At 38.5% G+C, this 72089-nt stretch overlaps 4 protein-coding genes and 2 long non-coding RNA genes across 9 annotated transcripts in view; 3 read left to right on the top strand and 3 right to left on the bottom strand.

The window, feature by feature from the left end:
• The first annotated feature begins 3693 nt into the window (after positions 1 to 3693).
• Positions 3694 to 5388, top strand: LOC124284226 (MFS-type transporter clz9-like). Its single transcript, XM_046720288.1, has one exon. It carries the CDS (start codon positions 3694 to 3696, stop codon positions 5386 to 5388), a length of 1695 nt encoding a protein of 564 aa, XP_046576244.1.
• An 8422-nt stretch (positions 5389 to 13810) lies between these two features.
• Positions 13811 to 39818, top strand: LOC124284234 (deoxycytidylate deaminase-like). Of its 2 annotated transcripts, none has more exons than XM_046720301.1 (5): positions 13811 to 13883; positions 34249 to 34381; positions 34641 to 34773; positions 37727 to 37940; positions 38107 to 39818. In XM_046720301.1, exons 1-5 carry the CDS (start codon positions 13840 to 13842, stop codon positions 38186 to 38188), a joined length of 606 nt encoding a protein of 201 aa, XP_046576257.1. In that variant the 5' UTR covers positions 13811 to 13839; the 3' UTR covers positions 38189 to 39818. The 2 variants fall into 2 exon arrangements, with proteins under 2 accessions (XP_046576257.1, XP_046576258.1); XM_046720302.1 differs by lacking the exon at positions 13811 to 13883 and adding an exon at positions 23828 to 23862.
• Positions 19358 to 39842, bottom strand: LOC124284238. The gene is made up of 3 exons (XR_006900506.1): positions 39760 to 39842; positions 22736 to 22740; positions 19358 to 19369 (listed from the first exon to the last, which is right to left on the bottom strand). It is a non-coding gene; the product is annotated as an uncharacterized LOC124284238 (long non-coding RNA).
• A 1706-nt stretch (positions 39843 to 41548) lies between these two features.
• LOC124284225 (deoxycytidylate deaminase-like) lies at positions 41549 to 45838 on the bottom strand. Its single transcript, XM_046720287.1, has 4 exons — positions 45773 to 45838; positions 42759 to 42900; positions 42203 to 42416; positions 41549 to 41725 (listed from the first exon to the last, which is right to left on the bottom strand). Exons 1-4 carry the CDS (start codon positions 45836 to 45838, stop codon positions 41632 to 41634), a joined length of 516 nt encoding a protein of 171 aa, XP_046576243.1. The 3' UTR covers positions 41549 to 41631.
• A 23866-nt stretch (positions 45839 to 69704) lies between these two features.
• The window catches only part of LOC124284237, a 14851-nt gene continuing 12466 nt past the window's right edge, over positions 69705 to 72089 (top strand). The window contains exon 1 of the long non-coding RNA XR_006900505.1: positions 69705 to 70054. This is a non-coding gene — a long non-coding RNA (uncharacterized LOC124284237). The remainder of the gene's footprint in view (positions 70055 to 72089) is intronic.
• The window catches only part of LOC124284233 (deoxycytidylate deaminase-like), an 11597-nt gene continuing 10968 nt past the window's right edge, over positions 71461 to 72089 (bottom strand). For all 3 annotated transcript variants that reach the window (XM_046720298.1, XM_046720300.1, XM_046720299.1), the window contains exons 4-5: positions 71924 to 72089; positions 71461 to 71763 (exon numbers count right to left, since the gene is read on the bottom strand). The exon at positions 71924 to 72089 is cut by the window's right edge and continues 48 nt beyond it. In XM_046720298.1, coding sequence (XP_046576254.1) covers positions 71667 to 71763; positions 71924 to 72089 — 263 coding nt within the window. In that variant the 3' untranslated portion in view covers positions 71461 to 71666. The remainder of the gene's footprint in view (positions 71764 to 71923) is intronic.

Here is a 72089-nt window from a genome sequence, read left to right as displayed (position 1 = left end):
ACCAATAAGAATAAATATGGAGATATGGGATCACCCTGTCTACATCCCCTTTCATTATCGAAAAACGTGGACAAGTGACCATTCTGTATCATACACGAGGATGCATTAGAAATCAATATGTTAACCCATCTTTGAATGTTACTTCCAAAACCAAACTTGTCTAGGACCATCTTAATGAATAATTTTGACACGGTGTCGAAAGCTTTTTCAAAGTCAATTAAGATTAGTAAACCTTTTATGTTTTGCCTTTTAGTTTCAAACATAATGTCATAAAGAAGTCTAATGTTTTCCGTAAAGCATCTTCCTGGAATGAATCCTGTTTGATTTTCGTTTATAAGAAAATTCAAAGTTTTTTTAATCCTGTTTGTTATACAAGTACTTTTACCTTTATACAATGCGTTTAGGAGAGAGATAGGTCGCCAATTCTTTAGGTATCTTCTATCCTTACCTGGCTTAGGGATACATGTAATTACTCCTCTATTCATTGTCGTAGTCATAGAATTCTGGTTGAAAGTTTCTTTTATATATAATCCAAATTTTCAGATTTTTCCAGAAAAAATTGAAGAATTCGATAGGGAAGCCATCTAAACCTGGACTTCTGTTATTTTTTTCATTGATTTAACAGCATGCGAAAGTTCTTCAACACTAATATCGCGCTCTAGTTCATTTGACTGTTCTTTATTTAAAGAAGGAGTAGCAATATGTTCGAATACAGCTTTAATGTCTTCATCTATGTCACAATTTCATTTATACAGGTTTTCATAGAATCGCTTTTGTTCCACTATTATTTCTCGTCCATCTGCTATTTCTTCACCATAAGGGAGTTAATGAGTTTGTTTGTATAGTTTCTATTTTCTAAATGACAAAAATAATTTGTAGGTTTATCCCCTTCTTCATACCACTGGATTCTATTTCTAACTTGGATTCCTTTTATTTCTACTTCTTTTATTTTTTCCAATTCATTTTTACTTTTAGATAAATCAGCATGAAGTGTTTCATTAACGTTTTGGAAGTTACTTCTTATTTCATCTTCTATATGACATATATTCTCCTCTAGTTCTTTATATTTTGCAGTTCTGCTTTTCTTATGATATGAAGAGTATGAGATGGATTTTCCTCTAAGTTTCATTAAAACTGTCACTGATAGTCAAACGTAAGTGTTCATCATTAATCTCGTTTAATTCTTCATCTGAATATGTAGGGTCTGCGTATTTTCGTTTTGTTACTTACTAGTCAATTACTAGTGTGATATATTCCTCTTGTCTCAATAATGATGCGTTAAACTTTCAAAAGCCGCGTCCCTTTTCCTTATTTTTTTGTGTTGATAAAGATAACGTTACAGCAGAATGGTCACTTTTATAACCAGGTATGATGGATATATTACTATTTATGTTAAAGAGGTCTTCAGTTACCAAGAAGAAATCTAATCTGGCTTGTTGGCGAGGATTCTTTTTCCACCATGTATACTTTTTTGTTTTAGGGTTTAACTCTCTCCATGCGTCTATTAAGTTTAAATTGTCTATTTGGTCCAAGACAGTCTTACGAGCCTGTGGGTTATTAATGTGTTTATAGTTTTCAAGGTCTATGGAGGGGTCTAAGACAAGATTCCAATCTCCACATACTGCAATTGAATCGTTACCCATATTTACAATCTTATCAAATAAAGATATATAAAAGGAAGGACTATCAGAGTTCGGTCCATATACATTTGTAAGGATTAATCTTATGTCATCAACAGTTATAACTAAAATTATGTAATTTCCATTTTCGTCTTTAGAAACATTGTGTATTTCATATTCAAAATTATTATTTAGAAGAATGGCAACGCCTCTTGAGTTTGACTTATATGGAGCAATGACACATTCTAAACCCCATTCATTTCTCATTGTGTTCTCATACTCTGCAGAAATATGTATGTCTTGTAAACATATGATTGAGAATTTCTTTTTTCTATATAAATTCATGACTTCTTTACGTTTACCTTTTTCGGCTAGGCCTCTACAATTACCTGAAACTATGCTAATTATACTTCTTAGTCGATACTGCTGTTGTTTGCGCTTCTTGACTTCTACAGTTGTGATATTGTTGAGGTATTTAAACGTTTTAACACTTGTCTATCCATAAATGTTCAGCAAACCTACCTGGTGATCTAGTAAACACCTCTATCCAAGACAACTCAAAACTATCCAAGACTATCCAAGGTTTAAATATTCTTTGTGGAAAATAATATAAAAAAATAATAATAAAATTAAAATGACAATCACAAATGAGGCCTTCTCTTCCCAGTACTTGGATGACTTTCAAATGTATCAATATATACCTCATATCATCTTTCTCTTTTATTGATTTACATGTATATATGTTTATTAATATAGTATTGATATAATATTGGTACATCATTTATCTGTTTTTGTATATGTATAACATTGTCATCTTGGGAACCAATAAAAACATTTTGTGAAAAAAAAATCCCAAAACTGATTGAAAAGACACAGTTCCGAACATTGTTTCCAGTACAAATTTTTTTGAAGCAGATCTATCCTTTATACAACTTGCCATGTTACAGTTATCCGTTTACAAGTTTAATTTTACTTACACTTTTACTCACAGTTTACAAAAACCTTCGAAACGTAAACCAATTCATTCATTTTCACAGCTATTATTGTCCTTTACACCAAATGGAATTTGATTCTGATGATAGTCAACACTGGTTATTCCTATGCAAGTGATAAAATATAGGTTATTGGTAAATTCTAATGGATTTGTTTACTCTGTGAAGATATAAGTAATATGAACTAAGGTTCATATACAATTTTAACCACTTTAAACATACACTATTATTATCATAAAACAAACACGTGAAGGTTGTGAATGTTCAGATCATTCTAAAACACACTGTTGGTGTAAGACTGTGGTCATCACGAGATTGCAGAATGAATTATGAATCTGGATTATTAATCGGTTTTCATGGCAAATGTTGTTTAGAATGAAGATCGGAAGTAGTTCCCACTGAATATTTTATTTCAAATCGATGTATTGATCAACAAGGTATTCAAGAAATTGTAAGAGAGAGGACATTCATTATATGGGACACTATTTACTGACTGAAGTGTTGAAAGTACAGTTTGTATAAAGATAGTATTCCACCGTCATTTGTTTTCGTTCGGAATCGGTTTTCGGTCAGCCATTTTGTATAAGTTTTCTCACGATACGCTACGAGATTTCGCGACCTCAGGCAGATACATTCAGCCGAGAGGCGGAATTCTATCGCTCGGACTACGAAAATGCTTCGTGTCAAGTTCAGCAAGGTACATATCAATAAATAGATGTGAAACTCCTATTTTACGACTGAGATTACTGATGTAAAAAAGTGACTTGCAAATAAATGCTACATCTTCATAAATCATAGCTTGTAAATTACACAGTAACTCGTCGTCTGCTTGTTTACATCTTGTCATCATTTTGTCACATGATATATCACGTGTCATTGCCAGCGTAAAAAAAATCTATGGAAGATGGGAAGGGTCATCTCTTATCGTTTTTCGAAAAACAGCAAATCGTTGTTTCTGAACAGAGATTAATAGGATATATTTTGTTTAGGTTTTGACGAATGGCCAGTATACTGGAAGGGGACAATACCGCCAATATTCATCTGAGGCTTTGGAAAATGCTTATGAAGCCGTTATTGACGGAATGTCTGTTAGGAAAGCTGCTAAAAACTTTTCTGTTCCCTTTGCTACTCTCCGTGACCGTACTAGTGGGAATATTGGAATGGAGTGTTTAAAGTCTGGTCCTGAGCCTTTGTTGTCAATCGAAGAGGAGAGAAATCTTGTTGTTCATATTCAAGCAATGGCCGACTTTGGCTTTGGATATACACGTTCTGAAGTTGCCGACCTTGCTACTGATTTAGCAATTCATCTGGGGAAGAAATCCAAAACCAACAAACCACTGTCTATGCAATGGTTTTATAATTTCTTGTCGCGTTGGCCTGATCTCAAAGTCCAAAAACCAAGATCACTTGAGTTACAGCGTGCGAAGGCTACGTCCAAGGAAACGGTCGGACACTACTTCAAAGAACTTGGACAGATGCTTGACAAGTACAACTTGAAGGATAACCCAAATCGGATATACAACATTGATGAGAAGGGAATTGTAGAAAACCACACTCCTCCGTCTGTGGTATCGTCAAGTCAGGCCACCCCATATGCTGTCACCTGTCCGAGATCTAGCACTACTACGATTATAGGGTGCGGTAGTGCTTCAGGCGCCGTAATACCCCCGTATTTTGTTTTCAAGGGGAAAAGAATGCGTGAAGAAAACATGACAGGATCGACACCAGGAGCAGCCGGAACCGTTTCTGATTCTGGATGGTCGAATTCCCAAATATTTCGTCAATATCTTGAACACCATTTACTGAAGAATTCCGTCATAGCGTCTGTTGATCGTCCCTTGCTTATTCTCTATGATGGACATAGATCGCATGTGTCATTATCACTGATAACCTGGGCTCGTGAACACAACATTATATTGTTTGTTTTACTGGCGCACACGTCACATGTCTTACAACCTTTGGACGTCTGCTGTTTTGGACCTTTTTCCAAGATTTACAACAATCTCCGACATAAATTCATGAGGAACAATCCCACCGTTGCTGTTGCAAAACATTCCGTTTGTGAACTGGCATGTAAAGCGTACTCCTTGGCATTAACTCCATCCAATCTACAGTCATCGTTCAAGACGTGTGGGATTTATCCATTTGATAACAGTACTGTAAGTCGCATAAACTTTGCCCCTTCAACTGTTTTTCACACCCCATGTGAAGACGCTGATAGATCCGAACGTGTCGACAATTCTAACGACAAAACAACAACATCGTCTGTCAAGAACTTTCTTTTTTCAAAACAAAGCGTTTTGACTGATAAATCGCAGTCTACGAAGAAGAGGAAAGTTCTTAGTGCGGTCGTCGGTGGCAAGGCCATTACAGAGGATTCAATTATGGAGAAAGTTAGAGAACATCAAGTTAGCAATCCCCCTGTGAAGAAAAGAAAATCTGCAAATAAAACACCAAAATCGAGACAAAACATCATGACAGATAAATCATCGTCTCCTCAGCCAGGTACATCAGGCATTTACTTCCGTAGAATCGATCCCGTCGTTGATTCTTCTGACGAAGAAAATGAGATCACAGATGATGAACTTTGCTGTCAGTGTTACAGATTTACTCCACGGGAACTCGAAGGATGCCAGAGCATCGTGTTTGTCTCATGGGCAGAATGCACACACCCATCGTGCAAACACTGGGTTCACCTGAAAGTATGCACACCCGTAAGAGTTGTTCGTGCCACGTCAGAATTCTGGTGTCCGTGTCATGATGAGAAGGAGGAATAACTTGTGAAGATTATTTATGATGCCAGTGATGTACATGGGACTTTTCTTGTGAAATATTTTTGAATTATTCTTTCTTCGTTTCTGTGTGCGACGAATGTGAACTGGTATAGATATGGCTGTGACTTTTTGATTGACACCAGCATCCTATAAAATTATGTCCCTGCCACACCGCTATACCGCCTCCTGTAAACCTTAAAACAGCCGACCAATCATTTGAACGAAAACTGATGACGTCACTTCCATGCAGCGATGTTTGGACAGCAAAGTTAGCGGCCGACAGAAGTGTTGAAACACGAGGTAATCTTATCGTATTTATTTATGTTGTCAATAAATAACCACTTTCAAGGGTAAGATAGACAATATCAAGATTTATTATGCATCGTCTGAAATACGCGGCGGGATTTCTTATGTGACCGAAAACCGATTATACGAGGATATGTATCGCCAGTGGTCAATGTTGCTTAAAACATCAGTGAAATAGATAGACGCTGGAAAAATATAAACATGTGTGAGATGGTAGTCATTATGATATCAAGTATGTGTATGTGTAACCAAACGTGAAATCAATGGCAGATATAAACATCAACAAAGACAATAGGGATATATATAATAAAAGGCGGATTTGTCAATACTGAACTGAGCAAATACCTCTTCTTGCCAATGTCCCCAACATTACCACCAGTTACATATCGACAACAAATGCTGATGACAAAGTCATCTTAAGAAGATCTAACATTGTTCTATACTATATACGATACACGTGAACGTGTCGTATGACTTTATTTACGACCATAGTTAGGGCAATCAGCAGAAAGAGCTCCACCCTTTCCAAGAACTGCAAGCAAAAGAACCGAAACCAGGTCACGCAAGGGGATGAAACTGAGCCGTATTATCTTGCATACATTTGCCCCTCTCCAAGTGCAGCGTACAGTGATATAAATATTCTCTTGACTTGACCCTAACACATGACGTTATACTATTGAATACGGTTTCATGTCGACCAGTGGACAAGGAAAGGAGAGGAACACAGTGGGGACATCAACCTGTCGGTGCAGGTGAATTTCAAGTCGATATTGTGCGTTGTCTTGGTGAAAATGCATCGAGATTCAGAGTGACTATAAAATATCCTGAGGACTAAGAGGGATCCCAACATTTTTTAACATGGGGTTGTATGTCGAGAATACTCTCGGCTTATGACCATTTCATTTCTTGTGCATGAAAAATGCCTCAAGAGAACTTTTGTGCAACTCGCGTATGACCAGTCGTTGCGGTTGATGACATATTGATCTTGCTTTTCCAAGAACTGAAAGGAAAACTAAACAAAACCTAGAGCACGTTAGATCATGTTTAGTGTTGGCAGTAAGATACAGCCCCAGTCTTTCTAAGAACTGTGTGCTAAAGTAGAGTGAAACTACGCCTCTGTTTCTTACAGTTCTCAGAAATGGTGAAGCCATTCCTGCTGACACAAAATAGAAACGGCCAGGGGATTTATATTGATTTTAACAAGAAAAGGGTCATAGTAGTAAACAGCAAGTGTGCTCACAATAGAGTGAGTGAGTGACTTTAGTTTTACACCGCACTCAGCAATGTTACAGCTACATGGCGGTCTCACAATACAACCGGCCGTACCTATTTCATATTTAGATCAATGCATTAAAGATTCAGAGTGACACAGGAGCCTCTCCACGTGACTGTTAGACGAGTGGGATGATTTCAGCAGATCCTGCATAGGATGAACTTTCTAAAACACATTATGCACAATTGGTAAAATGGTTGTGTGTGAAGGGGTTTTTCAAAACAATTGTCAAGTGTATAAAAAGATCACTCTCTGATATACAAATTGTATTATTACATGTCTGAACAGGTGAATTGTTTATCTCAAGTCGATATCGAGCGTTGTCTTGACTATTTACTATCCTGAGGACTAAGAGGGATCCCAACATTTTTCCAGAAGTAGTTCCCTCCACGTCGAGTAGCATCCTACACAACTAATATTTTGCTAATATTTTTGACACCAAATGAAGTTATTGTTTTGCTGGGTCTGCCTACACTTGCTGACAAACAACGTATTAAAATGGAATTGAGATCACAGGCAAAAGTCAGGTAAAAGTGGATTGTCATTAAAATTCATTTGTAACATCATATAATACTACTGGTGTGTGAGATACAATGACTTCTCATAGCTCAACAATAACGGTGCTATTATATTTGCATTACATATCAAGGCCTATATGATATATACTTTACACTTCTGTATCAAAGTAAATGTATTGATGTTCATTTGTTGAGATAAATGAAAATGGGAATGATGGTTATGTATCTGTATTCAACACAAAATACGTAAATAGTAGTCACCGTCCATTGTCGCCATTTGCAGTGATTTTGTTTATGACGGTCGCTCACCTGTTCTTGAACACCTGGTACCATCACAATTTCATATATAGATATATATTCTAAATAAATGTACATCATGTATACCCTGGAAGTATATCATGTATACCCTAGCAGTATGTCATGTATGCGCCAGCAGTATATCATGTATGCGCCAGCAGTATATCATGTTATTGAGCTTGTGACATGGTCGTTTGAACCCTGTCCCGCTTGTGGACTCGTGACGTCATTGTGATTGACTTTTCAATTGAAATTCTCCCGACTTGTTATGGTCTCATTATCCCTCCATTAAAGTTTATATGTACCTTTGACATTGTTATCGTACTTATCAACTGGGATAATATTTTGACAATGCACAGTTTCTTTATGTGGCTAGTATATATACTCATGACAGTCACAATTGCACAATCGACTCTGCTATAAGTATAGATGTCTTCTGGATGTGGAACGGCTTTTTTGCTTCTATTCAACGGAACGTGTACCTCGCTTACGACCATATCACGCATCAGTCAACTGTCGATACAGCTGATAAGATATTGATATTTGGTTTCCAAGAATTATTAGTTAGATATAGTTCTAATCTTACTAACTGTGAGCAAAAGTAAAGTGAAAGTAAGCCACTGTTTGCTTACAGTTCTCAGAAAGGGCGGAGCTGAATTGTTACGTGTTCAGTTGAAGCTGAAAAACTGACCGGGAACCAGTCCGTAAGGAATGCATAGGAAATACTGTATGGTCATGTATTTACTGGGGTATCTGTTTTGCAATTCATGTTTGGAAATACCTGACAATCCGGCCAGGGCATACATGAACGAGGTACTTGTGCATACGAAAATGTACAGATGAGCATGTTTCAAAGGTATAGATTTGTATGAAATATATGCCCGAAGTTAGGAAATATCTGGAAACATACGTAAATCCTGTCATAGCACGTATTTCCTGCATTTACGTATATTTCAGTGGTGTACTATCCGGCTTTTGGTCCTGTGATGTGTGTGTGCTTGCGTGCGTCCGTTCGTGTGTGTATCTTTAAGCTGAATACAATTGTCTATGTTTAGGTTTCCTAACAAATGGACACCGCAAGGAAGTTACTATGGAAAAAAATCCTTTGAAACAAAATATTTATGTCAAGTCAAATTTAGCTCAAAACATTTTTAATTGAAACAGCTGATGAATAAGGGGATAAACAGAATCTTAACCTCACTTGGACAGATTGCTGTGATTAAATCGTTAGTTATTCCTAAACTTAATTATCTTTTTTTAACTCTACCTAATCCTCCTGGTGTTTTTCTTAAGGAACCTCACAAAATGTTATTTTATTTTGTATGGAATCAAAAACCTGACAGAATAAAGAGAGAAACAATCTGTAGACCAGTTAAGGAGGGTGGATTTGCCTGCTCTGCCCCTCTACTCTCGAACTCACTCCCTATCATCATTAAATCAGCAGTTGACTTTTATTCCTTCAAACGACTTCTCAAGACTCATCTGTTTTCACTGCATTATGACTAGCTACAAGTCCCTCATTGTATATATGTATATTATCCACCCACTTTGTTAGCGCTTTGAGCATGGGCCTTGTGCATGGAAAAGGCGCATTATAAGTTCACATTTATTATTATTATTATGATTAATATATTTGAATATGTCAAAGATTTGAAGGTGACTTGGATGAGAAAACTAGCTACTAAAGATCCTAAGTGGAAATATATTTTAAATGCTAGTTATTGTAAATGTAGTGAATTTAATAAGCATGGCAAAGAATTTTTGAAAAATACTGTCAGAAATCTAAAAAATACCTTCTGGATTGATTGTTTCTTTGCTTTTTAAGATTTTCAAGTAAAATTAAACCTGATAATTTTGAAGATTTCTTGTCTGATGATATAGTTTATAATAGCAATATTGTTATTGATAAGAAAACTATTTTTATGAAGGGTGGTTTCAAAGGGGTATCTCTCAAATTTGTGATCATGTTGATGAAAACGGCAGCTATCTGTCTCTAGTTGATTTTAATGAAAGGTATCAACTGAATGTATCTTTTTTAGAATACTATGGTGTCATTAGGTGTATAAGAAAATATTTTGCTGGCTTGGCAATTGTGAAAGAAAACACTGGACAATGTGCAGGAAATACACCAATTACACGGGTGTTACTTTCAATTGATAAGACTCAGAAGCCTATTACTATTTCCGCTGTTCTTCAAATGTGACACCAAGAGTCATAGTTAAAGTGACAAGAGGATTTTCAGTGTGGTCTTGACTAGAACTGTATTTTCCTAAAGTCGTTTAAATCAACACAAGACACAAACTGAGATGGTTCCAGTACAGGATACTCAATAGAATTTTAACTACCAATACGTTTCTTTAAAAAAAATTAAATAAAAGATTCTGACTTATGTTCATTCTGTAATGAAGAAAAGGAATCTATTTGTTACTAGTTATGGGAATGTGAATTTCTGCAAACCTTTCGGTCAAATTTTTTGTCATGGTTAACAGAAGGTTGTGACCACATCCATGATCTCAATTTCACTATAAAACTGATAATTTTTGGCTGTAAGAAAAATGTTTTTACTGGCTCTGTTTTTGACTTGTTCATATTATTGGGAAAATATTACTTGTACAAATGCAAACTCAATTCTGTTTTACCAAATATTGCTCAGTTCAGTTGAGATTGAGATATAGTATTGAAAAATGGATTTTCTTTAACAAAAGCTGTAACACCGAAATTTATTCTAAATGGCTCATATCATGGCTTACTCAAAGATGACTGAATTAATCATATTCCTAATATGTTTGATAATTAAAAATAATCTTGAATATGTGACTTGGATGAGAAAACTAGTTACTAAAGATCCCAAGTGGAAATATATTTTAAATGCTAGTTATTGTAAATGTAGTGAATTTAATAAGCATGGCAAAGAATTTTTTGAAAAAACTGTCAGAAATCTAAAAAATACCTTCTGGATTGATTGTTTCATTGCTTTTTAAGATTTTCAAGTAAAATTAAACCTGATAATTTTGAAGATTTCTTGTCTGATGATATAGTTTATAATAGCAATATTGTTATTGATAAGAAAACTATTTTGATGAAGGGTGGTTTCAAAGGGGTATCTCTCAAATTTGTGATCATGTTGATGAAAACGGCAGTTTTCTGTCTCTAGTTGATTTTAATGAAATGTATCAACTGAATGTATCTTTTTTAGAATACTATGGTGTCATTAGCTGTATAAGAAAATATTTTGCTGGCTTGTCAATTGGGAAAGAAAACACTGGACAATGTGCAGGAAATACACCAATTCAATTGATAAGACTCAGAAGCCTATTACTATGTCCGCTGTTCTTCAAATATGACACCAAGAGCACAGTTAAAGTGACAAGAGGATTTTCAGTGTGGTCTTGACTGGAACTGTATTTTCCTAAAGTCGTTTAAATCAACACAAGACACAAACTGAGATGGTTCCAGTACAGGATACTCAATAGAATTTTAACTACCAATACGTTTCTTTAAAAAAATTAAATAAAAGATTCTGACTTATGTTCATTCTGTAATGAAGAAAAGGAGTCTATTTGTTACTAGTTATGGGAATGTGAATTTCTGCAAACCTTTCGGTCAAATTTTTTGTCATGGTTAACAGAAGGTTGTGACCACATCCATGATCTCAATTTCACTATAAAACTGATAATTTTTGGCTGTAAGAAAAATGTTTTTACTGGCTCTGTTTTTGACTTGTTCATATTATTGGGAAAATATTACTTGTACAAATGCAAACTCAATTCTGTTTTACCAAATATTGCTCAGTTCAGTTGAGATTGAGATATAGTATTGAAAAATGGATTTTCTTTAACAAAACCTGTAACACCGAAATTTATTCTAAATGGCTCATATCATGGCTTACTCAAAGATGACTGAATTAATCATATTCCTAATATGTTTGATAATTAAAAATAATCTTGTATTTGTGAGAATGGTGAGTGAATGGATTGTCTTGTTTCGTAAAAATTTCCACCTGTATCCCATTAAATTACTGACTGAGCTGACCCCTTACTGCTTAGTTTTGACTGTTACAGAAATAAAATTTGAATTACAAAAAAACATGCATATATTTATGTTATATTATAATGGCAACAAGCCGGAAACCAAGGGTGTAGATTTTAATTAACCCAAACATAAACCAGTAGGAAACTATACGATTACGTTTGCAGAAAGCAGAAACAAAATACATTTTCAACTTATGTTAATACAGCTGCTCTAAAGCAGAGGCCCACATTACATAACAGTAAGAGGTAAATTGGTGGTTGGTCTCAAATAATATTGTTACGACCTTATAATATTTCACTGTATTTGTCTGTATTTTAGTAGGGACCTTAATTAGGACAAACTTATCTGGGGTTTGATCTTGTGACCTTGAAGCATATAAAATGTGAATGCCCCCCACCCCACACCCCCTAAATCTTTGTTCAAAGTATGTCACAATACGAGATGAATAAGGCAAAGGCAGAAATTATATATACTTTGATATACTTATAATGGAAACAAAACCATATCCCCAAAATCAACCCCCAAATCACCCCCAAATCACCCGCATTCATCACCAAACATAATAGCACACAATCACTCCTATACATACACTTTACACAAAAAACCTCAAACCCAATAGAACAATACATTTGTATAATACAACTATTTTACATTGTACAGAGCGTACACCACGTGTATCGAACACGGAATGGGACTGAATGTTCTCTGATGACAAAGTTCAATCATAACTCTTGTCACATAGCATAAGGTCATGACCTTATCTCTCTCACGGTCAGCCATCCTGACGATGTTTTCGCTGGTCAGTCACATGAGGAGGCAACACAGACGCCACCTTTTACAGGTCGAGGCCATCATACTGATCTGCCTCTTACACACAAGGCGAGGTTACCACACAGATATACTGCCTTTTATACGGTCCGGCACAGGTCCCGGGCACTATACAAATATCAAAATAACATTTGATATACTTATCATTCGATGTACACCGAGTTTTACGAACTCAGAATGATAACATACATCATTCAACGACATTACAGAGACATTACATACTCAGAATGATATTATACTTTACAGGATCATTACATTTCACTTAGAACAACTGTTACGTTATTCAACATACAGGCAAGTGACTATGCTGATAAAACATCTGAGGTAAGAGTTCCTCCCGTTCCCCCATCCCAAATATTATTTATAAATATATTAACAAAACTTAACCCAACAATTACTAGAGAACTCACAAAATGACTAAAAGTCCAAAATTTAAGTTAGGGTTGGATCTGATTACAGCATGGTTTCACAATGTAACACATATGACTGACAGCAAATAGGTTACTTGCAACTCAATCGTGAGAATTGACATTTTAGTATATTTATTGCTACAACATTTGATGATTGACAAAATGATAACATAATCATCATTTAACAAATACCCATATTTACATAGCTCTGCAATAATAATTACAAAGCAACATGATAAACATAAATATCCAATAAAACAAATTCTACTCACGCCATGAAATCAGACCAGCAACCTTGCAAATACAGCCAACCTCATCAGACAACTTTCATGACTGCACTCACCAACCCTTGCACTCTGCCTAATATAATCAAAACTCACACCTCGCATGCTTTTCTTGCCACACTAGCCTCTTCATACCACCTTGCATGCTTTCTACCTATTCCCACCACACTGTAACACACGTCATACAGTTAAACTAAATTACCATTTGATCTCGACAAAGTAAGTGACCCCCCTGCATGTCATGTATAAAATCACCCCACCCCACCCCCAACAACCATATTTTTTTAAGCCATAAATTATGAACGGTACCTAAAAGGTATGCACCGTCCATTGTGATCACCATTCGCGGTGATTTGGTTTATGACGGTCGCTCACCTGTTCATGAAGACCTGGTGTCATCATCGTTTCATAGACAGATAATAAATGTTGGTTATATAACTGGCTTAGTCTGGGTTGGTTATCATACCTTGGGTTTGCCCCTACTTGATGACAGACCACGTATTAGGATGGCTTCAGGAAAACAGTGTTACCGGGTACAATTCGATCAGAGGTGAGTGTGATGTTTATTCAGTAGTGTATGAGATTCAGTACTTTCTCATAATACCACATACATCACTTTGACCATGTAATTGTATTTTGTATGTAAAATACCATGCCAATAATCAAGACCCTATACCTTTTCATTCGTAAACACTGAGTGTGGAAAGTTCGATCCATCGACTGCTAACACATCACTGAATTCACTGAATATTCAATACGTTCGATATCAGAAACATCCTCACTATCTACTACTCTGTCATGAACACTTTAACATCCGTCATAAACATGAACAGGCCCTCTCGTGTCAATACCACCACCGATCGACTGTTTGTCTCTATCGGTCAGTCTCTCTCTGGGGGCAGGTTCATGAGAATCTCCATCTAAAAGATCTTATAGCTATTAGGTCTAGTTCGTGTTTCCCTTCAGTACTCTTCATTCCTTCTGGCTTCCACTTGTGCATTACTAAACCTCGATTCCCTCTTTTCTTGATTTCTTATCTTACCACTATGTTGTTGTCCCTTGTACATATGTAGCTATCTGCTTCTTGGCTTTCGTAACCTAGGGTGAAAGAATAAAAAACATACTCCAACCGGCGTGTTCCTCGTGTCACAGGACTGCCTGGCATTCCTTGTAACCACGCTGTCGCACCAACAGTAATAGTCTGTCATACAGACCCTGAAAAAAACATACCCAATGTAGCCCATGCAAGTCTAGAATGTGAGGCAAGTCTAGATTACCACAGTTTCAGGAATGAAGAAAGTCTTTTTATTGTATTTTATTTTTATTTAAAATTTTTTTTTCTGTAAAATATGTTCATTTCAGAGGCTAGCTGGTTGGGTACAACAGTAAAAGTGCGGTATTTTCTCACAAAACCTGTCATAAGACAGACAACTGCATTGACAACCGTTAGAAGAAAAACATAAACGTATGTGTATGTATGTCTTCGAGATATATCGGTAACTAACAGTGCAGTCAAATGTTTTAAAGTCTACCTTGTTTCACGAAACCAAACAGCAATTCTGAAATACGTTTGTTTTGGCCACAACCATGAGCAAAACTGAATCACGTCTGTTATAGCCACAACCATGAGCAAAACTGAATCTCGTCTGTTATAGCCACAACCATGAGCAAAACTGAATCACGTCTGTTATAGCCACAACCATGAGCAAAACTGAATCACGTCTGTTATAGCCACAACCATGAGCAAAACTGAATCACGTCTGTTATAAATCCACAACCATGAGCAAAACTGAATCACGTCTGTTATAGCCACAACCATGGCAAAACTGAATCACGTCTGTTATAGCCACAACCATGGGCAAAACTGAATCACGTTTGTTATAGCCACAACCATGGGCAAAACTGAATCACGTCTGTTATAGCCACAACCATGAGCAAAACTGAATCACGTCTGTTATAGCCACAACCATGAGCAAAACTGAATCTCGTCTGTTATAGCCACAACCATGAGCAAAACTGAATCACGTCTGTTATAGCCACAACCATGAGCAAAACTGAATCACGTCTGTTATAGCCACAACCATGAGCAAAACTGAATCACGTCTGTTATAGCCACAACCATGGGCAAAACTGAATCACGTTTGTTATAGCCACAACCATGGGCAAAACTGAATCACGTCTGTTATAGCCACAACCATGAGCAAAACTGAATCACGTCTGTTATAGCCACAACCATGAGCAAAACTGAATCACGTCTGTTATAGCCACAACCATGAGCAAAACTGAATCACGTCTGTTATAGCCACAACCATGAGCAAAACTCAATCACGTCTGTTATAGCCACAACCATGGGCAAAACTGAATCACGTCTGTTATAGCCACAACCATGAGCAAAACTGAATCACGTCTGTTATAGCCACAACCATGAGCAAAACTGAATCCCGTCTGTTATAGCCACAACCATGAGCAAAACTGAATCACGTCTGTTATAGCCACAACCATGAGCAAAACTGAATCACGTCTATTATAGCCACAACCATGGGCAAAACTGAATCACGTCTGTTATAGCCACAACCATGAGCAAAACTGAATCACGTCTGTTATAGCCACAACCATGAGCAAAACTGAATCACGTCTGTTATAGCCACAACCATGAGCAAAACTGAATCTCGTCTGTTATAGCCACAACCATGGGCAAAACTGAATCACGTCTGTTATAGCCACAACCATGGGCAATCATACTGCAATCAAACAAAGCGACTGTTCAAGTTCTTCCTCTGTCATGTCCTCCGTAACCATAGCAGGTTAATCTGTCTATGGATGGTTATTAAAAACGTGTTGCAACACTGCGTTTACATCATTGATATGTTTCAATGGGTACTATATATATTATGATGGTTAAACCCTGCTACTACAGAAAGATGAAGTTTATCAAGAAAATCCGCCTGAATATTAAAGAATGAAATGTATTTTACACTACTTCTTGTTCATTAATTCGTATATATATAATATGATATAGTGGGGAAATGATCGGCCAGATATATATTTGGGTGGGGTTTTGTCCGGGTTGGGGAAATGGTAAGTGGGGAATAGACTTGGTGGGGAAATGACCGTAAACTACATAGCACTCATTCTTTGGTATTCTATAATGAAGAATGAAGTTCTTTTAAAGAAAATGTGTTCTAAAATTCGGTGTGCAGTTAAAGTTTCAGTTTCAGAGTTCTTTGATTCATTAAGTGGTGTTCGTCAAGGGTGTATTATTAATACATTGTTATTTTCCATGTTTATGTTAGAACTTCAGAGCATGATAGAATCTTCTACTCCAAGAGGTGTATCAGTCGGCCAAGAATTTATAGAAATAATGTTATTATTACATGCGGATGATTTGTGTTTAGTCGATGATAGTGTCATTGGTTTGCAGCGGAAGATAGATATTCTTGATAGTTTCTGCAAAAAGTGGGGTCTTCAGGTTAATTTAGATAAAAAGAAGTCATGGTCTTTAGAAATGGTGGTATATTAAGACATTATGCAAAATGGTTCTTTAGCGGCCCTCAGCTAAAGGTTACTACTTAAAATTATTTGGGTATTTTGTTCTCAAATAGATTGTCTTGGTCAAAGTGTGTAGATACGTTAGCTATTAAAAGGTAATAAGGGTCTAATTTTCATCAAAAGGGTATGTATTAAGTTCCCGCGATTGCCAGCTAATATTTCATTCAATTGTTTGACATTAAAACTAAACCTGTGTTATTGTATGGAGCCGAGCTCAGGGGATTTCAGAGATATCCAGTGCTAGAATCATTTTATACTAATTTCTGTAAGGTTGTGCTAGTGGTTAGCAAATATGCTTCTAATAATGCTGTTTTGGCGGAGTGTGGTAGATATCAATTGTATGTAGATTATCATGTTAAATGTGTTACGTTTTGGTGCCATTATTTAAGGATGGATAATAGTAGGTAACCCCGGCAGAGTTATCTTTTAATGAAACAACACGATGAATCTGGCAGAACAACATGCACAAGTGGTGTAAGGCAATTACTCTTCATTTTCGGATTTGGTGATGCATGGCTGTTTCAGGATATTGGTTATGTGGATATGTTTATAATGTTATTTTAGTAACGATACATGAATAGAATATGCAGGAAATGTTTGACAACAGAAGTACATCTGATAGGTTAAAATATTATCTCCATTTATAATCGTGTATTGATACGGAAAATTATATCATGAATATTAGAAACTGGGAGTTTAGGAGATATTTATGTTAGCTTAGATTAGACGAGTTACCTATTCAAACAACTATTGGGGGTAGGCCAAGTACCAGAACACTGACTCTTGTCTCCAGCAGCTGAAGCTCCGACTGGCTAATGGTGACCTCCCCCTCATGCAATTTACTGATGCGGTATCTCATTTAATAAAGTTAAGTGTAAAGTAAAGTGTCCATGATTAGTCCGGTGCAGATCCAGTATTTTTGTTATCATGTCAATTTTGTACATTAAGGGAATTGATACTGTTTAAATATTCTAATTCCATTAGTGCTTTGCTGTTCACAAATGACAAATGCTAATTTCGCTCAAATTTGTACATGGGGTGTATTGATAATTGTAATTTTATAATTCCTTTTACAGTTTAGTGTTTTACTGTTCAAAACTGACTAAATGCTGAATTCGCTTTTTTGTCGCTCCCGTTTTCTGTATAACCCACGTGACTAACAACATTTTAATCCCATTGTAACCAGTCAGTGGTGCGTGGAGTCTGTCGGCTCCTCCCTTGCCATGTTGTTTTGACACGCCTTAGAAGGCCGACGTTTCGGTATGACATAACATTATTTTGTCCCACGGTCACACAGTACAAGGTCAGCCACCGGTGAAAATGAGGTGAGCCAGGTGTTTAATTAGATCAACAAACTGGCCGACTTTCGGACTATTTACCCCCCTTTACAAGAGGGATGATAAGAAATAAAGTGTCCTTATATGCCACCCTTGCTTACGTATGTTTTAATGTTTTCGTAGTAGCTTACTTTCTATATGCGGAAAGGTATTTGTTGTTTGCGATGGGATAAAAGAAATGACATTACCCTACAACATAAAGTTATGCTGTTGAATAAACAGTTCCATATCGACCAGTGGACAAGGAAGGGTGAGGGAACATAAAACTAACACAGACGGGACATCATACGACTAATATTTTGCAAACAAGTGGTTGTATGGCGAGAACACTCTACTTATGACCAGCAATTCCATAAACACATGCTCGGTCATCGTCCTATCGCATAGTGCCAATCACTGCCTTGTCTGGTCCAGACTAGATTTGTTTACAGACAACATCGTACAGCTGTAATACTGCTGAAACAAATATATACTCATGACAGTCACAATTGTACAATTGACTCTGCTATAAGTATAGATGTCTTCTGGATGTGGAACGGCTTTTTGCTTCTATTCACCGGAACGTGTACCTCGCGTACGACCATATCACGCATCAGTCGACTGTCGATACAGCTGATAAGATATTGATATTTGCTTTCCAAGAATTAAAAGTTAGATATAGTTCTAATCTTACTAACTGTGAGCAAAAGCAAAGTGAAAGTAAGCCACTGTTTGCTTACAGTTCTCAGAAAGGGCGGAGCTGAATTGTTACGTGTTCAGTTGAAGCTGAAAAACTGACCGGGAACCAGTCCGTAAGGAATGCATAGGAAATACTGTATGGTCATGTATTTACTGGGGTATCTGTTTTGCAATTCATGTTTGGAAATATCTGACAATCCGGTCAGGGCATGCATGAACGAGGTACTTGTGCATACGAAAATGTACAGATGAGCATGTTTCAAAGGTATAGATTTGTATGAAATATATGCCCAAAGTTAGGAAATATCTGGGAACATACGTAAATCCGGTCATAGCACGTATTTCCTGCTGTATTTACGTATATTTCAGTGGTGTACTATCCGGCTTTTGGTCCTGTGATGTGTGTGTGCTTGCGTGCGTCCGTTCGTGTGTGTATCTTTAAGCTGAATACAATTGTCTATGTTTAGGTTTCCTAACAAATGGACACCGCAAGGAAGTTACTATGGAAAAAAATCCTTTGAAACAAAATATTTATGTCAAGTCAAGTTTAGCTCAAAACATTTTTAATTAAAACAGCTGATGAATGAGTGGATAAACAGAATCTTAACCTCACTTGGACAGATTGCTGTGATCAAATCGTTAGTTATTCCTAAACTTAATTATCTTTTTTTAACTCTACCTAATCCTCCTGGTGTTTTTCTTAAGGAACCTCACAAAATGTTATTTTATTGTGTATGGAGTCAAAAACCTGACAGAATAAAGAGAGAAACAATCTGTAGACCAGTTAAGGAGGGTGGATTTGCCAGCTCTGCCCCTCTACTCGCGAACTCCCTCCCTATCATCATTAAATCAGCAGTTGACTTTAATTCCTTCAAACGACTTCTCAAGACTCATCTGTTATCACTGCATTATGACTAGCTACAAGTCCCTCATTGTATATATGTATATTATCCACCCACTTTGTTAGCGCTTTGAGCATGGGCCTTGTGCATGGAAAAGGCGCATTATAAGTTCACATTTATTATTATGTTTTACAGATTAAAGATAGTATGCAGCAGAGAGGGCTCGGGTGATCCTGGCACAGTCAGGCTGGTAAGGCTCATCATCAGCTCAGGGCCCTTGTCCATTCTACACGCAGCCCAGACAGCGAATGGGACTTCTCCCAGGAAACGCTGCCTAGTCGAACCCACCAAGAACTTTCCGGAGAATATGAAGGCCCCCAAACACTGCAGCCTTCTGCATTACCTAGACTGTCAGAAGGGCTGTACTCCCGGTGGAGATCCCGGGCACTCTCCTGATCTGCGCCAAGAGATCAGGAGGTACCAAGCCAAAGGCACCGAGAACAATGGGGAGCCTGGCGACAGTGTACTTGGGATGCCAGCGAGACATTTCAAAGTCGAGGTCCGCATATTTATTATGCTTTTCCTGAATCTTGCCAATCACATTGCTGTCAAAAGGGACAGAAAATTCAATGATATAAATAAATTCATTGGCTTTATCAAAAAGGACAAGATCAGGTTTGTTGGCTGGAATTCTTCTGAGGATGTATATGGGCCTATTCCACAGACGTTTGAACGCATCATTTTCCATGACGCCCTCGACATGTTCAGGGTCGTACCATGGATGGACCTCGGAGTCCAAGCCGAAGACATGGCGGAGACGGTAGTAAAAGCAACGAGCCATGCCATCAGGTCGTTTAAGATATGCTGTTTGTGCCAAGGAAGGGCATCCACTGACAAGGTGTTGGACAGTCTCACTGAATTCATTGCAAAGTCGACATTTCATATTGATATTTTCTTTAAGAATCGCATTTTGGCGATTGCGAGTAGGAAGTGACTGGTCCTGAGCAGCAAAAAGGAAGCCCTCAGTTTCACATTTAAGACCAGCCGACTTCATGCAGGCGAAGGAGTCGGTGGGATTGCTATTCTGTTCAACACACTGCATGTACACACGATGCAATGGCTTCTCAGAAAGCTTCTCCACAAAAGACCGACTCTGGGCAGACTTGGTGAAGGACTTCACCTGGTTTACTCCCATCACTGTACCGTCCAGCAGTACATCGCCATCAACAAAATCAACCTCAAATCTCAGATTCTGTCCAACAACCTTGACACGCTAAAAATAGCTGTGGAATTCCTTGCTTTCATCATGAGTCTTCACATGCACCACTAGAGGATCATCCGATAAATAAATATGTGCAAAAGTACACAATAGAATTCTATCATGAAGAGCCTCCACATTAATCAAACCCGGACCTCCAGAATTGATTGGCATGTATAAATGGTTAAGAGAGGAACGAGGGTGGTGGGCTCTGTTATCAGACATGATCCTTCTGGTCAGACGGTCAAGACTCTAGATGTCTTGTTTTGTCCAATCAACTACTCCAAAGGAATAGGAAAGGACTGGCACAGCAAAATTATTGGTGGCTTTGACCTTGTTTCGAGCATTTAGCTCTGAGCTCCAGATTTTCTTTAAACGAGATTTGTACTCGGCCCGAAGTTTGTCTTGAATCTGGGCATTCTGGAGCTTGTCTCGAACTTGCATTCCAAGATAGGTGTAGGCCTGATCTTCCACAAGATGCTCAATAACTCCTCCCCCTTGTAACTTGACCGATCCATCATTAGTTACCTTGCCACGTTTCAAATGAAGAGTATTACATTTGTCGAGTCCAAATGTCATGCCAATATCATTAGAAAAGGACTCGACAAGGAGAACCTGCTCTTTCACATTGGAATCTCCTTTGGCAAGGAGCTCGATGTCATCCATGTAAAGGAGATGAGTAAGAGGTGTTGGGTATCTGTGCTGAGGAGGTCCGGGATGGTAACCCTCCTCTTTATTGAGCAGAAAGCTCAAAGGATTTAAAGACAGACGAAAAAGCAAAGGACTAAAGGAATCCCCCTGAAATATTCCCCTTCTGATTGGAATAGATTCCGAAGTCTGCACCTGCCCTTGCGAGTACATCTCAAGTTGAGTCGACCAGCAACTCATTAAAGACTTGAGTAAATCAAGTAGTCGCTCAGGGAGGTCAATACAATGAAGAGACTTCAGAATCCATTCGTGAGGGACAGAGTCGTATGATTTTTTGTAGTCAATCCAGCACATGGAGAGGTTGCGGTGATATGTTTTAACCTCTTCCAAAATCATTTTCTGTACAAGAAGTTGATCCTTGCACCCCCAACATCCCTTTCTTGCTCCCTTCTGCTCTCTGTAAATTATATCATTGGAAGAGCAGTAAGATGACACGAGGTTTGTCAAACACCCTGTGAATATTTTGTATTGTGTATTCAAACGTGATAGGGTGGAAGTTTTTGGGATCAGTCAAGTCTCCTTTCTTGGGGAGAAGTATTGTGCGACCTTTGCAGAACCATGGAGGAACATCACCTGTGTCCACGAGAGTATTGAAACAGTGTAGTAATGGTGTTTGGACACAGGGGAACAGTTTCCAATACCGGTTTCGAATGCCATCAGGCCCTGGAGCTGTATTAGATTTGGACTTTTTGATGACACTTTTCAGGCAATATGGTGAGATGTAACAGACAAACGACCTATTTACTTTCTCATGCATTGCATGGTCATAATCACGGACCCATGGTGCCTCCAGGTTACAGTCGCCGGGTATAGACCACAACTGTTTCCAGAACCTTTCATTGGCATCCATGGAAGGTCGTTTATCATGCTCACCATCACTGCTTGTTTTCAGTTGCCTGTAGAAGTGTTTTTCATTATTTCTAAAAAGTTTATTTTGTTTGATGAATTTATTTTTATTTTCCCATTTTTTCTTTCTTTCAGTCCAAACTTTTATTTTGGCCTTAAGGGAATCGACAATTTGGAGAAGTACCTTTTCTTTTGTTGTCTTGTATTGTAATTTTAATTTTCTCCAAATTGTCTTTTGCCGTTTTGACATTGGACTCCCTGGTGATCTTAGTTTCAGGCACAGCTCTATCCAGGAAATGTATTTTCTAGTTTCCGTTAGTTTTACTTGAAACCGGTTTTTCTTTGGTGTATTGTTCTTAGTGTTTGATATTTTTTCCTTGGAAACTGTGAATTTCCTCCAAGGTTCGAGCGGCAGAATAGACACAACAATTAACTTCATGTAATGAACAGTCCGCAGAAAGTTTCATAGAAATAATGTCATTTAATAAATTAATTTTATGTTTGGGAAAAGATACATTTGTTTGTTGAATTGGCCTCCGTTTTTCTAAAGGTATGTCACATATTTCAGCATTAATAGACTGAAACAAAATATACACAGGATTTTCGGAAAGATCTGCAACTGAGGAAAAGGAAGAGTGAGCATCCGAAATTTCGGGGCCAATTGGCTCTATGCCGGAAGAGTTTCCATCAGCAAGAGGAAAGAGGTTGACACGGACGTCCATTAGAAGTTTTAGGTCTGCTGCCACTTGAGCAAAGGTTCCTGACGGGCACCAGTTGTGGGTTGAACTGGCTCACGGGGCATGATATTTTTAAGCCGCCGGAATTGATCTCGGAGATTTTGCTCCATCAGGTAAGCATACATGGGCATGGCATTGTCCCAATGCAGCTTCAGCGACTTGCCATTGAATACGTGGATTTTCAGGCCATCCTGTCGCTCTCGCACACTCAAGTAGTGTGGTTTTAAGGTGGTTTGACCAAGATATTCTTGGTCGGGTTGTGTGCCTTCCCCCTTGGGCAAGTCTCATCTCCAGTGTGGTTGGTGTCACTACCGGAGGAAGGCTGACTGGGCTGCGGAGTTAAAAGATGGTTTGCTCCTTGTTTGTCGGTAACCCAGTGAAAAACCAGCTTCGGGGGGTCAGCCCTAACTGGGTGATGTACGTTTAGTTCAGGGAATATAATTCCCTTACCTAGGCCCACCACGGAGAGGCGTACATCATCAGGCCCTTATTATTAATATTATTATTATTATTTTACAGATTAAAGATAGTATGCAGCAGAGAGGGTTCGGTTGATCCTGGCACAGTCAGGCTGGTAAGGCTCATCATCAGCTCAGGGCCCTTGCCCCCCTCTACACGCAGCCCAGACAGCGAATGGGACTTCTCCCAGGAAACGCTGCCTAGTCGAACCCACCAAGAACTTTCCGGAGAATATGAAGGCTCCCAAACACTGCAGCCTTCTGCATTACCCAGAGTGTCAGAAGGCCTGTACTCCCGCTGGAGAACCCGGGCACTCTCCTGATCTGCGCCAAGAGATCAGGAGGTACCAAGCCAAGGGCACCGAGAACAATGGGGAGCCTGGCGACAGTGTACTTGGAATGCCAGCGAGACATTTCAAAGGCGAGGTCCGCATATTTATCATGCTTTACTTAATCTTGCCAATCACATTGCTGTCAAAAGGGACAGAAAATTCAATGATATAAATAAATTCATTGGCTTTATCAAAAGGACAACATCAGGTTTGTTGGCTGGAATTCTTCTGAGGATGTATATGGGCCTATTCCACAGACGTTTGAACGCATCATTTTCCATGACGCCCTCGACATGTTCAGGGTCGTACCATGGATGGACCTCGGAGTCCAAGCCACAGGCATGTCGGAGACGGTAGTAAAAGCAACGAGCAATGCCATTATGTCGTTTAAGATATGCTGTTTGTGCCAAGGAAGGGCATCCACTGACAAGGTGTTGGACAGTCTCACTGAATTCATTGCAAAGTCGACATTTCATATTGATATTTTCTTTAAGAATCACATTAAGGCGATTGCGAGTAGGAAGTGACTGGTCCTGAGCAGCAAAAAGGAAGCCCTCAGTCTCACATTTAAGACCAGCCGACTTCATGCAGGCGAAGCTTAAGGAGTCGGTGGGATTGCTATTCTGTTCAACACACTGCATGTACACACGATGCAATGGCTTCTCAGAAAGCTTCTCCACAAAAGACCGACTCTGGGCAGACTTGGTGAAGGACTTCACCTATTATTATTATTATTATTATGGGGTATGATTAATATATTTGAATATGTCAAAGATTTGAAGGTGACTTGGATGAGAAAACTAGTTACTAAAGATCCCAAGTGGAAATATATTTTAAATGCTAGTTATTGTAAATGTAGTGAATTTAATAAGCATGGCAAAGAATTGTTGAAAAAATACTGTCAGAAATCTGAAAAATACCTTCTGGATTGATTGTTTCATTGCTTTTTAAGATTTTTCAAAATTAAACCTGATAATCTTGAAGATTTCTTGTCTGATGATATAGTTTATAATAGCAATATTGTTATTGATAAGAAAACTATTTTTATGAAGGGTGGTTTCAAAGGGGTATCTCTCAGATTTGTGATCATGTTGATGAAAACGGCAGTTATCTGTCTCTAGTTGATTTTAATGAAAGGTATCAACTGAATGTATCTTTTTTAGAATACTATGGTGTCATTAGCTGTATAAGAAAATATTTTGCTGGCTTGTCAATTGTGAAAGAAAACACTGGACAATGTGCAGGAAATACACCAATTACGCGTTTGTTACTTTCAATTGATAAGACTCAGAAGCCTATTACTATGTCCGCTGTTCTTCAAATATGACACCAAGAGTCACAGTTAAAGTGACAAGAGGATTTTCAGTGTGGTCTTGACTAGAACTGTATTTTCCTAAAGTCGTTTAAATCAACACAAGACACAAACTGAGATGGTTCCTGTACAGGATACTCAATAGAATTTTAACTACCAATAAGTTTCTTAAAAAAAAAAGATTCTGACTTATGTTCATTCTGTAATGAAGAAAAGGAATCTATTTGTCACTAGTTATGGGAATGTGAATTTGTGCAAACCTTTTGGTCAATTTTTTGTCATGGTGAACAGAAGGTTGTGACCACATCCATAATCTCAACATCACTATAAAACTGATAATTTTTGGCTGTAAGAAAGATGTTTTTACTTGCTCTGTTTTTGACTTGTTCATATTATTGGGAAAATATTACTTGTACAAATGCAAACTCATTTTAGTAGGGACATTAAGTAGGACAAACTCATCTGGGGTTTGATCTTGTGACCTTGAAGCATGTACAATGTGAATGACCCCTCCTCCCCCCCCCTAAATTTTTGTACAAAGTATGTCAAAAACCAGACTGGCCATGGCGACGACGAGCGTCCACAGGTTTTGACCAACCATGTGACTGTTTTCGATAAGAAGCCTAAAAACCTGGAAACAATGCTACCCAAGATGCTGCTTTGCCGGCCAGTTTCACCAAGGCTTACCCGAGTGATTTGAGTTTTTTTTTTATCCAGTCTCTGGCATTGCTACCGCCACTTTTTTGGTGGGGCTGTTGATGGCGTGCCACCGCCTCCGCCGCCCATCAGCGCTAAGACCAGGGTCGATATAATAAAGCCCAGAGCCATCAGAAAGCTGCCGATGGTAACCCCTTGTTCCCGGAATAACGTTTTAAGCCTTTCGGCCAATGTTGTGTCCTCGTGCAGGTCTCAGTCGATGGTATCGCGAATGCGCGTGATCTGGGATCCAAGAACTTCTCAGAAGGAGGACGCAGTTTCCAATCGGGTCTGTCTCTCGTCACTCAAGTTGCGCAATCGATCCTCGATCTGTCGTCGGCTGGACTCATCCTCCGCTTGGCGGAGTTTCGTTTTTTCACATGTGATGTACTCGTCAAGTGCGTCCAGTTTGGGCATGTTGTCCATGAGAGTGATCCGTGAATGGTTTGCATGGCTTTGTCTAGCCCTCGCAGTTCCCGAATGGTAATTTCAAAACCGGGTAAGGGTTTGTTCCGGTAGGTGGCCAATATATTTTCGATGTCTTTTGACGCTTCTTGAGCGCGTTGTGGCACGTCTCTCAAATCGTCTCAACCGACTTTACTTGCCAAAACATCGAGCTCAGTGTTTGCCTCTCGTAAAGCCTTGTCAAACTTCCCACTCATATTTTGTCAATAGCCGACTATATTTAATCGGTCGCGGATAAAGTGATTGCCATGGCGACTGGCCATCGTGGACAAGGCGAGAGGTTTTCTTGTACGGGAATGCATGATATCGACGTCTGGAGCATCTTTCAGCAGCAGTACCCTTAATGATCGATTTCGAACCTGTCATAATCGCTATAAACAGGAGCAATATTTTCTTTTTGCCTTATGGTATCGTAATAATCATTTACGGTCGTTTTTAACAGGCTATCGCCTTAGTCATTGTCAACCTCATCAACATCATCGAGCAATGAGGTTCTCTCACGCCCTAAATCGTCCATGGGAATATCTTCACCACCTTCGGGCATTATTTTTTATTTATTAAAGATATATTATTATACTTTTATAATATATATAATGTTGCATTATGGATGAAAGCTATATCCGTGACCATTACCAACAATCCAAGCACGATCGACGAGAACCAAACCCTGCTGGTGCGCTTTCCTAATATGGGTGAGAACGACATTATCGTTCTGGTGACGGCTCGCCCGCTTTCCAGATCAGTTTGGAATTCAGTGAAGCTAAACGAGAATTCGTGGAGAACATGGTTTGCGCCATCGTGAAAAAAACGACCATTAAAATCAGTCGCAACGAAATCCTCAGCATCGACGACAGCGATGTGTTTTTCAGTTACATGGACATCTGGAGAACCGTGAGCGAACAGGAAAATATGGAGTACCAGGGAGTTTGTCCTGCCGAGTTTTATAATAATAATAATTTGTCCATTTGTTGTGTGCTAAATCCACACCGACAGCATGCTCATAGCGCAGACAAGATAGAATTTAGGAGTCACTTGTAAAACAAAGAGAAAAGGTATGTCTTTAGGTTTGCTTTGAAACATGTGACTTTTGGGCTTGTTCTAAGGTGAGCTATAAACAGGAGCGATATTTTCTTTTTGCCTTATGGTATTGTATCGAGTGTCCATCGACTCATAGGGTATGCTTTTGAACAAGCCGATCTCACCGCGATGGCAAGAAAGCATAAGGCCAATATTTCGTTGGAGTTCAACAAGGTGACGAATCCGGAATTGGCTCGACAGATTCACAGCCAGTGTTCGGGAAAGCTGACCATCCTGTACGATCGGGTGCTGTGCCATCGGAAATTGTCGCGGACAAGAGCATTACACTGTGGCATATCAATCTGAACATGCCAGCTCAGTCATTGAAAGCCATTTTGATCCTACCGGTTGAAGAATTTTCGCCTTTTGCAAGAGTCAGCGAAAAATACTGGAACCCCGAGATCACGAAAGTGGAAGTGACTGTCGAGGGCGTGCCCAACCAGCTCTTTAGCCAAGGCATGCGAGCCTACCACCAGTGGGACGAGATCGAAAATTTACCAGCGTTCAAGTGTCCACCGGAAATCAACTCGATCTTGAAGGAACTCGGTCTCGCCTATGTGTCGCTAGGACAATACCCGACGACCAAGTACGTGCTGTGGTTGGACATGCAATCCATAGACGATGATCGACTTCACGTCAGCGGGCGCCACACTGATAACGGCAGCGAGGGGGTCACCATCCAAATCACCAAAAAAGCTCAAACCGTGGGTAAATGAAATTTATATTTGTACGATATAATGGATGCTGAGCTTAATATAGACAATGGAACATTCGTGCAAGCCATCTATTAAGAATTTTTCCATCAAAAATATTTGATATTCAAATGCCTCGCGCTGTGACTCAGTGCTCAAAGACTTGAGGGAGCAGACGCGATGGGTCACACTGTTTCACTGCAAGGACAGGGATTCGTTTGAGGAATGCTTGCAAGAATACAACGTCATCCCCACTAGACAAGAACGCAACCGCGTGAAAAAACCGCTCGCCGAAAATCAAAACACGCCAAACTCCTCATGAAAACGGACCAACACGTAGCGTATAAAATCATCTAGCTTAAGCAAATTTATAGCAAAACTTAAGCAAATTTATAGCAAAACTTTAGCAAATTTAAGCATAGCGTAAGCAAAATTTTCCCATGTTCGAAATTTTCATGGCGTCTTGACTTTCCTATCGCTGTGTTTCGCGTGTGTGTGATATTATTTGATTAGATAAAAATTGTTTGCAATATTATAAGATGGAATGCAACGAAATGCTCGAGCAAATGATGGATAACAAAAATGACACCAAGAGGGAGAGACTGGTGGCGCTGGCTGTCGGCGGCAAAGCCAAACACTACTTCGGTGGGAACCTCGCTCCCTGCCAAATTAAAAATGACCGTCGATGAAATGGACAAGCTGTCCGAGAGATACGAAGCCAGACTCGGCGCCGAAATGACAAAAACCATAGGATCGGCCATGACGCAAATCTACGTCGGCATCGCGTCGTACTTCCTTCCCATTCCATCTGAACGTCGTCTGTACATGTGCGAGGACCTCGAGAAAGATCCTTTCATTGACCACGCGTTGAGCTTCGTCAGCTGAGATATGTTGAACCGGTACGGTATGCTGCTGGCTCCTCTGACCGCGGCTATTATCACAATATAAACAATAACATAAGCATCGATGATGGAGGAGGAACCTGTTCTGGAACAACCTTAGGAGGAACCTGTTCTGGAAGTGAATCAGGAAGTGATTAAGACCGTCGCCCGAAAAAAGAATCCCCCAAAAGTAGCTGCCGGTCGCAAAGGTTGGTTGGCTAAAAAAATACATAGTCCTGAAAACATATTAAAATATAAATATTGCAATACATATAACAAAAATGGCCGAGATCCTGATGATGCTCGGTGGGGCAATCATCAACGCCCTAGCATTTTTGGGGAGCAATTATCTCTTCTCCCAATTATGAATGTTGAATGCGGCATTAAACGCAGCCAAAATCGAAGCGGAAATGGCACGCGCAAACCGAGTACGCCAAAAAACGCATACTCAATGAAACGCTGATCATAATCAAAATATCAGACCAACTCTGTGATTTGTTTGCAGAATTTATGTCCTAAATTTAAAAAAGTTGTTTAACAAACTATCATTAAAATATTGACACAGTTCACTATTTGTTACGAGGGAGGAGTGCAGAGAAAGGGACAGCCGGGTGTGCGAGAAAGGATGGAGACGGCACAGCACAGGTTAATGAAGCAATAACTTTGTCGGCACTTATGCACGTGCTTCTCTAACACCTGGCTGTCCCTTTAGCCCAGTTTCTCCCACACATTAAGGGCGTGGTCGCAATCTTTCTTATACCATTGGCATGAATCAGATTTTCTACATAAATTACGGCCTTTACTAACATTTCTTCGGCCAAATACCTGCGTAGCAGCTTGTAAAAAGACCTGACCGAGCTTGTCAGTGACATCTAGAACGATACACGAAGGGTCACGGCTTCACGGGCTCTCGGTATGAGGTATCGATGCAATTTACAAAGCCACGTGACTTAACTGGATCAAATCTCTTTGGCTAATCTGACAGTACATTTTCGACATTTTCTATATAATCATCAACAATTTTTACAATGGCATTTCCAAACATGATGCACAAAGGTTTATGAACGTCACTGTAGCAAACTGAGTAATCAATCACCTGAAAATCTTTAATTACAATTGATGAATCATGTGATGCCAGCACATAGTCTACAACACTCCTGTCTCAGCATGTAAGTTCACAACGCCACTGTCCTTGCCCACACGGCCATTTACAACAAACATGGAGGATGATTTACACAAATCTAATAACATGTTCCAAAATGTATTTGGGGGTAACGTGTCCTTCGAAGACCTGGTCTCTTTGAAAAACATACTAATGTTCATATCGTTGAAATATGATCTAGTGTTTATATACTCCATGTCTTGGTCGGTGAATCCAGAATGTCGGCCGAGAGCGTGGTTTATTTCACACAGATCAGTTACTGTCCATATACGGGCATTAAAATCACATTGAATTTGTACAACAATGCTGTAACGACGGTGATGCTCGCCGCCGCTATGGCGTAGAGGGTTTATGCCCGACTATGTATTTTTTAGACAACCAACCTTTGCGACCGGCGGCTACTTTTGGAAGATTCTTTTTTTGGGTGACGGTCTTAATCACTTCCTGATTCACTTCCAGAACAGGTTCCTCCTCCATCGTCGATGCTTATATTATTGTTTATATTGTGATAATAGCCGCGGTCAGAGGAGCCAGCAGCATACCGTACCGGTGGAACATGTCGCAGCTGACGGAGCTCAACGCGTGGTCAATGAACGGATCTTTCTCGAAGTCCCTGCACATGTACAGACGACGTTACGGTGGAATGGGCAGGAAGTACGACGCGATGCCGACTTAGATTTGCGTCATGGCCGATCCTATGGTTTTGTCATTTCGGCGCCGAGTCTGGCTTCGTATCTCTCGGACAGCTTGTCCATTTCTTCGACGGTCATTTTTTTAATTTGGCAGGGAGCGAGGGAAGATTCGACATTTCGACGCCCAATAGCGTCCATCAAGCCGACCTCCTGTTTCTCCCGCACGACAGGGTGAGACGCAAAACGTACAAGTACTCTCTGACCGTCGTGGATGTCGCCAATCGCTACAAGGAAGCCGAGCCCTTGACGACCAAAGATTCGAACTAAGTGGTCAAGGCGCTGGAACGCATCTACCGTGGAACCACCTCTTAGCCGATGGTTTGTTCGGGCACCAGTACGCCCAAGAAATAGTGACGCCCGAAAAACGATCGACAGAATGGGTCTCACGTTTACCATCAACAATGAAGTCCGACATCCAGTCTTGGTCCACTTTTAACCATTCGGGGGCCAGCGGATAACTGTTGTGGGCAGCGCGGAGTTCCGCGGGATAGTCCAAGTCCACTTCGAATACGTAGCCAATCTCGAAGTTTTCGGGGATGGTCATAATGTTCTTCGGGTTAAAATGGGTGTTATCCAGCCACTCAAACCCCCCGGTGGACAGATGCTGGCTCATCGCCAAGCCGTACAGGTTGTTCGCGTCGAGATAGAGGAGATGATTGGCGGGTTTACTCGAATCATAGCCTTTGACATATTTGTTGTTGGCTTTGGCGTAGCACTTGGAGACCATCGTGACCACGCCACACATCCCTTTCTCGATAAACCTATGCATGTCGTAATCCGTTAACAATTCCAATTTGACTCCGGTTTTCTCTACTTATACCTTTGAACGAATTTCCATAATCGGAAATATAATGCTGCTATTAAATCTTGAGGAGAACAAAGCCTGGAAGCAATATTTTGGTTGTTAGCTAAAGCAAGAAATCTACAATGTCTTTTTAAAGCATTCGACCATATGGTTGTACCAATATTGTTTATTAAGAAGGTGCTTCATCTATGTAAAAGTACCCCGTCTTATATGTTATACGGCGTGACAGGACGCCCGCCTTCAAGTATTATTGTCAAACAATGAGTATTATCCTATTGGTGTAAAATTTTAGGTAATGAAAACCAAAATAAACTTACACTTAAAGTGTACACTAAATTATTAACAGTTGACAATTGTACTGAATACCAGCCAGCCTGGCTACATTGTGTTAAATCTGTTTTAGACGATTGTGGTTAATCATATATCTGGTATAATCAGAATTGTGTTAATAGGAACTGGCTCCTCTGTAAAGTTGAACAAATTCTAACAGATCAGTTTATAACACAATGGCAATATGAAAAATATTTATCGTATAAAGGTAAAAGATATGACTGTATAAAACCATTTTTTGGTGCTAAAGACTACATTTTATTACCAGATAGAATTTTACAACCGCTTTTGAATACCAGGCTACCTGTCGAAGTAGGACGCTGGCATCACGTGCCATTTAAGGATCAAAAGTGTCTGATGTGTAACTCGGGTGAAGTGGGTGAAGAGTACCACTATATTATTTAGTCTAATTCTTTGTTAGCAGATAGAAATAAGTTATTACCAAAGTATTGTTGTACAAGACCCAATTACTTTAAACTGCATAGTCTTTTTATGGAAGGAAATTACACACGTGTTGATAACTTAAGCAAATACATTACATGTATTTATGTAACCCTTTCAAAACTTCAATGATATTACTTTATGTATCACTGCATATCTGTACTATGTACATTACATGTACTTATGTCAACCTATCAAAACCTCAACGATATTGCCTCGTATCAATATCAATATTACATTATGAATCACTGCATATCTGTACTATGTACATTACATGTACTTATGTCAACCTATCAAAACCTCAACGATATTGCCTCATATCTATCAATATTACATTATGAATCCTCAATCGATATTGTACTTATGTCAACCTCGTATCAATATCAATATTACATTATGAATCACTGCATATCTGTACTATGTACATTACATGTACTTATGTCAACCTATCAAAACCTCAACGATATTGCCTCGTATCAATATCAATATTACATTATGAATCACTGCATATCTGTGCTATGTACATTACATGTACTTATGTCAACCTATCAAAACCTCAACGATATTGCCTCGTATCAATATCAATATTACATGATGAATCACTGCATATCTGTACTATGTACATTACATGTACTTATGTCAACCTATCAAAACCTCAACGATATTGCCTCGTATCAATATCAATATTACATGATGAATCACTGCATATCTGTGCTATGTACATTACATGTACTTATGTCAACCTATCAAAACCTCAACGATATTGCCTCGTATCAATATCAATATTACATGATGAATCACTGCATATCTGTGCTATGTACATTACATGTACTTATGTCAACCTATCAAAACCTCAACGATATTGCCTCGTATCAATATCAATATTACATTATGAATCACTGCATATCTGTACTATGTACATTACCTGTCCTTATGTCAACCTATCAAAACCTCAACGATATTGCCTCGTATCAATATCAATATTACATTATGAATCACTGCATATCTGTGCTATGTACATTACATGTACTTATGTCAACCTATCAAAACCTCAACGATATTGCCTCGTATCAATATCAATATTACATTATGTATCACTGCATATCTGTGCTATGTACCACTGTGAGTGGTTTTAGTGAATAAATGAACTGGACTGAAGATTTGTAATGATAATGTAGTTGAAGATGTTATACACTTTTTGTTTGTCTGCCCAATGTATAATTTGATAATGAGTACATATATACCATCTTGATTTTCCGATAACCCTACTTCTTATTCTTATAAGTTACTAGTATGCAGTAAAGATCATGAAATTATTCTAAATGTAGCAAAATATGTTAAATACTGTTTGTCTCTCCGCAAAGTACAATCATTGTCACTTTCACTATATCATATATTAATGTTCAAAGATGTACATGGGCCGTTGGCCTAAAAACGAATATACATTTAACTAGAACAGTTAATGGCCTTACTTTTCTTATTACACTTTTGAGGGGTTAGAGCAAGCTTTGTGTATATTCGACGTATAAGTATAGTGTCAGGTACACGACACTCGGCAGTTTGACTTAGTGGAGACAACATCCGTGATCTGTACCACAAATAACACTTGTACTTCAGTGACAGCGAGAGTGATGACGGTGAAGATGTCAGGATGGAGAATAAGAAGAGGGAGGACTACATTGAGTGGGAGACGTACTTCATGGCCATAGCACTGGTCTGTGCAAAGAGAAGCAAAGACCCCAAAACACAGGTGAACAATGTTGAGAAGACAGAGACAGAGTGTAGGAGAGAGAGATGGAGAGTGGAGGAGACAGCTGCACTTATAAAAGAGCCAAATGTTTTAGTATATACATTTTTCACATCGATGTATCCATCCACGCATGCACCCATCTACCTACCGACCGACCGACCGACAGACAGACAGACAGACAGACATATTGTGCAAAATTTAACCAGCAAGTTTTCAAAGACATTATTATTAGTCACCACAGCTGTAGTTCCTGTTACAGGTTGGAGCGTGTATTGTGAACAAAGATAAACGGCTCGTTGGCACTGGTTACAACGGAATGCCCGATCGCTGCAGTGACGACATGTTACCGTGGGGCAAGGGAGAAGGTTTACACCGGGATAAACATCTTTATGGTATGATATAAACATAAGCAGCAAAATAAACATCTTTATGGTATGATATTAACATTAACAGCAGAATAAACAGTTTTATGGTTTGATATAAACATAAGCAGCGAAATAAAAATATTTATGGTATGATATTAGCATAAACATCAGAATAAACACTTTTATGGTATGATATTAACATAAACAGCGGAATAAACATCTTTATGGTATGATATCAACATTAACAGAAGAATGAACTTCTTTATGGTATGATATTAACATTGACAGCAGAATAAACAGTTTTATGGTTTGATATAAACATAAGCAGCGAAATAAAAATCTGTATGGTATGATATTAGCATAAACAGCAGAATAAACAGTTTTATGGTATGATATTAACATAAACAGCGGAATAAACATCTTTATGGTATGATATTAACATAAGGAGCGGAATAAACATCTTTATGGTATGATATTAACATTAACAGCGGAATAAACATCTTTAATGGTATGATATTAACATAAACATTAACATTAACAGCAGAATAAACATCTTTATGGTATGCGGGTAATAATAAACATCTTTATGGCTTGATATTTACATTAACAGCGGAATAAACATTTTTAAGGTATGATATTAACATAATGAGCGGAATAAACATCTTTTATGGTATGATATTAGAATACACATTAATGATATTAACATTAACAGCGAATAAACATCTTTATGGTATGATATTAACATTAACAGCAGAATAAACTTCTTTATGGGAAGATATTAGCATTAACACCCGAATAAACATTTTTATGGTATGATATTAATATTGACAGCAGAATTAACATTTTTATGGTATGATATTAACATAAACATCTGAATAAACATCTTTATGGTATGACATTAACATTACCAGCTGAATAATCATTTTCATTGTAAGATATTAGCATTAACAGCAGAATAAAAAATTTCATGGTATGATATTAGCATAAACAGCGGAATAAACATCTTTATGACATGATATTAAGATTATCAGATGAATAATCATTTTTATGGTAAGATATTAGCATAAACAGCAGAATAAACATCTTTTATGGTATGATATTAACATAAACAGCGGAATAAACATCTTTATGGTATGATATCAACATTAACAGAAGAATAAACATCTTTATGGTATGATATTAACATAAGGAGCGGAATAAACATCTTTATGGTATGATATTAACATTAATTGCGGAATAAACATTTTTATGGTATGGTATGAATAAACATTATGGTATGATAAACATATGCAGCGGAATAAACATCTTTATGGCATGATATTAACATTAATTGCGAAATATACATATGGTAATCTATTAACTTATGGTATGATATTAACATAACATCAATAAACATCTTTATGGCATGGTATTATAAACATCTTTATGGTATGATATTAACATTAACAGCGGAATAAACATCTTTATGGTAAGATATTTACATAAACATCTGAATAAACATCTTTATGGTATGATATTAACATTAACAGCGGAATAAACATCTTTATGGTATGATATTAACATTAACATCAGAATAAACATCTTTATGGTATGATATTAACATAAACATCTAAACATCTTTATGGTATGATATTAACATTAACAGCGGAATAAACATCTTTATGGTATGATATTAACATAAACAGCTGAATAAACATCTTTATGGTATGATATTAACATTAACAGCAGCATAATAAATAAACATCTTAAACATGGTATGATATTAACATAAACAGCAGAATAAACATCTTTATGGTATGATATTAACATTAACAGCGGAATAAACATCATCTTTATGGTATGATATTAACATAAATGGCATTAACATTAATTGCGGAATAAACATCTTTATGGTATGATATTAAAACATCTGAATAAACATGGCGGATTAACATAAACATCTAAACATCTTTATGATATGATATTAACATTAACATCGGAATAAAACATCTTAATGGTATGATATTAACATAAACATCTTTATGAATATTAACATAAACATCTTTATGGTATGATATTAACATTAACAGCGGAATAAACATCTTTATGGTATGATATTAACATAAACAGCGGAAATAAACATCTTTATGATATGGCAACATTAACAGAATATTTACATAAACAGCTATGAATATATTAACATCTTAAACATCTTTATGGTATGGAATATATTATGGCACATTTAATAAACAGCTGAATAAACATCTTTATTCTTATTAGCATAAACAAGTGTGTTACGATTCTGATTAACCTGTGCTCTGATTGAAGCATTAAGTTTAACATTATATAGTCTTATATTACAAAGGTTGCCACAACCTGTAATATAGGGGCATCTCAGAGGGGAATCTCTGGAAAATATCAATCAAAACTTTTCTCATATACTTCATGACAAGGATATATTTACCAATTGAGTCTACATGAACGTAGCGAGTGACAATATTTTGTGGCAACAGTTTTACTCGCTCTGGATCACTCAAACCATGGAATAAAATCATAAGCAGTGAGCCACACTATCAGGGCGTATGGCGAGCCGCTTTCACATTTATTAACAAATACTGATTTCTTAAATCGTTGTCAAGATATCTTGAATGAAAATAGAGACATCTTAAATATAATTGAAGATATCTTGAAATGAATCTCAAATAGAGACATTTATCGAGACAATAAAAGTCATAACATCGCTAAATGGATTAAATTAATATCTTGAAAAGAATTGTTGATATCTTAAATTTAATTAATGATATCAGAGTAGGATTTAGAGGATAGGTACAGATTCAGTTCCGGATAACAGTAATTTCTTAATACATGTGACAACGGGCTGAAATACTGCCGTGTTGACAATCACATGTCACCTGATCTCATAACATGGAGGTAGTGATGAGATACCGGATTAAGTGGATTCCTGTAACAGGTAACACTTCTTTTCATGTCCTACGTCCAGTCTGCCATGCTGAGATGAACGCCATACTGAACAGGTTCTCTGCTGACTTGAAAGGCTGCACGATTTACGTGACCTTGTTCCCCTGCAACAACTGCACCCAGATGATCATCCAGTCAGGAATCCGAGAAGTGGTCTTTTTGTCAGATGAGAAAAAGAACAAGGTCGAAGTGAAAGCTTCAAAGAAACTTCTCAAAATGGCTAAAGTAGACTACAGGTGAGTGGCTCGCTCCTTGTTCTTCCAAACATGTATTCTGTGGAGGCGAATACAATCGCTCTTGCGTAAAGAAACGCAATCCTGACAGACGAAAGGTCGCGTATGAATCTTTGAATATCATGACAGCAATCAGCTTCCACCTTTCATGAATACATTTGTGTTTCAGACCATATTGTGGAAGCTTGGACACAATCGCGATAAAGTTTCACGCAGATGCGGACGTCGATCAGTTGGCCTCCAGGAGTTGAAAAAAAAGAGAAGAGTTGAAGGATCAGGATGTATTTTCTTGTAGTCACATAATGCCATCAAACGGGGGAATATTACTCATAACTAGTGATTTCCAGAAATTAAGTCGTATTTAAGAATATAATTTGCTGTTCAAATTCATAATAAACGTGGACTTGCATGTGAACCTCTATCTTAATCATCTTTTTCATAATTACCAGTTCATCGTTTAAATGAACTGCTTGCGGTAGGCTCTAACCTGCTGTCGTATAAGGCACGGGGTGGGAGTGAATAAATAATTTGGGTTTAATGCCACTTTCAACACAATATCGTATATACCACGGTCACGGGGAGATGCAGTTACATTTCTTTACTTACATTATCAAGGCAAGACCTGACATGTTTGTAAAATTGAGATATCACGTATGGTAACCGTAATAATCAAATGCAAAGACTGTTCAATTGTTCAAATGCAAAATCAATGGAGATAGCTACCATATACGGCCATTATGTCAGAGCACAAGAGGACTTATGGCATTCATGCTTCCTGCATGATTCCCAGTAGGAATATTTCACTATTGTACAGAACGGATCTGTGTCATATCGCGCAGAGAACAAGATATTTATGATTATTAAAAGGACTGCAAAACAATAACATCATTTGGTGTCAACTTCACACTAATTTAATATGTCGATGCAAAATAATACCAAGTCTTTCTTATCCTCGGAGACAAATGCTTTTGGTTTAAAGGCAAAATAACTGTGAATATAACGCATGGACCACTGAAGGGTGACTGATAACACCAGGTGTTAGCGGAAAGGTGACTCAATTCCTGACCCACTGGTAAAGCTGCAGCTGGAACTTGCGGGATGCTACTCGACATGGAGGGAACTACTTCTGGAAAATTGTTGTTATCCGACTTAGTCCTCAGGATAGTTTATAGTCAAGACAACGCTCGATATTGACTTGAGATAAACAATTCACCTGTTCAGACATGTACTAATACAATTTGTATATCAGAGAGTGATCTTTTTATACACTTGACAATTGTTTTGAAAAAACCCCTTCGCATACAACTATTTTACCAATTGTGCATAATGTGTTTTAGAAAGTTCATCCTTTTCAGGTTCTGCTGAAATCATCCCACTCGTCAAACAGTCACGTGGAGAGGCCTGTACAACCCCAATATGTAAAATCATCTTTTACATATTGCGTATATATTTACGTTTTGCGTTAAGTTGTTACATATTGCGTTAGTTTTTACATATTGTCTTGATTTTACTTATTGGGGTTGTACAAGGCTTCTGTGTCACTCTGAATCTTTAATGCATTGATCTAAATATGAAACAGGTACAGCCGGTTGTATTGTGAAACGGCCATGTAGCGGTAATATTGCTGAGTGCGGTGTAAACCTAATGTCACTCACTCACTCTGTTGTCAGCACACTTGCTGTTTATTCCCAATTACTACTATGACCCTTTTCTTGTAACATCAATATAAATCTCATGTTTTATTGTGTGTCAGCAGGAATGCCTTCACCATTTCTGAGAACTGTAAGAAACAGAGGCCTAGTTTCATTCTACTTTAGCATACATTTCTTAGAAAGACTGGGGCTGTATCTTACTGCCAACAATAAACATGATCTAACGTGCCCTAGGTTTTTTTTAGTTTTCCTTTCAGTTCTTGGAAAAGCGAGATCAATATCTCATCAACCGCAACGACTGGTCATACACGAGTTGCACAAAAGTTCTCTCGAGGCATTTTTCATGCACAAGAAATGACCTGGTCATAAGCAGAGAGTATTCTCGACATGCAACCACTTGTTAGCAAAATATTAGTTGTGTAGGATGCTACTCCACGTGGAGAGAACTACTTCTGGAAAAATGTTGGGATCCCTCTTTGTCCTCAGGATATTTTATAGTCTCTCTGAATCTTGATGCATTTTCACCAAGACAACGCACAATATCGACTTGAGATTCACCAGTACAGACAGGTTGATGTCCCCACTGTGTTCCTCCCTTCCTTGTCCACTGGTCGACATGAAACCGTATTCAATAGTATAACGTCATGTGTTAGGGTCAAGTCAAGAGAATACAATTTCCTGAAGATCTTGGAGTTGATCAATACATCGATTTGAAATAAAATATTCAGTGGGAACTACTTTCGATCTTCATTTTTCTTTGATCGTTGTAACAAATGACTTTAAGAGAAAACCTTTTGAATTTGGTATTGCTGATTTAGTTTGCATGTTTATTCATATTGTGGCCTGATTGACATGCCACTTATCACTTGTAATGAGATAAACATGATGTTTGTTCCAAACGAGATTTGAGCACTTGCTAAACATTTGCCATGAAACCGATTAGTAATCCAGATTCATAATTCGTTCTGCCATCTCGTGATGACCACAGTCTTACACTAACATTTTGTTTAGAATGATCTAAACTTTCACAACCTTGACGTGTTTGTTTTATGATAATAATAGTGTATGTTTAAAGTGGTTAAAATTCTATATGAACCTTAGTTCATATTACTTATATCTTCATAGCGTAAACGAATCCATTAGAATTTACTAATAACCCATATTTTATCACTTGCATAATACCTAGTGTTGACTATCATCAGAATCAAATTCCATTTGGTGTAAAGGACAACAACTGCTGTGAAAATGAATGAATTGGTTTACGTTTCGAAGGTTTTTGTAAACTGTGAGTAAATGTGTAAGTAAAATTAAACTTGTGAACGGATAACTGTAACATGACAAATTGTATAAAGGATAGATCTGCTTTAAAATAATTTCTACTGGAAACAATGTTCGGAAATGTGTCTTTTCAATCAGTTTTGGGATTTTTATTTCCCAAAATGTGTTTATTGGTTCCCAAGATGACAATGTTATACATATACAAAAACGAGATACATACAGATAAATGATGTACCGATATTATATCAATACTATATTAATAAACATATATACATGTAAATCAATAAAAGAGAAAGATGATATGAGGTATATATGGATACATTTGAAAGTCATCCAAGTACTGGGAAGAGAAGGCCTCATTTGTGATAGTCATTTTAATTTTTATTATTATTTATTTATATTATTTTCCACAAAGAATATTTAAACCTTGGATAGTCTTGGATAGTTTTGAGTTGTCTTGGATAGAGGTGTTTACTAGATCACCAGGTAGGTTTGCTGAACATTTATGGATAGACAAGTATTAAAACGTTTAAATATCTCAACATTATCACAACTGTAGAAGTCAAGAAGCGCCAACAACAGCAGTATCGACTAAGATGTATATCAATGCTCAAGGTTGATTATAATCAAATTTGATGCGAAAGAGAAAGCCGAACGTGAAGATAATTATTTCAACTACCGACAAACTGCGTTATAGGGGCTTTACATTTTCTTGTTCTAATCCCAGGGATTAGGGAAAAGGTCTCCAGAATGAGTACAAAGATTCACTCCTTTCGTGCCCTTTTTCGGGGCTGAGGCTCTGCTTCAATGGACTCGAAATCCACCTCAACTTTCATGCGTTTCCTCCGGTCGTACTGTCTGATGAAACAAGCACGATTATTGTAAGTACAGCCAATCAATATATCAATGTATGGTTTAAGTTTTACGAAAGTCGTTCTTTATGGAAACAAAAACAATCATGTACATGTCATCACAAGACGATGTGGATTTCAAATGAAACCCAATTGTGTTAACTAAGACCTTAGATTTTATCTTTGTAGGCTCTTTCATGAAATGGAACGTGACACTCCGTTAAATCTCAAGATTGTATGTTACAGAGGTATTATGTATAGAATGTATCTACCGATGACTGACATATACCGAGCTGTGGAAATAGGGTTCGAGACTCACATTTCCAGTTGGTAGAAAATTACTTAATGAAAATTATACCATCAAACTTTTTACAGTCTAATCCATGCAGATATAAACGATTAATATATACTTGCTTCAATACCAGAAGCAGTATCGAGAGTAAATAAGCATGTGGGAACCATTTAGGTTAGGACAATTACAAACCTAGTTTTGACACGAGCCTCTTCAAACAATATCTTCGCGGCTTCTACTTCCTCCTTGTCATTTTTCTTGTCGGAGTAGTAGACAACTTCCTTGATGCCGGACTGGATGATGATCTTGGCACACTCGTTGCACGGAAACAGGGAAACGTAGATAGTGCAGCCGTCCAAGTCTGCTGAGAACCTGTTTATGACTCCATTCATCTCCGCATGGCAGACTAGCAGAAAGACAAGGGGACCACAAATACAGCTTGGAAGTTCACTTTCGAAATTTCCACTTTAGTATACACAATAAATAAGTATTTGCTACGGGAAAACCTAATCAATAAAAGAAAAAGGAAAAACAACACACACCCATCCCCACCAAACACGCGGACGTCGTCCAGTCTGGGCTGCTAAACTGAGTGACTGACTGTCTGCGGCACTGACGTTTGAACTGCCCTTGCTATGCAATTAAAAGGAGAACAGTTTCCGGTCAAATTTCTGTGTGTTTGAGAACATTATGATCACAAAGATAATTATAAATTCAGTTACGTTTAAATGCAACAATTAACAATTACCGTAATAATCTTTAGCTCCAAGCTTGCTGTCGTCCCTCTTGTCCTTACCCCAAGGTAACAATCGATTGCTACAGTTGTTGGGCATCCCATTGTAACCTGTCCCGACGATCCTTTTCTTAGGATTGACAAAACAGGCTCCGACCTACAAACAACCCATGATTACTACATAATCCTCGTATGCATGATGTTATTTCTCCTTACAACTGTTAGGGACACTGCGGGGCAGAGAAGCTCCCCAGCATGTCATAGGATTGGGGTACTGTGACCTGACTCATCCTACATTAGCGGCGAGTGGTTGATTATAAGTTGTATGCTTCTCTCGAGGGTAATACGGTCTGATGTACACCTCTTTGTAGGCGAGGGGTGACACTGCTACAAAAATGCGTACACTGCGTGCACTGCATGCGTCATATTATGGCGACATAAGATTGTTAGCGATACAGCTTTTCGGCGAAGCGTTTGGCGGTTACCATGGCAGCGGGTGATATTTTTTCCAGTTGTCAACCTCCAGGGAGGGGAGACACGGAAACTTGTTAAAGTGTCCTTGACCAATGAAATTAACGTATTTTACATGAAGGTAAGATAATATAAGTTGCATGCTTCTCTCGAGGGTAATACGGTCTATTGTACGGATCTTTGTAGCAGTGTTACCCTAGCGGGTAGGCGAGAGATGACACTGCTGCATAGATGCGTACATACACAGTACAACCAGAAATTATTGAGAATTTAAAGATTGTAAATGTTTATTTTTTTCACTCATTACTCACGTATTAAATGTGAATATTAGCAGAACATAACTCCAGATTCAAAGACAGGTGAACAGTTAGTATTTTGTCAAGTCACCATGGGCAGCAATGCAGACTTCAAAGTGGCGGGGCATACTACTGATCAAAGATGTTAGAAAGTCGTGGTCCATGCTGTCCCAATATCGGACCACCTCTTCTTTCATTTCAGCAATATTTGTCAGATTTTTCTTATTGACACTTTCCTTCATAAGTCCCCAAACATTTTCTATTGGATTTAGGTCAGGGATACATCTTGGCCAATCTAATAATGTCATATTTTGGATCCGAAACCAGGCCTGTGGATGCTTTGAACGATGTTTTGGGTCGTTGTAATGCTGGAAAATCCCAAAATTTCCATAGAACACGTGAGCAGATGGAAGTAAATGTCCCTCGAAAATATCTGTGTACCGCTCACTGTTCATATTCCCTTCAAATACCTAGAGGGGCGTTGCACAGATATGCCACCGCACACGTTAAATTTCAGACTGTACTTTGGGCGCTGATACTGATATTTTTCAGTTTGTTTGGTCCAGAATTTCAGTGTATTAGGAAACAGCCACACAGAACTTTCATCTGAGAAAATCACATTGTCCCAGTTAAAATTTCTATGCTGTAAGCACCATTTCAACTTCGCTCCTTTTGTTCAGGTTTCATGATCGGTGATGGAATTCCTCGACTTTTCTGCCAACCCATTGGATGCAGCTTAGTTCTTATTGTCTCCTTACAGACAGCCACAGTTCCTCTATCAATCATATCCAGCCTTAAGTTTTCTAAACTCCTTCGTTTGTTTTTAGAAACAAGATTACCAAGCCGCTTCCTGTCACCGACAGTCAATTTTATGGGCCTACCTGCGCCTCCCTGGTGCTCGATGCCATATCCATTTGCAATATTTTTCAAAACACGATAAACAGTGGACAAAGGGATGCCTGTTCTACTTGAAATCACTTTAGCTGATCTGATGTCCTTGTTATAATACTCTAAAATCAACTTCCTCTTCTCTAAATCATCCATACTGAGGATCACTGAAAATGTCGTCTGCTAGCAAGTAAACAAAGTGGGATAACTCTTCACAAACTAATGAAAAAGGATTAACGGAGTTGTCTCTCTTGAATGAAACCAATCACTTGATAGCTGGATAAGGTTGTTTATACTAGAAATCAAATTAAACATATTCCTAAAATTCTCAATAATTTCTGGTCATACTATATAGTGGGACATATTCTGACAAGCTTAAAACTGCTATAAAAAGTGGTGAATTGTGTTTAAGTTGAGTGTGCAAACGATTCAATGTATAACATAGTTTAACCATAGGATTGAAAGTCGGTAAAATAAATGGGTACATAGTGAACTCAAAAACAGCTAATCGAACGGTCTTCGAACTCCGGACACTGCATGCGTCATATTATGACGTCATATGATTGTTAGCGAAACAAGCTTCTCGGCGGAGCGTTTGGCGGTTACCGTGGCAGCGGGTAATATTTTTCCAGTTGTCAACCTCCAAGGAGAGGTGACACGGAAACTTGTTAAAGCGTCATTGACCAATGAAATTAAAGGATTTTACATGAAGGTAAGATAAAATACTTCTGGTGAGTATATGCTGTATGTGAGCAGAACAATCGTATCGATGTAACGAGAAGTGGTCCCCATTTTATGTAGACGGGCTAGTCCCATAAATGACAAGGGCCAGCCGTAGGGCAGAGTTCTTTATTTTTTTCATCCATAAGTCGAGGTATACCCTCGCACGATCAACTCTGCAACAGGTTACAACACATGTATATGTGTTACAGAGCACAACATTTAAACACAACATAATCTTTAAACATTACATAAGCATGAAATAAATACAACTAACTATTTAAGGAACATTACAGAAACATGTGGCCAGTGACAGCTATTATAGTTATTAAAATAGCATTATGAATAAACTACCAAATTATCACATAATTACCAGCTATGGGCTGAATCAAATGGCTGGTGCTTCATCAGAACGCCTTCACAAGAATATCTAAACACAATATCAAATTATAAATGCTATGCAAAACACTAGTATAAAATACATCACAAATGCAATACAAATTGTTTTGCACAAATACATTACCAAGATATTGAAAAGTATTTTATCTCAACATTCCATATACTCCCAACAATACTTTAAAATACCATAAACCAATTGAAATATTTTTGTAATGTTTATCCTCAATAAAATATATTCTATCACTTAAAACTAACCTTCATCTCTTCAAGACCACATGTGTCTCTGGTAAAGTTGCCAGCCAGAATGACAATCTTGAACATCTTGCCTTACATGAAAAGCATGTGCAGCAACTTACAACCAATGAGAGGTTTCAAGGCTTCTTCATAAACTTTAGGCCAATCAGCACAGTTAATACAACCTATGAACTGTGACCTATCCTTACATAGGTGGCAAGGCTCCAAATGAGTGGTCCTGAGGGTCACCACCTCATTATGAAATTACTAATCTTTTAAAGCTTATAATAAAACCCAAACACCAAAACAATGCCAAAATAAATACAGTATTTTTGCACCCTGTTACACACTTCCCCTGCTGGAGAAATGACGTCCTCGTCATTTAAACTGATCTATATACAACTAACTGCCTGAAATAACTGCAATAATAGCCTGCTGTACTTGAACTGGAACAGAATCAAACACACCCTCATTGGCTAAATCTCTCAGCACCATAACTTTGTCGAACCAATCTGACAAAATCACCGCTGGTAAACCATTGAGGTGGCCTCCGTTCTCTTTGTGATCGCCTTAAGGGCTGTTCCTCTGGTGTTGCTTGTTCTATGATGGACGTGTCTTGTTCTACCCGTTCAACCTCTTGACCATGACTAACTGCAGTTTCTTCATGATCCTCAATAGCACTATTGTCAGCTCTGTGGGATGCTTGACCATTGCTATCTGGTTGATCAACATTGTCAACTATGGTGATTGACAACGGTTCGTCCTCAGGAACACTTTCAAGAACACTTTCAGGAACTTCCTCTGGAAGCGGCAAGGCTAATTGTTTTTGAGTTTTCAAGAGTTTCCGTGGTTTGGGAACAGGCATTTCTTGACTGACTGGTGGCTTAGAGAGTGATCCAATGGGAACCAAATGATTTCTATGCAATGTTTTCTTCTTCCCAACTCCATCCTCCCTTTGAACTACAAAAACTGGAATGTCAGCATTCGGCTGTTCAAGCACCACATATACCTGCTCCTCCCACTTGTCCGAAATCTTGTGTTTTCCCTCAAACGCAAGTATCTTCACAAGAACACGATCACCAACACTGACCACTGCAGCTCTAGATTTCTCATCATATTTCTGCTTCTGATGAGTCTGGGCTTCCTTCATAGCAGAAGTAGCTAAATGATGTGCCTGTTCTAGACGCTGTTTGAGAGATTCTACATACTTGCTCAGTGCTTTGGGCTGCTCTCCTTGATCCAAACCGAAAGAAACATCTACTGGAAGTCTTGGATGCTGTCCAAATAACAGAAAGTGTGGAGAATATCCTGTTGACTCATGTCTCGTACAATTATATGCATGCACTAAAGAATGCACATGAGATTTCCAATCGGCTTTCTCACCTGGATCTAATGTTCCCAACATGTTCAACAAAGTTCTATTGAATCTCTCACAGAGACCATTTCCCATAGGGTGATATGCTGTTGTATGAGACTTTTCCATTCCGGTTAACTGACACAGTTCCTTGATTATTTTACTCTCAAAATTTGCTCCTTGATCACTATGTATTCTTTTAGGTATCCCATAGTGAACGATAAAATGGTTGAATAACACATCTGCAGTTGTTTTTGCGGTCATATTTCTTGTCGGGATTGCTTGAGCAAATTTGGTAAAATGATCGGTGATAACCAGTATGTGTTGGAATCCACCTTTCGCTGATTCGAGACTCAAAAAGTCCATGCACACCAATTCCATGGGTTCAAATGTCTTCACACTGACTAAAGGAGCTCTACCGGTTGGAGTTTTCCTTCTCAAACATCGGGGACATCGTTGGATCCAACATTCTACATCCTTTGAAAATCCAGGCCAATAGAACCGATCCTGAATTAAACACACTGTTCGATCTCTACCAAGATGACCCATGTTATCATGCAACTGTTCCAAAGTTTGCTCCCTATAATCGAGTGGAAGAACAAGTTGAAAAATAATCTCATCATTCCTTTTGCAACGTCTGTACAAAACTCCATCCTTTATACAAAGGTGATCAAATATCTTCAAGAAACTTCTATGTTCTGACGTGTGATTGCAATCATTCCATTTTGGTTTGATTCCCTGTCTAACAGCACTAACAATCTGTCTTAAAACTGGATCAACAGCCTGTGCTTTCCGCCAATCACGACTAGTCATATGCATTAGGCTTGTGCTAGCTGCATCAGTCCCAAACTCTGTATCCAATACATTAGCTGATAAACTCAAACTCTCAACATACGGCTGAGCCTGTGAACTCCTACAAATGGCATGTACAGATTCGGTTGGAATTTGTTCCGTTTGAGGTCCACGTTTATCCTCTAGAGACTCTGGCAACCTTGACAAAGCATCAGCATCCATATTTGATTTTCCTGACCTATATGTAATACTGAAGTCATAAGCCGCCAGTGCAGCCATCCACCTGTGACCAGTGGCATCCAGTTTAGCGCTGGTCAGAGCATAAGTGAGGGGATTGTTGTCTGTAAGTACTTCAAATTTATGTCCATACAAGTAATCATGATATTTTTCAGTGACTGCCCACTTCAAGCACAGAAACTCGAGCTTGTGCGCCGGGTATAATCGCTCTGATTTGGATAATCCTCTACTTGCATAACTAATGACTCGTTTCTCACCCTGTTGAACTTGATACAAAACTGCACCCAATCCCTTCTGACTTGCGTCTGTATGCAGTTCAAATGGCACAGAAAAATCACAAAATCCAAGTACAGGAGGTGATGTAAGTCTAATACGCAACTCACAAAATGCTTGTTCCTGGTCTGGTCCCCATTCCCACTTGACTACAACAGTGTTTTTTCTCTTCCGCTTGGGTAAAGGATTAGGCATGAGTTTAGTCAAGGGACTGGCAATCTGGGCAAAGTTGGGCACAAAACGTCTATAATATCCAGCAAATCCCAGAAAACGTCTCACCTCTTCAGGAGAATTTGGCCTTGGCCATGAGGATATCATTTCCAGCTTTTCTGGATCTGGTTCAATCCCATGTTCTGAAACTACATGTCCAACATAGCACACTTTTCTCTTAAAGAAATGACACTTTTTAGGGGCTAACTTGAGATTACAATCTCGAAGACGCTGAAAAACCTGTTTGAGCCTCTCAAGATGTTCTGAATACGTTTTGGAGTACACCACAATATCATCAATGTACACAAGACAAATTGACAAATGCAAACCATCCAGACACTCTTCCATCAACCTCTGATAGGTTGCTGGTGAATTGCATAGACCAAATGGCAGCCGGTTATACTCATAAAATCCGAGAGGGCCCACCGTAAATGCTGTACGTTCCTTGTGCTCTTCAGCAATCTCTACTTGGTAGTATCCAGATTTCATATCAAGTTTGCTGAAGAAACTATTTCCTGACAAGCAATCTAGCGTATCTTGAATACGAGGCAATGCATAAGAATCTTTCACAGAACGATTATTCAAGTCGCGGAAATCTGTACACATCCTTAATCTTCCATCTTTGCGCCTACACAAGACTATATTGGATGACCATGGACTCCTCGACTTTCTAATCACACCACAGGCTAACAACTGTTGAATATGAGACCTAACTTCCTCAAACATAGATGGTGGAATCCTCCTAGCACGTTGTTTGAAAGGTCTATCATCTGTTAACTGTATTCTGTGTTTGACAACTGAAGTGAATCCCAAGTCAAGGTCATCCTTGGAGAAGATATCAGTAAAGTTGTTAATCAGATTTGTTCCTGACCTAATCTCTTTAGGGGAAAGTTCATCTACTTCCATCTCAATACCCTCGGGCACACGTGTACTAGTAGAGTTAACTTGTTCCTGTTGCACAGTGTTGACTTGATCTGTTCGACTACTTTCTATCGTAACTGGTTGCACCTCACAAAGGATTGACTTTGGTGGAATGACAACGGTCCTGGTAGTAACATTGTTTATGCCCACTTTAACTGTACCCTTATGATCACAATCATACATGAAGATGGTTGGTTCAATGTCCAGATCCGAAGGAATAACTGATTTGCATGAAGCCTGAATCAAAGCACAAGTCTGGGGATAGCTCAAACGTTTATCTATATGTCCTTCTAACACAACACTACTGTTTGGAGGAATAACAGTGGAACGTGGAGCTGCACTCTTGATAAGTCCCAGTCTAAAGTTATGTTTGACCAATTCCTTCTCCCTGAGAACAATAGTCCTGAATGTTAAGTACCAAGGTGTATCCATCTTCGCACACTGAAGAAATCTATCACCAATTGCGCTACGACATCTCTCAAGCAAAGGCTTCATAACGTTGGTACCAAGCAAAACAGGAACTGACCGATTGTATCTACTGTTGGGCACAACTAACAACAAACACGTTACGGGCTCTTCATCACCAACACCATGCACAACTATGTCCACAGCCACATACCCTAAGTACTGCAAAGTTAAACCATCTGCACATTCAATATCCAAAAGATCCGTTAAAGGTTCCAATGCAAGATGAGAACAATGCTTGTCATAAAAGTCTTCACTCATAGTGGACACAGTAGATCCAGTATCCAACAATGTCATTGTACAAACACCATTAACTGTAGTCTTTGACTCCATAGGTTCTCCTAACAAGCCTGCTGGAACACTACTATGGGAACTTTTCCTACTGCTAGGATCTACCAGCGTCCCCGTCTTGCAGATCCCTTGTTGTTTAAACCTCGTCCTCGCATGTGATCTGTGATAACTCTACATCCTATCTGAATGTGACCATACTGTCCACAACGATGACACTTGATACCTGATGTCTGATCCTCTGACCTATCAAAATTCTGAGATAAATCCTGGTTAAAGTCACCTCTGCCTCTACCACTATATCCTCCTCTACGTGAACCATGTCTGTTCTGAGTAGAAACATACTCTCTCAGTGACTTGACCTCTGCTGCTAACTGTTGCACCATTCCCTCCAACTTGGTGGTTGTTTGAGAAGCATCAGAGCTAACAGCTGACTTAACATTAGCTTTTAACGTAGGTTCAACTTTCCTCCGTGACTCTTCAATACGGCGAACAGCAGCTCGCAAATCATCAAAAGACTTGACAGTATCAAACTTGTGACTAGATGCATCCTTTAAATCCTGTCGTAATCCTTCCCAAAATACTGTGCACAAAGTACTATTCTGATCATAAGTCAAAGCGCCAACACTAACAGCCTTCATGAACAACTCCTCAACTCGACATCCCCAATCCCTAACACTCTCCTCAGACTGCTGTTTAGCACTATAGAAGCTACCAACCAGAGAAGTCTTTTCCTGAACGGCACCATAGATGCTATGAATCTTGGCCAACAAATCCTGGATACTAGCACTTGGATCCACACAAAGGGTTACATTGCTAGCTTTACCCTTCAACGATCTCAAGATGGCACTTCTAACGTCTGTAGTAGAGTGAGTCTTGGACTCGAGCAACCTATCTACCTCGTACCTCCAAACTTCATAACTAACTTCACCACGACCCAACTCTCCCATGAAAGTAGAAATCTTAGGTGGATAAGCTATATGAACTGAAGGAGCTACAGGGGGAGGAGGACCTGAAGGTAATGAAGATGCTGCTTTAGAAGCACTTTGGGATGCTACATACTCAATCATCCACTGTTTGAATACCTCCGGGTTATCAGCTTTAGGCTTGATACCCATATCCTTTAGTGTCTTAGCCAACACAAGGAATTCTTCATCATCTGAAGAAGCCATGTTTAAGATACCCACAAAATGTAACAAAAGAATTAAAATTGCTATTACTACATTCATGAGTTACTTATCCTACAAACTATCCACGTTACATAATCTAGCTTAACCTTTAAATGAAAATAATAAACCTACCCTACCTATCCACTAACCTAACACATGCCTGTCACTGCCAACAAACTAAACACACACAAATTCACATCACATGACAACAACAATTACATAACTAAAGTAATCACAACATCTGCCCTGAAAACAAGGAATTAATGATAAAACATTCAAGTGTAAATATATATCACATGTATGCTGATGTCAAATATGACATAAATCCATATATATTTATAATCTGCAAAATATCACAGTGTAGCATACACGGGTGACCATAGCACGATCATGGTAATAGTGGTCGCACTAAAAATGTTGTGTCACTTGATGATGGCTGGTAGCAACAGTTCAGGAGATCACATGTCAAGTCTATCACAGTTCAAGTATATATCACGGTATGAATATAAGATCCAACCTTATATATATCACAGCGTCTTGAACTTGGTCTTGATCTGTCAATGGCGTTCTGAGTCAGCAGACGGACGAGTATCGCATCAAAAGAAATTCCTCACTGGGGGCTCCATTGTAGACGGGCTAGTCCCATAAATGACAAGGGCCAGCCGTAGGGCAGAGTTCTTTATTTTTTGTTCATCCATAAGTCGAGGTATACCCTCGCACGATCAACTCTGCAACAGGTTACAACACATGTATATGTGTTACAGAGCACAACATTTAAACACAACATAATCTTTAAACATTACATAAGCATGAAATAAGTACAACTAACTATTTAAGGAACATTACAGAAACATGTGGCCAGTGACAGCTATTATAGTTATTAAAATAGCATTATGAATAAACTACCAAATTATCACATAATTACCAGCTATGGGCTGAATCAAATGGCTGGTGCTTCATCAGAACGCCTTCACAAGAATATCTAAACACAATATCAAATTATAAATGCTATGCAAAACACAAGTATAAAATACATCACAAATGCAATACAAATTGTTTTGCACAAATACATTACCAAGATATTGAAAAGTATTTTATCTCAACATTCCATATACTCCCAACAATACTTTAAAATACCATAAACCAATTGAAATATTTTTTGTAATGTTTATCCTCAATAAAATATATTCTATCACTTAAAACTAACCTTCATCTCTTCAAGACCACATGTGTCTCTGGTAAAGTTGCCAGCCAGAATGACAATCTTGAACATCTTGCCTTACATGAATAGCATGTGCAGCAACTTACAACCAATGAGAGGTTTCAAGGCTTCTTCATAAACTTTAGGCCAATCAGCACAGTTAATACAACCTATGAACTGTGACCTATCCTTACATAGGTGGCAAGGCTCCAAATGAGTGGTCCTGAGGGTCACCACCTCATTATGAAATTACTAATCTTTACTGCAAAGCTTATAATAAAACCCAAACACCAAAACAATGCCAAAATAAATACAGTATACTTTGCACCCTGTTACATGGTATACTATCGGGCTTTACATGATATACTGTAAGGTTATACATGATATACATCCAGGCTATACATGATATACTGCCAGGATGTACATGATATACTCCTAGGCTTTACATGATATTACTGCTTGTTTATACATGATATACAGCCGGTATATGCATTATACACTAATAGGCTATGCATGACTTACTGTCAGGCTAAACGTGATATACTGCTGGGATGTACATAATATACTGTTAGGATGTACATGATATACTGCTAGGTTATACATGGTATACTGCTAGGATGTACACAATATACTACTAGGTTATACATGATAAAGTGCTTGGTTATACAAGATATACTGCCAGGCTATACATGATATACCGCTTGAGTAATTACAATGTAATGCTTCCCTAAAGGCGGTATAAATTCAGAATGGCAATTTCTTAACCACGAACTGGCTGCTGGACTTGACAATCGTCACGGACTCACCACTGTTCATACCACACTCAAAAGTCCATTGTATTATGTATTTTCCTTTACTGTCTCCACTGCAGGAGGTAACTGTGTCATCTTCTGAAGAAGAACCATACCATCAACTACAGCAATCCTATACACTGCAGAGTCACTTTGGTCAAGTTGAAGAGCCATTTCTGGATCACTGATCATATGACTTTTACCCAGTTCCTCAAGGCAACTGATGAGTTTTGACTTGTCTATACATTGTAACAACATGCCATCCGGGGAAAAGAATGCTCTTGGTGTCAGTGTGAATTCATAGTTCCCTATAGCATGTTTCAGGTCAATATCGCGGCTTGATCTGGCTAAAATCATCAGCCGTCCATAAAAGTCCTTTGTTTCTTTCAGGTCCACAATCTTGTCTCGAAGTTTCACTGTTTGTTTCTTGCTGTCAGACATGTAGAGATAGTTGTTTTCCTTCTTCACTGGCGCCCATAGGCTGACTGTTCCATTGATTCTTTCTGCCACATATTCTTCATACAACTTTTGCCCGGTCTCGTCTATGTTGAGTATCTGAGAGACATACTGATCTTGAATATGTACATGTCTTATCAGATTCTGCGGCTTGTCCCCTTCAACAGTAAAATGATTCCCATGACTCAGGATAGCATTCTTGATTTTGTCAACTGCAATATGGTCCCGCTGGATAACACCTGGTGCAAGGTCATGATGCTCCTTGACTTTAGCTGCTTCAAAATCAAACTGACTTTTGAACTCATTTGCTAAGCGTGACAACTCAGGTGCTGCCAGAAAAAAAGCTGTCTTGCATTTGCATTCCATGATATGCCAATGAGACCAGAGTGTACCTTCATTAGTCTGTTCAGTTGTTCACATGCATGATCAGCTGCAATGGACGCAAAGGGGATACCTTTCTTCGAAACTGATATATTTCCCTTAGCCAGCTTATTCCATGTGTATGGATCCTTTGACCTCAGTGCATACACATCTGCTAAGTATCTGGGCCACAGTCTTTTGTATTTGATCCGATCTATTGCTAAAAAGAGTTTGCTCAGTTCTTCACCAGCCTCTAGATGCAACCTAAGATCTGCATTCCTTGATGCAGCTATGAAAAAGAGAATGTTTTCAACACGGTGTAAGTAGTTCATCATTGACTTGAACATGGCATGTTTGCACATCTCTTGCTCCCAGGACTGAAATTTGGTCATTAGATCATCCATGGCAATTTAATGAATGTATGTCTTTGAAACTAAACCACTTTGTACTTACAATGTATATTAATGCAGACTTGTTCACGTCACTATATGGCTGGAATAATGCCGATGTGACGTAAAGCCCAGCTCAACTCAACTCAACTCCATGGCAATTTGTCTAAGCAGCTTGGAATTTGCATACTTCACGGATTCTGCCTTTTCACTTTTGTCAACTACATTACAGGCTCTGACAATGTCCTTGGTGAAATCAGAGTAGACCACTTGCAGCCCAGGATTATTTCTGAAAAACTCCTCAAGTGCTAAATCATACAGTGCAGTGTAAGAGTACAGATGAGCTTGGAGGCAGCGTTTGTTGTGGATACATTTTAGTATCTGTCTTGTTGTTGGACCAAAAACATCAGCTTCCATCCAGGCATCATCAATTCCAGAATTTTCAATAGATGTACCAAGAGCTCTTAGAGCAGCCATAACAACATGCAACTCACCAAGCCTGGGCACAAACTGTCTTTTCAAGTCAGGACTGGAATCCAAAAGTTTAACAACTTTCTCGTATAGAGCCATGTCGAATGATATAACGGTTGGGTGATCTTTTCCAATTGCCAGTTCTTTCAGATTCTGAGCCTGTATCATTACTGTCAGTAGTGTTGACTATTCGTGTGCGACTTCAGGGAGTAATGGCGAAGCACCCACTTGAGTCATTGTCTTGCATTCAGACAGCAAAGAAGTGTATGCAGCCCAGCCTGGAATCATGTTTGCTTCTATCTCTTCCCTCATTCTGGACATCACTGATGCTACTATCCATGCAAAGTGTGTCAAGTAATAGCCTTTAGAAATACCATCTCTATTGAAGTCCAGTTTTGTCCCATTTGTTGATAACTTAGATGTGGTTTTCAAGTCTGGTTTTCTGCAGGGGATCAGCTTTGTATGATAGGGAGCAACTGTAAGATTTTGGCCTTTCGTGTATGTCCAGGGGTTGGGATATCAGTTCTCCTGAGGCATCAGCCTTCTGGTAGACAGCAGTCACAGCTCCATGTGTCGTTCTCTTCCCATCAGGTGTGTGTTCTGCAAAGTCTATGTTGTCAACAGCAAAGAAGACAAATGAACCTTTCCGAAGATATGGTGGAACGTATAAACCGTTGAAGTGTCTTGTATTTTTAACTACAGCATTGGCAAGTGAAGTTTCTAGAAGGAGAGCACGCCTGTAAGGAATGCAGTAGTTGTGGACACTGAGGAGATCCATGATCATCTTGTTTCTTGTGTTGTAGTGAACTGCAAGGGCTAATCCAAGCACCTGAGTATTTTCCTTTCCACGTAATCTAAATGCTCAAGACTCTCTTTGCTGTTTATATTTTTCCTGTCTTCTGGATTTGACACCATACATGATATTTTGGCAGATTGTAAGTACACTTCTGTCAACAGTACTTGTCTTTTCTTCACTGCTGAACTCAAGTTTTGTTCCTGCCATTATCCAACGAATGAGAGAGTAGAGTTCAGAAGGAACATCATCTACAGTACTTGTAACTTGCATAGAAAAGTTGCCGTTATCTTCTTTCTGAAAGGCCTCAATGCTCTTGCGTACCAGCTTGGCAGATTGGTATATGTGTTTCCTATTTTCCATGCTGTTGTCTCTCTCAATAGCATTATGGACCATTTCTTCCTCACAAGCATTTGGGGAATACAACACAGAAGGTTTCCGGCGGTCTTGTTGAAGGACAGATTTCACATGGGGAAGCTCGGAAAGGATCTTTTCCTTCAGCCACTGCCTTGTGTAGGTAGGCACATGCTTGTCCAACGTTTTAACCCCTCCAAGCATAGAGATATATGTTTTCTCAATTTCCTCTAGTGATAAGAAAGCCTTGTTTGCTGTTTGCTGGTCCACCAAACCAATCAATTCAGTTATACATGCAGTTTGAACTGGATGCTTACTTTCCTTGTTTTCCTTGCTGGTTTCCTGGCATAGGACATGGAAAACATGGTTGGTTCCACAAGTCTTGTGATATCGGACATCAATGGCATGTGCATCAGTTGGAGAAATGGTAGAGTTTAATCTTGTTTTCAGAAAAGGATTTCTTGAAATCTCAATTGCATCTCTGAGGGTTGAGCCAGCTTTTTCTGTCCTGACCTTGAAAAGCTGCTGTTGATCATCCTGTTGACAGAAGAAACAAAGATTGTTGTCAAATGGAGATGTTGATGATCTTGTGAAAGGCATTGCTGAACACTCAGGCTGACTTTCGTGTTCAAACCCCTTTCTTTTCCTTCCCCTCTTGCTGCATGCGATTTGTTCAAAATCCTGAGTTTTATGCTTTCTATTCCTGGCACGTTGTATTTGGTCTTTATTTGTTGCATTAGAATAGCAGCTTCTGTGCCAAACAGCCTTGTGTAATACAAGTGTCTCCTTTGTGCAACCTTCAAGTCTCTGGCAGATATCAACATACGGTCCATCTTTTAAAGTAGCACGCTCATGTATGATTTCCAACAAGTTGTCATAAGATTCCAATCTTGGTTGTGATACAAGAGGGAGTTTGATTTTGTCACTGGTAGCATTTTGACATAAAATGCACAAACTCCAGTTAAGGTCCTTCTCATTTGTTGTCCCATGACAATGACTTAGCTGTGGTATTGTTGTCATGGTGACCTGAAAATATAAATATAATTCATGTATTTTTTGTCATATCAACCCAAATGAATTAGTTATTGTAAAATCATTACCTTGCAAACGTCTTTTCAAAAACTTCATAATTCATGACAAAATGTGAAGCAATTATAGTAAAATCACTACATTATGATCAATTGCAAGTCAAAATCTTACATGGAAATAATAGTATAAATTCTTTAACAAATAATCACAATAAGTACCAAAAATAAGCATTTTATAAACTGTAATCACTAAAGGATACAAATACAACACCTAAGTAAATTTAACTATAAACTATCTTGCAAAATCTAGATATTTTGTAATTTGGTTCACCACAGGACCCTATAAGGAAACATTGTTCTTGTTTGTTGTAATGAAATTATCATCTGAGACTGCATAATAACATATTAGGGGCCCTTTCTGGGAGGATGTTTTAATGGCAATATTGTGGTGATACAAACCATGTTTCATGATTTAAATAATTAAAATACATTCTATATTGTCAGAGATGTGGACTTAATAAAATACTTGATATATAACATCACGAGAATAGCTTTAAGAACACATCATATACAAAACAAGTAAAGAATATCCCCAAAATGGCCCCCTATGTTGCATACAAGCACAAAGACCAAACACTTGCTTTTCACTTATTTAAGCAGATATGTAACATTCTATCTATATGATAGCATGTCAAATACTATGAAAAATCAATCAATTTACTACTAAATGACTCAGGAAATGACAAATACATCTAAAAATCAAAATAATACTAAGGAGGCAAGTGGTCTCATGTGATAGAATTAATTGATATCACATTTTATAAAGTATTTTCAATCAAAATATATAGAGAGATATGTCAACACTTGAAAATATTGTTATACTGACCTTCAAGTCATGCTTGATATCCACTGTGTACTATCCTTTAGACACAAAATTGTCTACAAGTTCTGCCATGTTGACGTCTTAGGACAGGGTCACAAAGGGAGACAACTCATACGGCAGTAATCTCCTACAACTAATTATGCTCTACAACTGGGAAGGAACTTCATGGTGCCAACTACAATGAAGTTTTATTCACTTTAAGAGAAAGTGAAAATTTGGAAACATTGTTTTTTGTAGAAAGTAAACCCTAAAGAGTGTAAAATAGAAAAACGAAAAATTAAAAGTGAACATAATGCAATGGACTATCAAGGGGTTACGAGTGAAAAGATGTAGGGTCTTGATTATTGGTATGGTATTTTACATACAAAATACAATGACATGGTCAGAGTGATGTATGTGGTACTATGAGATAATCATGTATCTCATACACCAATGCATAAACAGCACTCTCACCTCATGTAACAGATTGAATTGTACCTGTAGGCTCCTGTCTGTTTCCTTGAAGCCATGCCAGTACGTGGTCTGTCAGCAACTGGAGGCAAACCCAAGGTATGATAACCAACCCAGACTAAACCTGTTATATACCTTCACTTTCTTTATCTACCAGTTGTGTCAGGCAAGACCTGACATGTTTGGACAATTGAAATACGACTCGTGATATAACCTGTTGTGTTTTTAACAAACATTTGTTTAGAATATCTGTCTGTCTATGAAAATAGTGATGACAACAGGTCTTCAAGAACAGGTGAGCAACCGTCATAAACAAAATCACTGCAAATGGCGACAATGGATGGTGCATGCTATTTAAATGGATAAACAATTGCAATCTACATCAGATTGCTGTGTAGTATCACACCTAGTTGTTTTCAGGACTGGTTCCCGGTCAGCCTTTCAGCTTCAACTTCGGGATCAACACGCAACAATTCAGTTCCGCCCTTTCTAAGAACTGTAAGCAAATAGTGGCCTAGTTTCATCTTATAGCAGAGGCGATTGTACAATTGTGACTATATCACGAGCATATATTTGTTTCAGCAGTATTACAGCTGTACGATGTAGTTTGTTAACAAATCGAGTGTGGACCAGACAATCCAGTCATAGTCACCATGCGATACGATGACAGAGCATGCGTTTAAATGAACATGTTTTATGTACAACAAATGACCTGGTCATAGTTAGAGAGAGTGTTCTCGCCATACAACCATGCACTTGTTCGCAAAATATTAGTCGTTTGATGCCCCCTCTTAGTTTATGTTCCCTCTCCCTTCCTTGTCCGCCGGCGGACATGAAACCATTTAATTAACAGTGCAACTTCATGTGGTAGGGTCAATTCAAGAGAATATATAGAACTTCTTTAAGCTGGTATAATGAGGTGTACGATTTCATGGAATTATTACGAGTGTTCGCTGGGTGATAGAGCTAGGCTGAGTATCCAGTGTCTCCACACAATGCTGGTCTTCATGCAGCTTGAGATGTAGCGTGAGATGAGATGCCAGAGTACCTCCCACTATAAAGGCCATTGTGTTGCAGTACCATGTGGTACCTTCCAGAGCACTGTCTACAAATAGTACAAGTCTACATATAGTACACTACTGCCTGTCACTAACTTGGTAATGGTAGGGACAATCCAGTGATCAAGAGGATGAGCATCGATCAACACAATTGGGATGCGATGACATGTGTCAACCAAGTCAGCGAGTCTAACCAGCCGATCCCGTTAGTCGACTCTTACGACAAGCATGGGTTACTGAAGACCAATTCTTGCCCGGACCTTCACGGGTCAGTTTTGAATATAGATTATCTAGAAACTCATTAAAGCAAATATACAAGTCATACCAATGCTCGATTACTGTTCCCACCTTTGGGATAATTGTACTAAAGAACAAGAATAAATTGTTGAAAATCTACATTTAGATGCTCTGCGGACGATTTGCGGGGCAGTTAGAGGAACAAGTCATGATTTAATTGATAAGGAAACTAACTTTCTGCCTCTAGTTGACCGTAGACAAATTAGGAATTTATCATTATTATACAAAATGGTTCATCATATGACATCAGTTTATTTAACTGATCTACTACCTGAAAGAGTATCACAGTTAAGTGGCCATAGATTAAGAAACAGTAATAGCATTCAAACAATAAGATGTCATTGTGATGTGTATTGCAAATTCGTTTTTACCTGATACAATAAAACAATGGAATGATTTGCCTGAGAATATGTCTGATACTGAAACTGTAGGCCAGTTAAAAAGTATTACAATCATCAAAACGACTGAACTTTAATGAATTTCATAAAAACCTTAGTACACGTTTTCGCTAAATCAAAAGTTAACTCTCCTTTCTAGAAACATCATGGAATGGTAAGGTAAATATACTCTTTCCGAAAGCGTGTGGCTGACTGAAATCTGACTCATGTTATATTTTGAAATGAGAACTGGGCGGTGGGTTGGCCTAATGGTTAAAGCGTTAGCTTGTCACGCCGAAGACCCGTGTTCGATTCACCAAATGGGTACAATGTGTGAAGCCCATTTCTGGTGTTCCCGCCGTGATATTGCTGGAATATTGCTAAAAGCGGCGAAAAACTAGACTCATTCACTGTTGTCACTAATTCGACTGCTGACGTTACGAGGGTTAAAATACATTTCTGTCCTTGTAGGAGACACATTTGCTCTGCGTAGCTTGGTCCAGAGACGTGTCTGGAACCGGCAGTGATAGGTCAATACATGACCTGCTTATATTGATTGCAGAGTTTGTCAAGACCATACCTGTATTTATGATATTTCCCATAATAGACAACGGTTGGTAGCCCTATATTAAATCTCTGTGTAGCACTTTTCGGGCGTGAAGCATGCGTGTGTAAGGAGTTTGGTTGTTTGTTTGATTTCTGTTGTATTTGAACGGGGTGGGGTGGGTACTGCCACAGATCCCAAGGTTGGGGCAGATTACGGTCACCTTTTCTCAAATACCCGCTACCTTACAAGGCTGTTAGCTGAGATTACATTTGATCATGGAAGAGATTTACCGCTATGTTGTGTATGCTATGTCGTCACCATCGCGCTCAACGTCTCCGTTATCTAAAGGTATCCACTTGGTTGTATAGACATTACCTTCTTCCAAACTGATGTAAAAATTCATGTACTAAAGTCTATTTGTCGACGAGTTATACATGTTTGAAAATACAACATTTTCGCAACAGATTTCTGGCCTATGCGTTTCTTTTTGGGATAGTATATTATACACTTATGTAAGCATTAGTTTTAAGTTGTTTAATAGTATTATAGATGTTTGTATATTAATTGCAGGTGTAACATTTGATGAATGTTTGTGTTTTTCTATCAACAGGTATGGCCATTTTGAAACTGACTATACTCATTTATAACATATGTTATATTAGGGATTACACTTTCTGAGTAAAATACAGATTCTAGTACATTTGTTGGGCTGAGTCCCATCCAAGATTCGAACCCGCACCCTCAGAGTCAGGCACCTAATTGCCATCATAGTGCAGCATAGCGGAAGTCGCGGTGGCTGAGCGGTTTAGACGGCTGACTTTGTGTGCTGGCGATTAGTTGCCTGACTCTGAGGGTTTCGGGTCAAATCCCGAGTGGGACTCAACCCCCCCAAAATAATAGAATCTGTACTTTACTAAGAAAGTTCAATCCGAAATAAAACATATGTTACATTTGACCACTTTCAATATGACATTGCCTGACTGACTGACTGAGTTTGGTTTTACGCCGCTTTTAGCAATATTCCAGCAACATCACGGCGGGGAACACCAGAAATGGGCTTCACACATTGTACCCATGTGGGGATTCGAACCCGGGTCTTCGGCGTGACGAGCCAACGCTTTAACCACTAGGCTACCCCACCGCCCCTAATATGACATTGAGTAATCACGACTATACTCTTCATAACACAGGTCTATTATTATTATTATTGTTGTTCAGTATCATTCTAGTTTAATTAAGGGTGATGAGGTAGGATCAGCAGATTTAATCAAAGTTAATTCAAACTCTTGCCCTCTTTCCATAATTCAGATAAGCGGTTCAGCCTCACCCTTTGCACTAGCAAGATGTATGTCCGTCATGGGTTGGACATCACAAACTTGTTGCACCTCACAGGTCAGAGTAATCGTGTGTATTTGTCACTGTGTGTATCTTTACGTATCATTTTGTTAATGTTTGAGTGTATTGGCCACTGTGTGTATTTTTACGTATTATTTTGTTAATGTTTGAGTGTATTGGTCACTGTGTATATCTTTACATATCATTTTGTTAATGTTTGTGCGTATTGGTCACTGTGTATATCTTTACGTATCATTTTGTTAATGTTAATGTGTATTGGTCACTGTGTATATCCTTACATATCATTTTGTTAATGTTTGTGTGTATTGGTTACTGTGTATATCTTTACATATCATTTTGTTAATGTTTGTGTGTATTGGTCACTCTGTATATCTTTACATATCATTTTGTTAATGTTTGTGCGTATTGGTCACTGTGTATATCTTTACATATCATTTTGTTAATGTTTGTGTGTATTGGTCACTGTGTGTATCTTTACATATCATTTAGTTAATGTTTGTGTGTATTGGTCACTGTGTGTATCTTTACATATCATTTAGTCAATGTTTGTGTGTATTGGTCACTGTGTGTAGCTTTACATATCATTTAGTTAATGTTTGTGCGTATTGGTCACTGTGTGTATCTTTACATATCATTTTGTTAATGTTTGTGTGTATTGGTCACTGTATATCTTTACGTATCATTTTGTTAATGTTTGTGTGTATTGGTCACTGTGTATATCTTTACATATCATTTAGTTAATGTTTGTGTGTATTGGTCACTGTGTATATCTTTACATATCATTTTGTTAATGTTTGTGTGTATTGGTCACTGTGTATATCTTTACGTATCATTTTGTTAATGTTTGTGTGTATTGGTCACTGTGTGTATCTTTACATATCATTTTGTTAATGTTTATGTGTATTGGTCACTGTGTGTATCTTTACGTATCATTTTGTTAATGTTTGTGTGTTTTGGTCACTGTGTATATCTTTACGTAACATTTTGTTAATATGTGTGTATAAACATAACAATAATTTGTGTGTAAATGAACAGGCAATATTTAACAAGGTATAAGTGTAAATAATAACCCAGTCAGGTTTTCGTGAATTACGACAGATAAAATTTAGTTTTGAAAAAAGCACCAAAGCACTCAAATAACTTATTTAATTCATTCAAGTGCTTCTATATTTTGTATGGTTGCATGTTTAACGTTTGTTTGATTGAGAAAGAATAGCGTATATGTGAATATAGGCATGAATGTGATACCAGCATAGCGTGAACTGCTTTGATTACATCCATGGTATTTGCACTGATAAAAGACATATTTATTCGTAGTTACCGTAACATAATGTGTCTTAAACTTAAAGTTGTATGTGGATGCCAAAAATGAATATAGAATATGTTGTGAAAAGAAGAAGCGTTCTTATAATACCAAAATATGTGATGATATAAAGAGGTCTGCTGAATATGGGGATTGTAAGAGTCTTTGGAAGACGTTAAAGAAAGTTATACGTGGAAATGTTTCAAGTTATTCGATGTCTCCGGATATTTGGTACGATTATTTGAATAATTTGTTAAATCCGAAAGTTGAAAATGTTGATGTAAACGATTTTGATTGTTTTGTTTCCCAGTATGTTAATTCAGATTCTTGTGAGAATTGTAATGATTTGCCTTTCACGGGTGATCTTTTGTCAGGTGAAATAACCGATTGAGAAATAGTAGATGCTCTCAAAAGTTTAAAAAGTGGTAAATCTGCAGGTGAGGATGGAGTACCGCCTGATTTTTTTAAGATGTCAGTAATTTTTATTGTACCTTATTTGAAGCTTCTGTTTAATAGAATCTTAAATACTGGCGATTTTCCAGAATCATGGAATATAGGTATGATTTTGTTTAAGTCAGGTAAACGTTCTGACCCCAAGAATTATAGAGGCATTTCCATTCTGAATGTTACAGGTAAATTGTTCACTATTATTATAGATAAGCGCCTTAGAATTTGGTTACATGTAAATGATCATTGTCAAGCTGGTTTCCGCCAAAATTACTCAAAAGTTGAAAATCTTTTCATATTGCAAGCATTGTGTTCAAAATATTTATGTAAGCCAAACGGTAGATTTTATTGTGCTTTTATCCATTTTGAAAAAACAGCTTTTGATTACGTTGATAGAAAGAAATTGTATGTACTTCTTACTAAAGGTTTTCATGGAAAAGTTTGTAATGTTATTAGAAATATGTATTCTTCTGTGAAGGCTTGTATTAAAACTTCATCTGGTAGAACAGAAGGATTTTCCACTTCTAGTGGTGTGAGACAGGATTGTATATTCAGCCCAGCTTTATTTATCTTTTTCATGAATGAACTTGTAACAGAAGTATATAATGAGTGTAGTTACCGTGTATTTGTGACACAGGATATTGTTGAGTTAATGTTACTTCTTTTTGCGGATGATGTTGTCATGTTTTCATATAGTGTTAATGGAAATATTTAACATCATTAGAAAATAAGCATTTGATAAGAGCCATGTGTAAATTTAGACTTTCCTTACCCAATTTAATGTCATTTATTCTAGAAGGTATAAACAAGACGGTATTGATCAAATTAAATGTGCAAACTGTAAATTGGGCTTTATTGAGGATAAATTTCATGTATTATTAGTTTGTGATAAATAAAAGATCTGAGAGAGAAATATCTTCCACATATTAAACATGTCCATAAAAACAATTTGTGGTAAATTTATTAAACTCTCAAAATCCCCTTGTTATACTACAGTTGCAGAATTGTTAAAACGTTATTTTTTGCTAGATAATTACTTCAATTTGTACCCACGTGACATTATAATACAGTATATATTAACTGTAAAATGGGTCATAAGGCTGTATATTACCGAATAAAGTGTCTGTCTGTCTGTCTGTAGCACAACGTTGCACAGTGTTTATACGGATTATACGTACGCTTCATCGTCTGGCTTGGCGGCGTTGTACTCAGAGTGCAAACAAGCGCCATGCACCGGATAGAAATTAATTTGTATTAGTTATATATCTATGCAACATTCTATATTACATTTACTCTTTTTGCCCTTATGTATTGCATTCAGATGCCTGTATCTTTATTTGACTCAAGCATCTCTCAAATCGCTACACACTGAGCACTGTTTACAAACAAATGTCACATGACTATCACATGACATTATTTCATCCTGTTGATGTTGATGTGACGAACTTCTATTTTGCAGCACAAACACATAAGAACAACGCGAACATTTGCTCACCGCGAAAGATATGTTTTGATTATATGAATAATGAGTAAATGTTTATTGGGAACAGAAGGGATAATATACCCTTACTTCGATTTGCCTGTCTGAAAATATTCTGACTGCGGATGATAAGACAAGAGCCAGGTCAATGACATTCACTTCCGGTACTGTAACTGTATACAGACGACGGAAGGTTTGTATTCTTTTCATATAATGGTCCGGGGTTATTTCATTTAGGCCCATTCATCGTCATATCGTGATGTTGATACAAGGCAAAATTATCAATGATTTATATTCCTTGACATTCAGGTATACATGTCACAAACACAGCTGTCACTGCAGGGGAAGGGTCGTTGTCGGCAGGGGTATTCTTCATAAAGGATATTAGCAACTGATAATTCGACTGGTACCTGGCACAGGTACTACAGATGGACATTGTTAAATGAGGGACCATATCATAGATCTCATTATGGTCTCTGCTTGAACAAGGTAGTTTAGTCTGAGGTATTTTCACCTTAAATATGCATAGGAGATATCAACCCAGCATCCAAACTAACATCAAATGATGCAAGTGATTCTACAAATGTCAATAACCCAGCTGTCTTTATCTATTGAGTTATCTACCCGTGTTATGGATAGACACATCCCAACACATCCAATCCAGTATGGAGAACACCACCTGGTTTATTTTTATATGTATATGTGCATAGATCGATGCGCATGCTGTTGATCACTGGATTGTCTGGTCCAGACTTGATTATTTAGTCTGCCGCGCTGGAATATTGCTAAGTAGTGTTGGGAATTGGTTGAAATCTCAAAATTGATGATTGGTTCAATACCACCGACCAATCATCGACAAAAAATTGGTTAGCTTCATTTTTTAGATTTTCCTATTCAGGTTGTTGTTGCAGATAAGTATAAAGAAAAAATATTTGGTTCTGTTTTTTTTAGAAACGTCACAAATTACATTTGCAGATTTCACATCCAATGTAAAATGATTCAGTTCCAGTGTAACATTAACTTCCCAGATTCTTCAAGAAATATTCAGTCATGACTTTTCAGAAAGTTAAGTGAGTTTCCTTAGAAATAAACACGTTTTCAGGCCCTGACAACGTCCTAGATATGTTCCATCATCAAGTATTTCAAACTCTATACACTGTATGGTGTGATGTAAAGGGTGTGCTGGTATTTTTATTATTCCAGCACTATCACATCTTGGTGTGTACACATAGGGAATTGAACCCTGGGGTACAACATCTTTAACTTCAACTCTGCAGTCTCCCATAGCGGATATTGTTTTAATGAACATGGACATGACATGCTATTGGTTTATAAGAACTGTCTAAAAACTTCATCTCTCTACTATATCATGCAGTATGTTATCACGCCATTTTTATGCCTGTGAAGATCCAGGTTAGAATTGGCAACCCATGCTGACGTGTGTCATTGTATACCAATCGCGGAGGTCGATGCTCATGATTTTGATCAGTGGATTGCCAGGCCCTGACTCCTTATTTACAGACCGTTGCCATATAGCTGGAATATTGCTGAGTACGATGTTAAGCAACAAACAAAATAAAACACATCATTCTCATGCTAGTTATGAATTCTTTAGTATTTCATTTCTTAGCAGATATATGGTCCTTATTTTACAACTCCAAGACACAAACACCATCAGCTTCTCCAACAAACTGGTCAGACTCTGTGTCAGCTTCCATTAACTAACGCCTTGTGCCAGTCTGTGTGGTATGGTCACAGCTTATCATTGCTTATTGTCCCAGGTTTCATGGGGTTGGGGATCTGTGTGCGTAACGGATGACAGATATCATGGGCAAATGTTGACAGTCCCTTTTAGTTGGTTAAGCATAGGTGACATGGCTATGTCTATCTGTATTGTAATACATAACAGAGGTTGATGTCAACATAATGTGTGAGATTTCATCAGTATTTTAGTCAATTCACATTAGTTTTAACTTTTGCCATTATGTGGCTGTCCCAGCTGTGCAGGCATGAGCCAACAACAGGTGGCAGTACATTTCACAATGCCATCGTAAAACGATATCTGCATTGGTCAGGCGTTAGGGAAACAGTAATGACGTCGCCGACCACCCACGTTCTGGGCATCCCCGAGTAACGACGCCAAGACAGGACAGATGGATTCGGGTGACTCATCTCAGACACAGGTTCCAGACGGCAGTGACCACGTCCCAAACCATTCCCCAGGCCTTCATTTGGAAAATGTGGTAGCCTCTATGCGTCATCGATGCCCTGCTGTGCTTCACGCGCATGATGGTCATACCCGTTATTGACTTTGTGACTTCGACGTGTGACCCCCGACTCAATTTTGAACTTCTGACGTCATCGTTACAGATATTGTTCTTTTGACATGTTGCTGAGGTCCGATAGTTCAGCTTATAAAGTGTCTACATCATGTCGTCTTTTCTGTGTTGTATTCCAATTCTGAAGGAATTTTCTGTGTGCACAGTTTCTTTATGTGGTCAGTATATGAACCGAGAGCCGGGTCTTTCATCAGTGGATGTTTCATCCTTCTGTTCCTCAGTCTTCTTGTAGCTCAGGTCTGAGCCCTTGGGTTGCAGCAGCTTGATGTGCAGAGTTACCTCCCTTGTACATGCCTTCAACTCTGAATTCTGGGTTTGAATGCATAGATTTTAGGTTTGTCTGCAACATACCAGTCCAGAGTTTCACTAAAGAGGTGGCCTGTTTTCTTCAGGCTCTTGCATTCTCATGAAACAGACACACCGTGATATGATTGAAATAGTGGTTGGGATTCAGACAGATTCATTCTCTCTGCTTGTCACAGTTGGGGGTCGAGGGGAGACATGTTGGATTCTTCTCTGTAGCACATCACATCACTGTGTCAGTGTGTTGACTGAGGAAGACATCTTGCTGGTTCAAGCTGGTAAAATACACTCTGAATAACTGAAACTGCCATGGTGCTGCCCCTATGGCAGAGTTACAACCTGATGGATACTGCTCATATTAAAGGGACATCTTCACTTAATGTACTTAAATACTCGGTGTTTTTATTATTTTTGTCTGTATTTGACCTCGGAGACATTTCTTGAGAGACTATTTCAACTGTCCATGGTATATTCATGTTATGATGTGGGAAGATCTGCAGTATAGACCAACTCATGGATAGATTGTCGGATTTCATCCATGAAAGAAATGTCCCAGTGTCCAGTTAAAATATATTAAGGAAGTTAAGTTTCATTTCCAGCAGTGAGTGATAGTTCTTGTGTTATAAAACTAATAATATGAAGAAGAATAGCATTTTATGATGATGTATTTATGATATCTGAGATTATGTTTACATGCCTTATTTAAATAAAGCTTTGTGCTGTTTAATTTGTAGTTAGAAGTTTGTTTTTATCGTATTGATTGTGCCTCTTGTGAATCCAGATGAGGGACTACATGTAATTGTTTTGTTTATTCCTTGTCATCACACACGTGGGGTATGGGACACAATTGCATATTTCCAACTATTGGGTGAACTGGCCCAGATACCAGTGGCAGGAGAAACACGTGTGGTGGAGTGTTCTATGGCAGTACAACCAGCCATACAGGGTTGCCTCCCTTGTGGCCATGATCGACTGTTGGTTTGTATCCGTGTTCACCCAGAACATTTTGGTTTGTCAGCTCCATACCTGTGCTTGTTGACTTCAGCACTTTGGCGAGTGAGTGAGTTGAAGGCGTGCTGAATAGTTTCCAAATTGTGCTAGCCAGTTGGGCTAGCTATGTCTGAAAGTTACTAGCCCACAAAATAATTCACTAGCCTGAATTTTTGAATGTCGAAGCTAAGCAAAATATTACGAAAATGGATGAGAATAAGAAATTGTTGGCATAACACGGGTTTCATCATTAAGCTGCTAATATGATGAACATTTTTATCAGGCCATAATCTTGCATGATCTAAAAGTGTATTATAACTTAACAAGTCCGAGAGAGTGATATATTTACAAAATGACCCCGCGAAAATCCACTAGACAGTCCGGCCAGTGACTGGAGTTTTACTGGCCCGATTGGATTTTTACTAGCCTCTATTTCCCCCTAACCTTTCGACTTGATGATTTATTTGCACCCCTTTCTCCAGAATCCTGGATCCGCCCCTATTACGATATAAGACACTTATTGTAAACTTGTAATAAAAGCCTTCACTTTTTGTAGCGGATGACACCTGCACCACTTCCTGGTTCCCTAGATTCACATCTGTGTCCCCTGGTGGGAGTTCACGGGATTTGGGTCACAGTTCACCATGTTTGTCGAGTCAGCCGGTAATAGGGACCATGCTTCCCCGACGAGGGGACTGTGTGTTGTGAGGTCTCGACGTGGATCGTTGATCTTCAGTATACCTGCTCTATTGGTGAGATGCAGGAGTGGCAAGGTTTGGATATGGATACAATGTACTCCGATAGCTGTGATTCTCAAACACGTGACTTTAGGGATTTGTACCGCATGGAGTATTCCGACAATAACTTCATGTCAATTCCGGTCTCCCTTTAAATATGACAATGTGTGATTGTTGGGAAAAGGTAAGTCTTTCTTTTGATACTGTAAGGTACTATAATCCAATTTTAGCCTTGCTGGAATTTTCTTTAGGTTCATTGTACACTCCTTTCATAAGTGTATGTTAGGTAAAGGAAAGAAATTTGGGGAACCTGCCTGCCCCAGTCAGTGATGGTGTCATGTCTGATGAACAGAGATGTCGCAGCAGAGATGAGGGGCTTTGTTGTAGCCTCCATTCAACAATATCTCCGCGATACCTGGGCGTTGAGTGTCACGGAACAATCGCCAGTCACCTATATTTCAGCGATAATTGGGCGGACATCGTCACGGAACAATCATCGAATATGACATCCATCTTTTAAACCCTCTGTCACGAAAACATACACATTAGCAGCAGATATACATCCACCCTTTCCAAGAACCGAAAGTAAATTTAAACCGAAACGAGGTCACGTTAGGTAACTGCTATCGATTGTTGACGGATTAAGCTGAAAAAGCTAAAATATGGCCCTTTCCACGAACTGTCATGTTGACACTCCACCTGGAGGGGAGTCCATGTCACAAAGGGGCGGTGGGGTAGGCCAGTGGTTAGAGCGTTCGCTCGTCACGCCGAAGACCCGGGTTCGATTCCCTACTTGGGTACAATGTGTGAAGCCCATTTCTGTTGTCCCTTTATTATTGCTGGAATATTGCTAAAAGCGGCGTAAAACGAAAGTCACTAACTCACTCCCATGTCACAAACACAGGAGATTACATTAGAATTCGAGTACGACACATTCAAAGTTGGTTTGAGGGTTGAGTGCTAATTTGTCTGCATCGTGTACGGGATGGTTGATTATTTTAGTCTCATTTATCACACTACGTAAGTTATAGCACGACATGTCGGCTTGAATATGGGAGCTTGTTTGAGTGGCATTTTAGAAGTTGAGACGTACAATATAGAACAGTTTTTTATGGATAACAACTTCTTTATTTCGTGAGTGCGACGTTTCGATACAGATTCTTATACCGTTGTCAAGCAAGAGTGATACATGAAGTGGGGGAGATGTATATATATATACTGAATATAACAATGAGACAACATAATTGACAAAGAAAACAACATAATTGCCATAATTGGTTAAGCAGTAAGCTGATGGAAGCCAGAGATGTACAAATACAGGAAACCAATTCTAACCCGGGCTGGGCATCAACTCCTGCTGTAAAGTCACAGTGTCTGGATCAACAGTCAAATGTTCCGGCAGTTGACGTCAACCAAAGTCGGGTGCTTGTCATAACGAGTCAGAGTGGTATAAATGATGTGTTGAAAGTGGCATTAAACCCACTTACTCACTTCCACTCCGTGCCTTATACGACTGCAGGTTAGAGCCCACCCCAAGCAGTTCATTTAAACGATGACTGGTAATTATGAAAAAGATGATTAAGATAGAAGTTCACATGCAAGTCCACGTTTATTATGAATTTGCACAGCAAAATGTAATTTTTCAAGTAAAATTGATAATTTATATTTACCCTTACTCATGAACAGCAAATTATATTCTTAAATACGATGTGTTTTGTGGAAATCAGTCGTTATGTGTAATATTCTCCCGTTTGACGTTATCATGTGACTATTACAAGAAAATACACCCTGATCCTTCAACGCTTTCTTTTTCGAGTCCTGGAGGCCACCTGATCGACGTCCGGATCTGGGGGAAACTGTATCTCGATTGTGTTCCGACTTCCAAGATATGTTCTGAAACACAAATGTATAGATGAAAGGTGGACGCTGATTGCTATCACGGTATTCAAAGATTCATACGCGACCATTCGTTTGTCAGAATAGCGTTACTTTGTGCAAGAGCGGATGTATTGCCTCCACAGAATATAAGCAAGAACAGGAGCGAGCCACTGACCTGTAGTGTACTTTAGCCATTTTGAGAAGTATCTTTGAAGCTTTCACTTCGTCCTTGTTCTTTTTCTCATCTGACAAAAAGACGACTTCTTGGATTCCTGACTGGATGATCATCTGGGTGCAGTTGTTGCAGGGGAACAGGGTCACGTAAATCTTGCAGCCTTTCA

Source organism: Haliotis rubra, unplaced genomic scaffold, assembly GCF_003918875.1.
Source record: "Haliotis rubra isolate DU_JTF1 unplaced genomic scaffold, ASM391887v1 Scf331, whole genome shotgun sequence".
Taxonomy (NCBI): domain Eukaryota; kingdom Metazoa; phylum Mollusca; class Gastropoda; order Lepetellida; family Haliotidae; genus Haliotis; species Haliotis rubra.
Note: the sequence above shows the minus strand (reverse complement) of the source record. Positions and strands in the feature narration are given on the sequence as shown.

Coding starts and splice junctions, on each gene's coding strand:
- LOC124284226 (XM_046720288.1), top strand. CDS start 3,694: ATGTCTGTTAGGAAAGCTGCTAAAAACTTTTCTGTTCCCTTTGCTACT.
- LOC124284234 (XM_046720301.1), top strand. CDS start 13,840: ATGGCTTCAGGAAAACAGTGTTACCGGGTACAATTCGATCAGAG. Junction 34,382..34,640: donor GCAAAGACCCCAAAACACAG/GTGAACAATGTT, acceptor TTCCTGTTACAG/GTTGGAGCGTGTATTGTGAA. Junction 34,774..37,726: donor CCGGGATAAACATCTTTATG/GTATGATATAAA, acceptor TCCTACGTCCAG/TCTGCCATGCTGAGATGAAC.
- LOC124284225 (XM_046720287.1), bottom strand. CDS start 45,838: ATGTTCAAGATTGTCATTCTGGCTGGCAACTTTACCAGAGACACATGT. Junction 42,901..45,772: donor GTGGTCTTGAAGAGATGAAG/GTTAGTTTTAAG, acceptor GGTTGTTTGTAG/GTCGGAGCCTGTTTTGTCAA. Junction 41,726..42,202: donor GAGGCTCGTGTCAAAACTAG/GTTTGTAATTGT, acceptor TTGTTTCATCAG/ACAGTACGACCGGAGGAAAC.